Source organism: Spinacia oleracea, chromosome 3 (genome assembly GCF_020520425.1).
Source record: "Spinacia oleracea cultivar Varoflay chromosome 3, BTI_SOV_V1, whole genome shotgun sequence".
NCBI classification, from domain to species: Eukaryota; Viridiplantae; Streptophyta; class Magnoliopsida; order Caryophyllales; family Amaranthaceae; genus Spinacia; species Spinacia oleracea.
Window position 1 is genome coordinate 82,829,532 of NC_079489.1, and position 72,089 is coordinate 82,901,620.

General features: G+C 39.3%; 1 long non-coding RNA gene across 1 annotated transcript; it reads right to left on the reverse strand.

Annotated features, from left to right (window-relative positions):
• Window positions 1-35,623: 35,623 nt before the first annotated feature.
• On the reverse strand, window positions 35,624-42,307 carry LOC110795300 (uncharacterized). Its single transcript, XR_002535215.2, has 4 exons — window positions 42,028-42,307; window positions 40,184-40,285; window positions 38,875-38,924; window positions 35,624-35,920 (listed from the first exon to the last, which is right to left on the reverse strand). It is a non-coding gene; the product is annotated as an uncharacterized lncRNA (long non-coding RNA).
• Window positions 42,308-72,089: the final 29,782 nt, after the last annotated feature.

The window sequence follows — 72,089 nt, forward strand, 5'->3', positions numbered from 1 at the left end:
TGTTAGTTTTGGTGAAACTCAACGATATAAGTAAGGAGTCCTTTTATGTCGTGGCAAATGAGATAGGTTTACCTACACTACTACAGAAATATCATTTAATAGCGTTTATTTAATAGCGCTTTTCCCCCTTCCGCTGTCAAAAATGTCAAATATAGCATATTATAGCGCTTATAAAAAACACGCTGTCATAAATACACATATTATAGCGCTTGTCCGATATACCCTGTCATTTTTCATATATATGATAACGCTCCTTAAAAAAACGCTTTCAAATGTTATAGGAAAAAACTTAAAAAAAAATATACACTTTCAAAATTGACTGAACGCGGCTTGTGAGTGCCTACCTTCTCTCCTTCTCACACCTTCCTCGTTATTTTTCTCTCTCTCTTCTCACCTACCTTCTATGCTTCTACTCTCACCAACTCCTCTCACCGGCCGTCGAAAACCAATGATCCGACATGGAAGGAAATCATAGGAAGCACAACTACGCTGTTTTGTTCATTCTTGTCGGCATTTTTGGAATTGAGTTTAGGAAATTAGGGTTTGTGAATTAGGATTTGGGGATTTGGGACTACGCGAGCATGGCGCACCAGTGCTCCACCACGGAACCACTCCATCTGGTCTAGCGACGTGAGTGACTTCCGGTAGCCGGCATCGGTGATCGACGACGGAGCCAGATTTGTTTTTTATTTTAGTAAATTTTCAATTAAAATTCTAATTAAATTGTATTCAAATATTTTTGTAATTACGTATTATAATTTGTTAGCAGATTCGCATTGTCAATCGATCACAATCGGATCATAGAAACCCACGGTAGCAATTTCCTTCATGTGGCGGGGCTTTCCTTCTCACAGCAAGAGTGGAAAATCGAATTTCAAGGTATACTCCATAAAATTTAAGGAGTTTTGCTGATTTATGTTTGGGTTGTTATTAATTTTATGTTTTGAAATGTAGGGTTATAGTTAATTAATTTTCTTGAATTGGTTGTGTGGGGAATTGAAGGGGGGTTGAATTCAATTACAATTAATTAAATTATGGGTTTTGGTCATCTGAATTTGTATATGTAGGTTGTGAGTATTATGTGATTTCATTATTGTGTTCCGATTTTTAATTTGATGGGTTGTTGAATTGCCAAGGGTGGAAACAATGTCACTGCCATTTCAGGATGGAGGAGTACTGAGTTACTTTTTTTCAACTGGTTTTTATTAATCAAAATTTATATTTGCCTGAGATTTTTGATTTTTTTGTGGAACAAAATTTGTTCTTCTTGAACTGCTCTTGGCTGAAGTGAATTTTTTTTATCATAGCTTATCTTTGTTACTGATCTGCAACTTGCTCACTTGTACTTCGTATAAGCATACAACCTTTAAGAAGATGCATGAGCCCCATGAGAATTTAAACATTCAGTTTGTTGTTCCTCTACAGCTCTATACTTGTTGTTAGCTTTACATGACAAGTAAATATGGTAAATGATAAACTTTCAATGCTCCAACACAATTTATTTTTGAACAATAGAAGTTAGTACTTTTCTCAATAGTTGAAGCACCTCTAAGAGCTTCCTACAAAATTTAGAAAATTAAAGTTAGAATCATTCTAAAAACAATAACCGAAAGCTTTTTCTGACATCTGGAGGAGTTACAACAACAGGTAGCTCTAAACTATAATTACTCCTTGTGCTTATTCTTAATCTGTTAGTCAATTCAGTTCGATTGTTTGGCAGTGAACTGAAATTAGAGAATTGCAACACCAACCAGCATTCTAAAAGTCTATAGTTTGTATTTTCAGTTTTGTAATGAGCACTTGTAATTTGGACTTGCATATGCGGGTTTCATCTAAGATGGGTAACTTGCAGATTTCCCTTTACTGGCTTTATTTTAATGATTTACATTTGCAAATTTACATTTTAGATAGATTAAATTCTGTTCTGAGGTAATTAAATTGCTTGAGATTGTCCATTACTGGCTTTATTTTAATGATCAAAAGCTGCTTGTTTAATCAACTTATTTTCTTTTGTTATGCCTATAAAGAAATCAAATATGATCTGGGTTTTAAGGCCCTGTAGTCATAATGGAAGACTTATGGCCCGTCAATAGGCGAAGAGTGTGTTTTTCTGATGTTGCTGTGTTGATATATGATTCTGTACTGTTTGTTTTTTGTTTCAGAATGAATATTAAATTGGAAGGATGTATTTCGAAAATTTGGGGCAGTTTACTTCAGAACAATTTTTTATGCAAGAGCCTTAGAATGACAAGTAGAGAACACATACTGATGTTCAGTAGCACATATATCTTCAGGTCTTTGTTGATAAGATTACGATGAGTAAGCAGTTAAGTTTTGTTACAGCTGATTACCAGAATGAAGCTGAGGTTAGGGAGGCACTTGCTGATGCATTTCAAACTGGGCTTGTTAAGAGGGAGGATCTTTTCATAACCACTAAGGTCAGTCTGTTTTCAAATGGATAAAAGGGGACAGTGTTTCTAATTTTGGGAGATATCTGGCTCACTAGCTGACTACTGCACTCATGTATCATATCTGATCCCAATTGCAGCTGTGGAACTCTGACCATGGACATGTACTTGAAGCCTGTAAAGACAGTTTAAAGAAACATCGCCTTGATTATTTGGATCTGTACTTGGTTCAATTTCCTGTAGCCACAAAGAATACTGGTAAAATTAAAAATCTCGACTGTTGAATCATAAATTGCAAATATAGTTATGCTAGGAACAACATCTGACTGATATAAAGATGTTGGGTTTTTCTGATAATGCTACCGAATTGGTTTATAAATTGCACCAGTCTTATTGTGCCATGTTTGTGACGAAGCTTGCTCGTGCTCGTGTAAGTATTATTTATTGGTTGGATATCTACGACCTCATTGTTACAGGAGTAAAGAGTTTAAGATAGGATACCCTGATAACTTTGCATATTCCTTGGTTTCAGTTGGTTTTTTTTATCTTAATGATTCAGTCATTCAGACAAGGCTTTACTTCAAAGATATGGGTAAGCAGCTTAATTGGCCTGGTTAATAGACGAAGCAATCTCAACTTAATAGGCAGCTTAATTGGCCTGTTATCGTATAATATTGGTTCAGGCAAGGCTTTGCCTGAGTAAGAATCATTGTTTTTATGTCACAATGTTACTGGTCTTAGGGGTTGATTTATGCTTAGGATCTTATTCACTGTCTGTGGAATCACGTTTTCTATAAAATGTTTTTGTTAATTGTTTTCTTTAAAAGAACTTGCAATCCTCTAGTGCTGATCTAAGTCAAAGATGAAGCTTTGCAGAATTGGAGATTCCATTAGTTATAGAAGTTGTTTACTTGTTGCTGCATTGAGCAATCATAATAATCAGCCTGTGGTTTATTTACGAGTCATTTGAATTCTCATTATAATAATTAGTCCCTACAGATTCTGTGTAGTTTAGTTTTAATGGGTTCTGAATGTTAATGTTATTGTTTTTTATTGCCGTTGTACTTGAGTTTTTGAGTAAATCAGATCACTAGATTCCTTGCTTGGATTACTACTGTCTTGTGTAACCGGTTACTTTGTCCCAGATTTGACATCCCAGATGCTTGTGAGAGACTTAATCCCCTCAGTGCCTTCTTTAGATTCACCTGGTCAAGTACAATTTATGATAGGAGATTGTGAAGCTGCAGGTAATGCCTTTCTCTTTAGTTAGATATTGCAGTACCTGCACAGCTTCAATTTATCAGCAAGGCATATTATTTTCTAGCTTCAATTTATCAGCAAGGCAATTTTTGCAATTCTTTTCCAATAGCATCATAATCTATTCCTATAATGTGAAGTTCATATTTTTTTCCCTTCATGTATGGCACTTATTGTTTATGGTAATATTAGTTCATTCGTTTTTTTCCCTTCTATATATATATATATGAATCCTTATGCCCCCATTGATTCGCAGTACTTTTCAGATTGACAGTTTTCAAGTTAGGACAAAGAGCGGATTGACGAAGCAAGAACCGAACGGGTGCGCCATGTTGTTCAACAATTGTGTAATCGCTAGGTTATGTTGAAGGAACCAAAAAACATACGATTCTATTAATTATTAATTAATGTATTTTGCATAGTTTAATGTTTAGAATTTTTATTTTAGATCTATGCAATCGGTTTTGTAAGGGTGATAATTGTAAAAATTCTTTTAATAGAGGTTTGGAAATTAATTTCAACTATTTACTATTCTTCAATATATGGTGTTATTTTGTGGCAAAAATGAAATGTTTTTCTAGTATATTATAAATAATTAAAAATAATTTAAAAATAACTTTAATAGCGCTTCAGATACATCCACTATTAGAAAATAATTTAAAAGTTGGCGGTAAATCTTTGACAGCATTTCTTTAATAGCGCTTATAATGTGATATGAAAGAAACATTTGAATTATCCTGATATGACATATTACAACGCTTTTGAAAAGCGCTATTAAAGGTACCTTTTACTTTTAATAGCGGAGCCATCAACAGCGCTTCAAGAAGCGCTGTAAAAAGCATTATTAAGCGCTATAAAAAGCATTTTTTGTCGTAGTGCTAATAAGTTCTTAGACGTACCTATCAACCAAGAGTAGTTTCTAGACTATTAGCAAAGGATTTGCTTACCTAAAATACTTTAGAATTGAGTCTAAATACATAATGTGCTTAATTCTTCAATGATTTAAGGATCTAGGAATCATTTTATTCACACCTGCCGGAGCACATAACTTGAATAAAATGCTTAATAATGATAAATTATGCATGTTTGCTAGAATTTAAAGTTTATTAAGAGAAACTGTGAATGGTTATTTATTTGTTTATTCTTTTTCAATTGTAGTTTTAACTATGCTAAACAACAATTCATTCAACATCCGATCAATTCTCGAGAAGGAGAAGTTGAACGGGAAAAACTTCCTTGACTGGCAAAGGAACTTGCAAATAGTTCTTATGCAGGAAGAAAAGGAGTATGTCCTGGAAGAGGCGATGCCCGAAGCCGCCGGCGAAGGGGTCACTCAGGCAGCCCTCAATCGTTGGATTGATGCCAACAAGGATGTGAAATGTCTAATGCTAGCAACCATGAGTGCAGATCTACAGAAAACGTTCATCAACTCGGATGCTTTCACGATCATCAGTGAGTTAAAGAACATGTTCCATGATCTGGCTCGAGTCGAAAGATTCGAGAATCATAGGAAAATTCTTGAGACCAAGCTTCAGAAAGGCGAGCCCGTAAGTCCACATGTTCTCAAAATGATTGGACTCATTGAGAATATGAGTCGGCTGGATCAGCAATTCTCTCAGGAAATGGCTGTAGACACCATCCTCCATTCACTTCATAACAGGTATGATGAGTTTAAACTGAACTACAGTATGAATAGTCTGGACAAAACGCTCACTGAGCTTCACGGTATGCTGAAGACCGCTGAAAAGACGCTCAAAACTGATAAGCAAGATGTGCTTATGGTGCGTGGGGGCAAGTGTTAGGTTATGATACATATGACAATTCATAAATCATGCGGAAAAACCATAAACCCAAGAAAACATATTATTTACACATAATCATTTAGCATAGATTAGATGCATACTCTTTGTTGCGTGCCTTCCCTAGCTGCGCCCGAACCGAACAAGAACAAGTCTTTAGGACTCCAAGTGTCGTCCCTCCGTAGATAGTCCACAGCACGTCCGGATCCGCCTTAAGATTGACCAGCTAGAATCGCCCTTAAGGTACTATTATTTTCGGCACTTTATAGGCAAATGTGTGACTGAATTTTTCTCTCAAAAACTCACTTTGAATACTTTGAAACTTGTGTTATAAATTGTGAGCCCTAGCCTCATATTTATAGCGGTATGGAAAGGGAATCGAAATCCTATTCAGATACAAATTAATTAAACCTAGAATCCTACAAGAACTCTAATTTAATTAATTTATCAAATAGAATTAGGAATTTAATCATTAACCGAACTCTGCATGTTTTAGGAAACGTGCATGAACACAAACACTTGCACACACACGCACGGCAGCCACGATGGGCCCCATGCGTGCGCGCGAGCAGCAGCCCACTCAGCGCCCGCGCGCGCTGCGCGCTGCGCGTGCTGTGCGCGCTGTGCGCGCTGTGCGCTGCACGTGCTGTGCGCGCTGTGCGCTGCGCGCAGCCTGCTGGGCCTGGCCTTGCGCTGGGCCTGGCGTGGCTGTTTGTGCGGCGCGCTTGGCTTGCTGGGCGATGGCCTGGCTTCGTGCTGGGCCTCGTCCGGCAGGCCTCGTCCGATGCTTATTCGTACGATGCGCTTCCGATTAAATTTTCCGATTCCGGAATTCATTTCCGATACGAACAATATTTAATATTTCCGATTCCGGAATTAATTTCCGTTTCGAACAAATATTTAATATTTCCGTTTCCGAAATTATTTTCCGATTCCGGTAATATTTCCGATTCTGACAATATTTCCGTTTCCGGCAATATTTCCGATTCTGGCAATATTTCCATTTCCGATAATATTTTCCGACACGTACCATGTTTCCGTTTCCAGCAACATCTACGACTTGGATAATATTTATATTTCCGATACGATCCATATTTCCGTTTCCGGCAATATCATCGTTTCCGGAGTATTCATTCCTTGCCTGTGACGATCTTAGCTCCCACTGAAACCAAGATCCGTCGGTTCCGAATATTCATAGATGGAGTATTTAATGCTATTAAATACTTGATCCGTTTACGTACTATTTGTGTGACCCTACGGGTTCAGTCAAGAGTAAGCTGTGGATTAATATCATTAATTCCACTTGAACTAAAGCGGCCTCTAGCTAGGCATTCAGCTCACTTGATCTCACTGAATTATTAACTTGTTAATTAATACTGAACCGCATTTATTAGACTTAACATAGAATGCATACTTGGACCAAGGGCATTATTTCCTTCAGTCTCCCACTTGTCCTTAGGGACAAGTGTGCATTTCCTAATTCCTTTGTCGCTCGATGCTTGCTCTTGAACATAAGGTAAGAGTTGTCATCCTTATTATGTCCAGAGGTGTTCCTCGGTTTCAGAGTTCAACTGATCAAATAAACAGATAATCATAGCCTATGATTCATCCGAGCACGGCCATGCATTTCACAGTTTCTAGCTCTCCGAGTGGCCTTGTACAACTTTTAAGCATCTCATCCCGATTTATGGGAGGACAATCCCAATCTTGCGATCTTGAGATTAGACTTCGTTTGATAGGTGATTACCTGAGCGTTGCCTTTATAGCCTCCTTTTACGGTGCGACGGTTGGTCAACGTCAAAGCAACCAGTTCTCAAACAAGTAATCTTCAAATCACTCAGGTATTGAGGATTTAGTGTCTAATAATTTAATGAAATTTACTTATGACAGACTTTCATCTCTTACAGTAAAGTTTCATAGGTCTCGTCCGATACTAGTCTTCCCAAAGTAAGTATCTATGCAAATGATTATGACATTGCCATGTCCACATAGTTCAAGAAACAGAACTACTAGTCATCTTGCATTCTAATCGTCTAACGTTTTCTATGCGTCCAATTTTATAGAAAACTCCGATTAGGGACCATTTTCAACCTTTGACATTCAAGTTCACTTGATAGACATTTCTTAGTCACAGGACTGGTCCTGACAGTCTATCTTGAATATATCGTCAAATTGAAGGGACTCACCATTTAATAAACCACAAATTAAATGGAAAAATGAATTCTTTTCATTTATTGTGAATGATTAACCAATAATGTTTTACAAAGATTTAAACTCTAAAACTTTAAAACATTAAACAGAGACATCAAAGCCATTCTCCAATATGCTTGATTCCCATAGCTGCAGTGTGCGAGTTGTGCTTCGCCTGCGGCAGAGGTTTAGTTAATGGATCTGATATGTTGTCATCAGTTCCAATTTTGCTTATCTCGACTTCTTTTCTTTCAACGAACTCTCGTAGAAGGTGAAATCTACGAAGTACATGCTTGACTCTCTGGTGGTGTCTAGGCTCTTTTGCCTGTGCAATAGCTCCGTTATTATCACAATACAGGGCTATTGGTCCTTTAATGGAGGGGACTACACCAAGTTCTCCTATGAACTTCCTTAGCCATATAGCTTCCTTTGCTGCTTCATGTGCAGCAATGTACTCCGCTTCAGTTGTAGAATCCGCAATGGTGCTTTGCTTAGCACTTTTCCAGCTTACTTCTCCTCCGTTGAGGCAGAAGACAAACCCAGACTGTGATCTGAAATCATCTTTGTCGGTTTGGAAACTTGCGTCCGTATAGCCTTTAACAATTAATTCATCATCTCCACCATAGACCAGGAAGTCATCTTTGCGCCTTTTCAGGTACTTCAGAATATTCTTGGCAGCAGTCCAATGCGCCTCTCCTGGGTCTGACTGGTATCTGCTCGTAGCACTGAGTGCGTACGCAACATCCGGGCGTGTACATATCATAGCATACATTATTGAACCAATCAATGATGCATATGGAATCCCATTCATTCGTCTACGCTCATCAAGTGTTTTTGGGCACTGAGTCTTGCTTAGAGTCATTCCATGAGACATGGGTAGGTAGCCTCGCTTGGAGTCCGCCATCTTGAACCTATCAAGCACCTTATTGATATAAGTGCTTTGACTAAGTCCAATCATCCTTTTAGATCTATCTCTGTAAATCTTGATGCCCAATATGTACTGTGCTTCTCCTAGATCCTTCATCGAAAAACATTTCCCAAGCCAAATCTTGACAGAGTTCAACATAGGAATGTCATTTCCGATAAGCAATATGTCGTCGACATATAATACTAGGAAAGCAATTTTTGCTCCCACTGACCTTCTTGTATACACAAGATTCGTCCGCGTTCTTGATGAAACCAAAGTCACTGACTGCTTCATCAAAACGTATATTCCAGCTCCTGGATGCCTGCTTCAATCCGTAGATTGACTTCTTTAGCTTGCATACCTTTTTAGCATTCTTTGGATCCTCAAAACCTTCAGGCTGTGTCATAAACACAGTTTCTGTTAAAACGCCGTTTAAGAAAGCAGTTTTGACATCCATCTGCCATATTTCGTAATCGTAATATGCAGCGATTGCTAACATTATTCGAATAGACTTTAGCATTGCAACTGGTGAAAAGGTTTCATCGTAATCCACACCGTGGACTTGCCTGTAACCTTTTGCAACCAATCTAGCTTTGAAAACTTCAAGTTTCCCATCCTTGTCCTTTTTCAGTTTGAAAACCCATTTGCTTCCAATGGCTTGGTAGCCATCTGGCAAATCGACCAAATCCCATACTTGGTTTTCAGACATGGAGTCTAATTCAGATTGCATGGCTTCTTGCCATTGCTTGGAGCTAGGGCTCGTCATAGCTTGCTTGTAAGTCGCAGGTCCATCACTTTCAAGTAATAGAACGTCATAGCTCTCGTTCGTCAAAATACCTAAGTACCTTTCCGGTTGAGATCTATATCTTTGCGATCTACGCGGGGTAACATTTCTAGATTGACCATGAGTCTCACCAGATTCTTCTAAAGATCTCTGAGTTTCATCCTGAATGTCATCTTGAGCATTCTCTAGAGTTTGTTGTTCGACTCGAATTTCTTCGAGGTCTACTTTTCTCCCACTTGTCATTTTGGAAATGTGATCCTTCTCCAAAAAGACACCATCTCGAGCAACAAACACTTTGTTCTCAGATGTATTGTAGAAGTAATACCCCTTTGTTTCCTTTGGATAGCCCACAAGGATACATTTGTCAGATTTTGGATGAAGTTTGTCTGAAATTAATCGTTTGACGTATACTTCACATCCCCAAATCTTAAGAAAATACACATTTGGAGGCTTTCCAAACCATAATTCGTATGGAGTCTTTTCGACAGCTTTAGACGGAGCTCTATTTATAGTGAGTGCAGCTGTATTTAGTGCATGTCCCCAAAATTCTAATGGAAGTTCGGCCTGACCCATCATTGACCTGACCATGTCTAGCAAGGTTCTGTTCCTCCGTTCTGACACACCGTTCCATTGTGGTGTTCCAGGAGGAGTCAATTCTGATAGAATTCCATATTCTTTCAGATGGTCATCAAATTCATAGCTCAGATATTCACCGCCTCTATCAGACCGCAGTGCCTTAATCTTCTTGCCTAATTGATTCTCTACTTCACTCTGAAATTCCTTGAATTTGTCAAAGGATTCAGACTTATGCTTCATTAGGTAGACATAACCATACCTACTGAAGTCATCAGTGAAAGTGATAAAGTAGCTGAAACCACCTCTAGCATTTGTACTCATTGGTCCACATACATCTGTATGGATTAAACCCAATAGTTCATTTGCTCTTTCTCCAACTTTAGAGAAAGGTTGCTTTGTCATTTTGCCAAGTAAACATGATTCGCATTTACCATAATCCTCTAAGTCAAATGGTTCTAGAATTCCTTCTCTTTGAAGTCTTTCTAAGCGTTTCAAGTTTATATGGCCTAATCGACAATGCCACAGATAGGTGAGATCTGAATCATCCTTTTTGGCCTTTTTGGTATTTATGTTATATACTTGTTTGTCGTGATCTAATAAATAAAGTCCATTGACTAATCTAGCAGATCCATAAAACATCTCTTTAAAATAAAACGAACAACTATTGTCTTTTATTAAAAAGGAAAATCCCTTAGCATCTAAGCAAGAAACTGAAATGATGTTTTTAGTAAGACTTGGAACATGGAAACATTCTTCCAGTTCCAAAACTAGCCCGGAGGGCAACGACAAATAGTAAGTTCCTACGGCTAATGCAGCAATCCGTGCTCCATTTCCCACTCGTAGGTCGACTTCACCCTTGCTTAACTTTCTACTTCTTCTTAGTCCCTGTGGATTGGAACATAAGTGTGAGCCACAACCAGTATCTAATACCCAAGAAGTTGAATTAGCAAGTATACAGTCTATAACGAAAATACCTGAAGATGGAACGACTGTTCCGTTCTTCTGATCTTCCTTTAGCTTCAAGCAATCTCTCTTCCAATGCCCCTTCTTCTTGCAGTAGAAGCATTCGGATTCAGAAGTGGGTTGACTGACCTTCCTCTTTGCAGATTTGGCGCCAGTTTGCTTAGTTGGGCTGGCCTTGTTGCCACCTTTCTTAGCATTCCTCTTCTTTCCAGATTTCTTGAACTTGCCCCCACGCACCATAAGCACATCCTGCTTATCACTTTTGAGCGTCTTTTCAGCGGTCTTCAGCATACCGTGAAGCTCAGTGAGCGTTTTGTCCAGACTATTCATACTGTAGTTCAGTTTGAACTGATCATACCCGCTATGAAGAGAATGGAGGATGGTGTCTATAGCCATTTCCTGAGAAAATTGCTGATCCAGCCGACTCATATTCTCAATGAGTCCAATCATTTTTAGAACATGTGGACTTACGGGCTCGCCTTTCTTAAGCTTGGTCTCAAGAATTTGCCTATGAGTCTCGAATCTTTCGACTCGAGCCAGATCTTGGAACATGTTCTTCAACTCACTGATGATTGTGAAAGCATCTGAGTTGATGAACGTTTTCTGCAGATCCGCACTCATGGTGGCGAGCATTAGACATTTCACATCCTTGTTGGCATCAATCCAACGATTGAGGGCTGCCTGAGTGACCCCGTCGCCTGCAGCTTCGGGCATCGCCTCATCTAGGACATACTCCTTTTCTTCCTGCATAAGAACTATTTGCATGTTCCTTTGCCAGTCAAGGAAGTTTTTCCCGTTCAACTTCTCCTTTTCGAGAATTGATCGAATGTTGAATGAATTGTTGTTTGCCATATTAAAAACTACAATTGAAAAGAATAAACAAATAAATAACCATTCACAGTTTCTCTTAATAAACTTAAATTCTAGCATACATGCATAATTCAATGTTTATTAAGCATTTTATTCAAATTATGTGTTCCGGCAGGTGTGAATAAAATGATTCCAAGATCCTAAAATCATTGAAGAACTAAGCACAGTTTGTCGACTTAATCCTAGAACATCTTAGGTAAGCAAAAGCCTTTTGCTAATAGTCTAGAAACTATTCTTGGTTGATAGGTACGTCTAAGAACTTATTAGGTAAACCTATCGAATTTGCCACGACATAAAAGGACTCCTTACTTATATCGTTGAGTTTCACCAAAACTAACATGTACTCACAATTATTTGTGTACCTTGCCCCTTTAGGACCAATAAGTAACACCTCGCTGAGCGAAAACTATTACTAGATTGATGTAAAGGATATCCAAGCAAGTGTATATTTTGGCATGGCACCTTTTAACTCAATTTTTAAGTTTGGAACTTAAGGCTCTTACTATGTTGGTTAGATTTTAAGTGAACTAAAATCCTTAATCATGCAACATAATCAAGCTTTTGATCTCATGCATTTTAAGACATATTTAAAACAATAAATAACTTAAAACATGCATAAGATATTTGTGATCTAGTATGGCCCGACTTCATCTTGAAGCTTTGACTTCAAAGTCCGTCTTGAAAATCTCCGTGGGAGGCACCATTTTCTTCAAATAGGATAAGCTATAACTAATTACAACTATTTGATGGTTCGCAGACCATATTTGAATTGAAAAATAACTTTGGTACTTTAGACCAATTACATTCAAATTAATGGTACGCAGACCATATTTTCTATCCTATTTGGGCCATACTAGTCACTTCATAACCTGCAAAACAGTACATATACAATATATACCATTCACCCATTCATTATTATGAATGGCCCACATAGCTGGTTAGTAAAACACATTATGCATCACGTAAACATTTGCAGCAATTAATCAAGGGCACCAATAATCTACCAATTATTCAGTCCTTATTAATTCTAATCAAGTTGTTTTAACCTTAAGGATTTGTAGACCTAATCAAGAGTTTATGACTAAAAAGCGCTCCCACTTAAACCAATAAATTCATATGCTTTACCAATTTTAAACATAAAAATGTATTTCTAGTCTAACCGGAAACATACAAATTTAATTAAAATTTAAAGCTAATATAAATTTATAATTGAATCCAAAAAGTTTAATTTAATTTCAGTCGCATTTAAATTAATTCATGATTTTAATTTTAGTAAAATAATTAGAATAAATAACATTTATTATAATTATAATATTCAAAATTAAAATCCAAGAAAATAATTTAAATTATTAATTTTAAAATTAATTAAAATTACGTGAACTGAAATTTTCAAATTAAACATTCAAAACGATCTAATCGTAACGCAAACACCCTACGCGTAGCACGCCCATGGGCCGCACGCACACAGCCATCGCGGGCCATGCGCGCGCAGCCCATGCGCTCGTCGCATAGCTGCTGCATCCCTATCGCAAGCCTCCGCACGCATTGGTGCTCGCTGCGCGCGCCAGCGCTCATCGCACGCGGGCTATCGCTCGCAGTGCGCGCGCGACATCGCTCGCTGGGCGCGCGACATCGCTCGCTGGGCGCGCGAGCCATCGCTCGCTGGGCGCGCGACATCGCTCGCTGGGCGGGCGACATCGCTCGCTGTGCACGCGAGCAATGCTAGGCGCAGCGCTCGTGGCACGCGAGCTTGCGCTCGCTGCGCGCGAGGCTGCGCGCTCTTGTGCGAGGCAGCGCGCGTTGTGGCGCAGCTCGCTTGCTGCCCACACGCGACTGCCTTGGCTCGCCCTACGCCCATGCCCATTCGTCCATTGGTCGTGGCACACGACACAAGGCAGGGCTGCTGCCTTGTGCTCGTGCACTACGCCCTTGCTCATTGCATTCGTGCCGCACGGGCGACGAGCTCCCTTGCTCGTCGTCGCATGCCCGCATTATACAACACCCCTTAAGGGTAACACGAAGCGTCCATTGCTTCGTGCGTGCAAGTTATATGAACGAATCGCATAAAAATTTAAAATTTATATTTAAAATTAATGACAAATTAATAAATAATATTAATTTCATAATTTTAGGGCGAAAAAATCGAAAATTTATTATCCAATTGATTTCCGATTGTTATGGATTCAAGTCTAGGTCATAAAAATTTAAAATTTATCGTAAATTTACAATTTTTATGGTGGTTTTTAATCATAGGTTTCTAATTAAATTACAATTAATTATGAAAATCAAATTAATTCTAAATTATTCTAATTTTCAACAAATTAATCATAATTACAAATTAGATTGCATAATTAACAAGACTAGGCATTCAAACTTGTTAAACATATGCAGTAGGTCAATCAAAAATTCAAGATTTATCAACAAGAATCGCAAATATTTAATTTAACATCTTAAATTTACGAAATTTTGCATTGGAAAAACTAAAACCTTCGAAAAGTCATAGTTAGGCTTCGAATTTGAGAATTCTGGGTTCGGCAGAAAAATACTATTTTTGTCAAAATTTTAGAATGCCTTTTATATGCGGAATTGACACAAAAATCACTCAATTCGGATGAGTAACGAAGAAACTGCCGAAAAACTGCGTACGTATAATTAAATAAACGCAATTTGCAATTAATTAACAATTACGAAAATTAATCACCCCTTTTAATTCTTGCAAATTTGTAATATTTAACCATGTTCATGCAATTTAGATTATGAAAATAATAAGGGGCTCGTGATACCACTGTTAGGTTATGATACATATGACAATTCATAAATCATGCGGAAAAACCATAAACCCAAGAAAACATATTATTTACACATAATCATTTAGCATAGATTAGATGCATACTCTTTGTTGCGTGCCTTCCCTAGCTGCGCCCGAACCGAACAAGAACAAGTCTTTAGGACTCCAAGTGTCGTCCCTCCGTAGATAGTCCACAGCACGTCCGGATCCGCCTTAAGATTGACCAGCTAGAATCGCCCTTAAGGTACTATTATTTTCGGCACTTTATAGGCAAATGTGTGACTGAATTTTTCTCTCAAAAACTCACTTTGAATACTTTGAAACTTGTGTTATAAATTGTGAGCCCTAGCCTCATATTTATAGCGGTATGGAAAGGGAATCGAAATCCTATTCAGATACAAATTAATTAAACCTAGAATCCTACAAGAACTCTAATTTAATTAATTTATCAAATAGAATTAGGAATTTAATCATTAACCGAACTCTGCATGTTTTAGGAAACGTGCATGAACACAAACACTTGCACACACACGCACGGCAGCCACGATGGGCCCCATGCGTGCGCGCGAGCAGCAGCCCACTCAGCGCCCGCGCGCGCTGCGCGCTGCGCGTGCTGTGCGCGCTGTGCGCGCTGTGCGCTGCACGTGCTGTGCGCGCTGTGCGCTGCGCGCAGCCTGCTGGGCCTGGCCTTGCGCTGGGCCTGGCGTGGCTGTTTGTGCGGCGCGCTTGGCTTGCTGGGCGATGGCCTGGCTTCGTGCTGGGCCTCGTCCGGCAGGCCTCGTCCGATGCTTATTCGTACGATGCGCTTCCGATTAAATTTTCCGATTCCGGAATTCATTTCCGATACGAACAATATTTAATATTTCCGATTCCGGAATTAATTTCCGTTTCGAACAAATATTTAATATTTCCGTTTCCGAAATTATTTTCCGATTCCGGTAATATTTCCGATTCTGACAATATTTCCGTTTCCGGCAATATTTCCGATTCTGGCAATATTTCCATTTCCGATAATATTTTCCGACACGTACCATGTTTCCGTTTCCAGCAACATCTACGACTTGGATAATATTTATATTTCCGATACGATCCATATTTCCGTTTCCGGCAATATCATCGTTTCCGGAGTATTCATTCCTTGCCTGTGACGATCTTAGCTCCCACTGAAACCAAGATCCGTCGGTTCCGAATATTCATAGATGGAGTATTTAATGCTATTAAATACTTGATCCGTTTACGTACTATTTGTGTGACCCTACGGGTTCAGTCAAGAGTAAGCTGTGGATTAATATCATTAATTCCACTTGAACTAAAGCGGCCTCTAGCTAGGCATTCAGCTCACTTGATCTCACTGAATTATTAACTTGTTAATTAATACTGAACCGCATTTATTAGACTTAACATAGAATGCATACTTGGACCAAGGGCATTATTTCCTTCAGCAAGTTCAAGAAATATGGCAAGAAGAGGAATGCTAAGAAAGCTGGCAACAAGGCAAGCCAAACAAAGCAACCTGGCGGCACCAAATCTGAAAAGAAGAAGGTGAGCCAACCCACTTCTGAATCTGAATGCTTCTACTGCAAGAAGAAGGGGCATTGGAAAAGAGATTTCTTGAAGCTTAAGGAAGATCAGAAGAACGGAACAGTCGTTCCATCTTCAGGTATTTTCGGTATAGATTGTGTGAGGAGGTCGAAAAAGCGCGAGGCTAATGCGTTACCTGTCCCTCGTGGGTGTGACGATTCTTTTTATTCAATCAAGTGTAATTGGATTTCCTGTGAGTATACACCCAATCGACTAGTAATATAGGAGTCGCCATTCAGTTTTTAACGACAATGAGAAAAACTGACAAAACCCGGTTATCGTGACATAAAGGGAGTGCAATTATGTTTGACCACGACGGCCGTAGGTTCCCTTGTGATCCCTGGTGTGGGGATCTCTCAATATACACCCGCAAGGTAGAGATTGAGGGTTCGGGGGACTGTAACTACCGAGAGGAGTAATTCGCTCGTCGATAACTCCAGAGGCAGGATATCCTTACTAGCTCAGCATAAATAATTGAAGGGACATGCGTTAACTATTAAACTAATCTGAATTGATTTTAGCAATATGCAGCATATAATACTAATTCGATCGTGATTATCTGATTTAAATATCATTAAGGGACCTAACATGATAATCCGATTTCCCAAAAATATTATATTTATTAGGCGTGATAGAACAATCATATTAGGTTAGTTTAACAGTTCATAAAAATGGCAAGGAAAGCGGTTAAATCATCGAAAAGGGACACATTACGACGCACCCTTGAGAGGTGCGTCAGGGTTCTCAGAAAACTAACCACTTTGACTTTGCTATTTCTCCTTTTTATTTAACGAATCTCGATTATGGGACAGGATACGTTCTGTTCGATTTATGGATCGATTGCGACAGAACGCGTGGACAGTTTCGCAGCGAGAGGCTTGGGCTCAGGGGTTTTGAGTCAATACTCAGAATATATTATGTGTTGTTGTGTCTTGTTTCACGTCGAAACTAGGGGTCTATTTATAGGGAAGAGTTCGTGGAAAGATAGAATTGCAGAGTTCTAATCCACAAATATTTAGGAAAAGAAACGTACCCAGGTATTTTCAGCGCCCAGGCCTGGGCGCCGAAGATTTCGGCGCCCAGAGCCAGGCCTTGAAAATAGGGTCTGGGCAGTTTTTGTTTAGTCAGATTCGGATTCTAAAATCCGTAGAGTTTGAGATTAATTTGAGTCTTTTAGAGCGTATCAATTTGTGACGGAATGCGTCTGGGCCCGTTACGAACTCTAGGCTCGTTAGGATTTTAATTAATACGTAACCCTTATTTCCGAATCCTATTAGGAATAGGATTCTCGCGGTTTTCTATCTCATTTAGGATTTATGTTGGAATGCAACACCTAATTCTGTCAGGTTTCTATCTTTTATGATTTGCCACTTTTAGAAGCTACCTTTTACGGCAGTTACTATTTTTAGCAGGTTTCCATAAATAGCAGGTTTCGGGTAAAATGAAATGGGGAATTGAGATTCGTTTATTTTATAGGAGATGCGTTGTCAAGTGGAGTTTTTATGCTTTCATCATCGAACCTTTCCCTTGCGGGAATGGGGACAAAAGTAGGTGTTTACAGTTAGCCCCCACTTTGACTAAGTCTTGGAGTAAGACGATGGTCAAAGTATTAGACGGAGTGCGTCGCACAAGCCATGGTGTATGTGACCTGTTTTGCGAGGGTCTCACGAGCCCCCGAGTGATAACATTTGACTTAAGGGTCATCACTTGAAGTGTCGACATATCCCTCACGTGTCATTGGGATTTGTCAACTGATAGTATAGAAACTTCCTCACTTTGTCATTGGAAGGATCTAAAGATGCGTAGAAACTCCCTCACTTTGTCATTGGGAGTAACTACAGATGTTTTCGAAATTAATGCTGTAAAGTGTAATTGGGCCTGGCCAAGCCCAATCACGAGGTAAAACGTTTTTAAAGATTCTCATTTTCAGGGCTGGCTAAACGAGAAAACCCCCTTGTTTTTATAGGAAGTAAAACGAAGGAAAATCCAGTACCCTTGTTTTTATAGGAAGTAAAACGAAGGAAAATCTAGTACCCTTGTTTTTATAGGAAGTAAAACGAAGGAAAATCCAGTAAAAGTTATCGCTGCAGCGACTAAGGACCTGCGCTGTTAGTGACGCAGACCCCGCCCGCTGAAGGTGGGCGAGCCTGTCCTCTGAGGGGGACCCCCCGTCCGATAGAAGTGGACGAATCTGTTTGATGTTTTTGAAAATAAGGACCTACGCGGTTTGTGACGTAGACCCCGCCCACTGAAGGTGGCGAACCTTGTCCGCTGAGGGTGAACACCCCGTCCGCTGAAGTGGACGAATCTGTTTAAATTTTTTTTGAAAATAAGGACCTACGCGGTTTGTGACGTAGACCCCGCCCGCTGAAGGTGGCGAACCTTGTCCGCTGAGGGGGGACACCCCGTCCGCTGAAGTGGACGAATCTGTTTTGAAATTTTATTTTGTTTTGTTTTTTGAAAATAAGGACCTACGTGGTTTGCGCCGTAGACCCCGCCCACTGAAGGTGGCAAGCCTATTTTAAATTTGAAGTTTTTATTTCTTTCGAAAACTGAGGACCTGCGCGGCTAGTGACGCAGACCCCGCCCGCTGAGGGTGGGCGAGCCCATTTTGATTTTCTTATTTTGCCTATGTAGAAGGGCTTTTGTGATTACAACCTGTTGGTGGGTCGTAATTTTTCCTGATTAGATGTGTCCTATAAGTGGGTCCACATTGTGTATATTTTTGTTTAACAATATCTTTTGAGATATCCAAACATGTTATGGTGCGTGGCGCAGTCTGGGAATGTGATTTTGATTGCACGTTTTTTGTTGGAGTCCACTTTTCGTGAGCCCCCAAGTGTTGGGGCTCGTTGGTCGTTTTTCGCGTCTTGTAATCATGTTTGGGGTCACGCTCGTATGTGCGAGCGATCTCCTATAGTAGTGTGCTATTTTAGTGAAGCCGTGGAGTGCGACTTTAGCTTTCAGGCGACATCCGGTTTCGGCTTGGCCCGGATTATCCCTTTGACAGACAGACATTTTCTATTTGGAAAACCAATGACTTGACGACACATATTTTTGGTGTTTCGAAGAATGACCATGATATTTAACTTGCTTTTTTTTTTTTTTTTTGAAAAGTGTACATGAGCTTTTTCTGAGATGAGTCTAAGTTTCGACCAAGTTTCAAGGTTATTATTATTTTTTGCTTATTTGGGAGCTAAAGGTGCTTTGGGCTTGATCTTACTTGTAATAGGGCCTCGTGTTTTAGCAACACGGTCTTAAGTCCTTTCCTATTCCGTGTTTTTGTGAAATCTGGGCCTTGGGCTGTATTTTCAGCGCCCAAGCTCAGGCGTTAAAAATTTCGGCGCCCAGAGGTGGGCGCTGAAAGTTCTTTCCTGGTAATATTTGATTTTCGGATTTCTAAACACGTTTCCGAATGGGATCAGGATGTTTATTGGGTGCGTTCAGCTATATATAGGGGCTAAGTACGTCCTTATTTTCCACCACTCTCAAATTCTTTCTCTCTTTTTTTGCCGTGCTCTAATTTATTTACTGCTTTTGCCATGTCGACCCCTACTTTCTCACTCCAACGGACTGTTAGGCGTTGGCTACGAGCCCTTACTCCCACAGAAAAAGCTTTGTTAAAAGAATACCACTTAGAGGCACTTTTAGGCTTACAACAAATTAATATTGATTATAATTTTCTGCATGCTGCCCTAAACTTTTGGGACTCCGATCATCATGTTTTTTCCTTTCGGGGCAATGAAATATGTCCTTTGCCTGATGAATTTGCTGCGATCCTTGGTTATCCTACTAATGTTACTCCTGTTACCCCTGGCACTATTGAAGAGGGTAAAACAACCATAAGGGCTTTCCTAGGGCTAGATGATAACATGTTTGCTGAACTTGTTGTAGACGATAAGGTTAACTTGGCAAAACTCGTAAAACATCATTTTAGGCCTAGTAAGAATATGACCGAACAAAAATTGAACATTCGAGCCCTTGTATTTTGCTTGTTGAATCATTATTTGCGGTCGAATAATAACGGTGAGTTCGGTGACATAAGGCTGATCCCCTTGATTAGCCAGATGGAAAGTTGCTATTCTATTATGCCGTTGGTTGTTGCTGAGACTTTGCTGAGTGCGGATGAGCTGAAGAAGGATGCCAAATCCGAAATTTTTAAGGGAAGCCCCCTATTACTGCAGGTAATCTACTTTTTTCTTTGCGCATATATACGCCACTTTTCTTTTTTGCCTGGGGCTGAGTTTCAGCGCCCAGGGCTGGGCGCTGGAATATTAGGCGCCTGGTCCTGGGCGTTGAAACTGCGCCCCAGGAACCTTTTTTCTTTCTTTTCATTCTTTTGATTCGATCATACCTGTTTTTGCAGATTTGGCTTGCGGAACGGCTTAGACTTTTGGAAGCTCCTGCCGATCCTAAACATTATCGCCCTATAGCTTTGGGTAACCGAAAATACTTGCACCAAGGCTAGGACGAGGCCGAATGGACCTCCTTTTTTACTTACAGCATTTGTTCTATTAAGTGGGTAGTACCATGGCGGGGTTTGACTACTATGACAGGGGGGGTCTGATGTATCGGTTTATATTTCTTTGTTGGGGCTATCTTGTCCCATTTATATTTTCCCTTACCGAGTCATGCGTCAATATGGTTTAAGGCAGACTATCCCCTTTTCTGATACGGTACCACCTAAGGTAGCGACCTTTGCACAAACGCGGGTCTTAGCGTGGGCTAGGTATTATGATGGTCTCCCGCGTTGGGCTGTAGCTACAAATGGGTTTGTGGGTCTTTCTGAAAATTATAAGTTGTGGATGAGTTCCGATGACAAGGATGTGAGGACCAAGGCCCGTAATGGAGAGCCGGCTGAGCTTTTGATACCTCGTATTCGTGTTAAGTATGAGGGTCCTGATTCTACCAGACCTTGTACTTATAGTTTTAAGACTGTGAAAGCTCGTCCTGATCGAAAGCGAAAGGAAGTTCTTCCCCGTTCCAGTGTCAGGCCTAAAAAGGTGCCTAACATGAAGGGGCCTGATGTTGTTAAAATAAATGCAAGCTCTCGCAGAGATCGTCGTCGGAACAATGTATGGGTTAGGAAGGCTCAGCCGCCTGTAGAAACAGTGGCTGGTCCAGTCGATGATAGTAATCCTTCTCCCACCACTGTTTGTGCCCTTGAGGCTGAGCAGGCTATAACTGAAAATGTTTCTAAAGCCTTGGCATCTTTGGAAGTTAGTGTCCAGGAGCCAGTTCTTATGGAGATTGATATTGGGGCAGCGCAGAAGACTATGGGGATGGATCCTGCGAACATTGCTCTCTTCAAGACTTTATTTGATGATTTGGAAGAACTAGAGTAGTGTAGTTCTTTGCTAGGGTGTAGGTGCCCTCTATTTATTTCAGTTGAGTTTTTTTTTTTATTCCTAGCACTTTGTTTTCCTTCTTATTATATTTTAATAAAGGCATATTTTTAGTTTCCATTCAATTTTGTTTATATGTCTAACACTTTTTACACAAAGAATATAATTTTGTTATTATTATTTGGACCGAATCCCTGGTAAGGATTGCCTACGTATCTTGTCAGAATCAGGTCGCGCGTAGTTCTTAACTTTAGAATAAGTTCTAGTATGCCGAATCTCGGTAGATATGTCCTAAAGTGGAAACATATTACTTAATCGGTCAAATGAGTGAAGTATTTGCCATTATTTTCATCTGCCGTTTTCCATAGGTTGCGTAAAATTCGACCAATTTGTTGGTAAACCTATTTGGATGAAATTCGACCAATTTGTTGGTAAACCTATTTGGATACGCACTGTACCCCCCAAGTGTTCGTTATTTTTCCGTTGCGTGCGGATAAAATGACGAGCACTTTTCGAAAAAAGGAAAACTTTGGCAGGCAGAGAGTTTCAACGCCCAGGCTGGGGCGTCAGAAATTTCGGCGCCCAGCCATGGGCGCTGAAAATAACTTGGGCGGTCAATTTTGACGTTTTTCTTCACATGTTCTTGCGTTTATTTCTATTTCGTTTTTTTTGCCTTGATATTTTGCTTCATAGTTAAAGTTAATTTTGAGGCTGTTTTGGAGGTTTTTTGGCTGTTAGCGTGAAACACATTTTTGTCCAGATTAATTTTTTCTATTGGTGACTCAAAACAGTTTTGAAAATGGAGTTAGGGTGCGGAACTTATGAAGATCTTTGTGGAGGGTATGATGGAATCTTATGTGAAAGCTGTCGGTGGGTTCTACGTTTTATGAATTTATTTTTTGGTAACATTTGCATTTGTTTTAAATTTTTGATTTCTTTTTGATTTTTGGTTGCATGGGTTGGCTCTCATGATGACATTGGTTGGCTTTTTAGGTTTTGAGGATGGGATAGTGTGGTTTATTTTGTGGGTTTCGGGAACTGGTTCACATGGCATTATTTCAAAATCGAGTGGGCTTTGTTTGTTGGGCCTATAGTGGGCCGTTTCTTTATTTTTTTTATTTTGCAAGTACATTTGGTGTTTATTTAGTGTTAGAATAAAAATTTTAGGAAAAAATATTACGCCTTTATTGATTTGGGAAAGTAAGAAAAACACACTGAAATAAAACTGACCCATATTCTAAAGGGCCTTAGGACCATATAAAGTCTCTATTATTTTTTCTATCAATCTAAAGAACTACTAGGCGCTTTTTACTAATGGTGCCCTATGTGGCTCAAGCCTGGGGTTTAGTCTCATAAAACTTTGGTCCTTCACCGGTACTCATCTTGAATTCCATTCCTTTTGCGTGGACCCACTGATATATCTTCACCCATCCGTTCCCGACCTCTTCTAGTGTTGATGCAGGAGAGATTAACCAGGTTGGATCAAAACCTTCATCTTGTAAAGCTAGGGTAGTTATCACAGTCTCGTTCTCCATAGGCCTCGATTCGTTAAACAATGTCCATAGAGCCTGGTTGTCCAATATTTCAGCTGTTTTAGTCTTGGTGAGGTGGGGTGCCTCATCCAAGGTGTGGCAGTCATGGAAAATTTCAAATCCGGGTTTTAGCAAGCCATCCTGAACGAAGGGTTCAGGGAAATCACAGCATTTGTGTTCTTCTCCTTCCCGAACAAACATCCCGTTAAGGGTCCTTTGATATGGGGGAAGGAGGGTGGTTTGTTTGGCTTTGTTAAGGCGTAGCCTAGATAGGCAGTCAGCAATATCTTCCTCCGTTGGTTCATAACCTAAGCCAAAGGGAGTAGATTTGTCGGGAAAAGGATGGAATGTGCATTCCTTCTTCCTTATGCCCAATGGGGTTCCTGGGAAATAACCTTGAGCTAACAGCATTCTATGGATGACTCGGAATGCATGCGGGTCTAGGAATGCTGGATCATAATCTTCGATGAACTGGATTGCTTCTTCCATTTGAAACCCATAAAGGTCATCTGCAGTTTCGGCCGTTCCAACCATAGTACAACTGACGTCGAGAGGAGGGGCGCGGATTTCTAGTATTACCCCGTTATGGTTAAGTTTAACCATTTGGTGCAAGGTTGAAGCCACACCTCCTAAGTCGTGGAGCCAAGGTCGCCCCAAGAGGAGGTTGAAAGTGGGCTTGATGTCGATTATTTGAAACTCCGTGGTGCGTGCCACAGGCCCAGTTTGTATGGTAAGGTTGATTTTTCCCAACACAGGCCTTCGGGAGTTATCATAAGCTCGTACCCCTTGTGAGGAGGTTTGGAAGTCATCGCTTCCTAGCCCCAAGCAATGGGCGGTTCGCAATGGGCAGACATTAACCGCCGAACCATTATCTACGAGCGCTAGGGGGATGTTTTGTCCTTTGCATCCAACCACTAAGTAAAGGGCTTTATTGTGAGCACCCCCCTCTTTGGGTAAGTCTTTATCAGTGAAAACTATGGCCTTTTCTCCGGCATCTCTCGTGACATGGCTAACCAATGAGTCAGGTGTGATATCTGTGGGTACTGAGATGAGGTCGAGTGAGCGAATAAGCTTTTCGCGATGTTCCTTTGAAGTACACATAAGATTCCAGATGGTAATCTCAGCTTTGGTTCTTTTCAGTTGTTTCAAGAGAGGATTTTCAATGACTTCCGCGACGGTGGCGTGCCGCCCGTTCTCAGGAGTTTGCCTAACCGGGATGTCGCCCATAGGAGGTGGGTGAATATCCGGTTGGTATATCCTTCCGGATCGGGTGAGGTTGTCGACCTCGGGCTCCTGAGGGGTGGTGTCAATGAGAGCATACCCGGGCCAAGTTTCAGTGAAGAGGTCCTTGCCCGAGACTTGAGATAGGTAAATATCTTCAGCATCATCGTTCCACACACCGCACACTTCCCCCTCGATTCGATCCATAGGTACCACAGCGAGTGGTGCACCTTGAGGTTTAATATACACCGTGGGGTCGAAATTCTCTGGTTGGTCGAGAGAGATGTGACAAGAGCCGAGTGGGCTCTTGTTGTTGTTGGGCTTGCCAACGTTAGGGAGAGGTATTACTTCATCCTCTATCATGTCCTGGATCGTATGTTTTAGATACCAGCAGTTTTCAGTGTCATGCCCATTTCCTTGATGGAATTTGCAGTAAGTACCTTCGACCCAATATTTGTTTTTGACAGGAGGGTCGCGGGTGGGGCCTATAGGTCTCAACTTTCCTTGATTGGTTAGTCTTTCAAAGGCTTGTACCAAAGTTGACCCGAGTGGGGCAAACTTTCGGTCTCGAACCCATCTTACAGGGTATCTTCGGGCGGGAGCCTCTTCTACAGCATGGACTTCTTGGGCTTGGGGTGTGTTACCCCGATTATAGGTGTTGGTCTTATATGCAGGTTTGCTCTGTATGGTTTTGGCGAGGTCGTCCTCGATTTTTATTCCCACATCATAAACTCTTTTGAAAGTGTCAAGTCCCAGGTACCTAAGGTGTTGTCTGTAAGCCGGGTCTAAGTTATCAATGAATTTTTGGACCAATTCTGTTTCGGGAGGCCTATTGATTAGCTGGGCCGCCTGGTCCCTCCATCTAGCAAAGTAGGTTGTGAAACCCTCATTTTTCTTTTGGAAGAGAACTTCTAGCTCGCGCATGGTGACTTGGAAATCCATGTTCGACGAGTATTGCTTGATGAAGACATTGACAAAGTCTTCCCAAGTGGGGAAGAGCTTAGGGTCCTGGTGATAGTACCATTTGAGCGGCACAGGTTCCAAGGACAAAGGAAAGGCAGGTAGATACATGGACTTGTCCACGCCTTTCAAGTTCATGGTATTCACAAAGCTCAGTAAATGATCACGGGGGTTATCCGTGGCCTTGAACTTTGGTAAGTCAGTTGAACTGAACTTTTCTGGTAATTTGCCAAAAAAGGGTTCGGGCTCGAGGGAGAAGTATTTGCTCCCCATGGTTTGCTGTAGGACCATTTTTTCGATCCTCTTCTCGTTTTCGAGGTCATTTTTGGCTTGCGCAGCCGCTGAGGCTTCATTTTCCATTTTCAGTTGGCCCATGAGTTGGGTCATTTGGACCATCTGGTCTCGCAAATCTTCGATGGACATGTTTGGAGGTGCGAATCGAGGTTCGGGAAGCGGAGATCCTTGAAATGAGGGACGACGGACGGAGCTTGGAGTTGCTAGACTTGGTGATGTATCTTCGAGACGCACTAGCCGTTGATTCCCTGATCGGCACCAAGTGGCAGGACCGGTCCTAGGCATAAGATAAGCTAAAGTTTAGGTTCCCAAAGTTTCAAGCATTACTTAGTCTAGACTTCGACTCTCTAAATTGGTTTTTCACTTTTTCGCTCTTTCTTCTGTCGGTACACTTTTTGGGGGTTTTTTTTTATTTTGGTCATTCTTTGGATTTTCGAAACACTTGCCTGTGTGACATTCATAGTTGTTAGCATGTTCGGTTTTGGTGCCGAGCATTGCCGTCGTAGGAGGCCTAACGACGACACAAAGAGTTATTAATTTTTCGCGAGTCGCCTTTTGAAATCGAGTGCTTTTCTTACGCCCTCGTAGCAATTCTTTTGATGAACATTTTTTGTGCTACGTACTTTCTTTTTGCTTGGGCACCGAGGCTGCTGCGCCTGACCAGAAAGTCAAGCAGCAACTTCAGCGCCCAGCAGTGGGTGTGAGAAATTTTGGCGCCTAGCCAGGGGCGTTGAAAATGCGTCCCTGGCTGGTTCTCGTTTTCTGTTTTCTGTTTATGCGACTTCGATTTGCGTGCTTGCCTAATAACGTCCTTTACGCGTGACAGCGTTTGTGGGATTCGTTACAGGCCATCCCGAGCGTCGCTTGTTTTGTGGCGATCATTCGGGTTTGCGGAACACGTGCTTCGGTATAACTCTTTGGCAAATTAGTCTATGAGTGTTTGGGCAATTTTTAAGGTCATTGGTTTTCTAGGATAGTTTGTCACACAATCACATATTTCTCTACACATAACTACATTACAAACATGGATTTGAAAATTAAATATGCCACGTAGTTTATGATAGGCTTCTATGGGTAGTTTATTTGCGCCTGGCTTGGTACCGCTTCTATTGTAGATCCAACACATGCCCCGGTCGAGGTAGTGTCTTCAACAGACGAATTTCGCTCAAGAGGCCAACCCGCAAGTGCAAGCCAAGGGGGCATGCAGGCGAGAGGGACCTAATGGGCGAGCGATTGGGTTCGGGATAGGTGTACTACCTGCACAAGTACCGAGTGGGAAACATGCGCGGCGTATGCACCCCCCTATTGGCGAAAAAAGGTATCCTTAGTCCCAACTCCCGAGAGAGCCGAGATTCGTTATGCGGTTCTGCCCGTTCACATTAATATGCTGATTTTCAGGTCGTCCCAACTTGATGGGGAAATAAACGCGGGGTAGGATCGTTTCACCCTTCGGCTATTTTGATTACCTACAAGCACGAGTATTTCCTTCACTATCCCCAGCAGAGTCGCCACTGTGAGGGGGTCGAAAAAGCGCGAGGCTAATGCGTGACCTGTCCCTCGTGGGTGTGACGATTCTTTTTATTCAATCAAGTGTAATTGGATTTCCTGTGAGTATACACCCAATCGACTAGTAATATAGGAGTCGCCATTCAGTTTTTAACGACAATGAGAAAATCTGACAAAACCCGGTTATCGTGACATAAAGGGAGTGCAATTATGTTTGACCACGACGGCCGTAGGTTCCCTTGTGATCCATAGTGTGGGGATCTCTCAATATACACCCGCAAGGTAGAGATTGAGGGTTCGGGGGACTGTAACTACCGAGAGGAGTAATTCGCTCGTCGATAACTCCAGAGGCAGGATATCCTTACTAGCTCAGCATAAATAATTGAAGGGACATGCGTTAACTATTAAACTAATCTGAATTGATTTTAGCAATATGCAGCATATAATACTAATTCGATCGTGATTATCTGATTTAAATATTATTAAGGGACCTAACATGATAATCCGATTTCCCAAAAATGTTATATTTATTAGGCGTGATAGAACAATCATATTAGATTAGTTTAACAGTTCATAAAAAGGGCGAGGAAAGCGGTTAAATCATCGAAAAGGGACACATTACGACGCACCCTTGAGAGGTGCGTCAGGGTTCTCAGAAAACTAACCACTTTGACTTTGCTATTTTTCCTTTTTATTTAACGAATCTCGATTATGGGACAGGATACGTTCTGTTCGATTTATGGATCGATTGCGACAGAACGCGTGGACAGTTTCGCAGCGAGAGGCTTGGGCTCAGGGGTTTTGAGTCAATACTCAGAATATATTATGTGTTGTTGTGTCTTGTTTCACGTCGAAACTAGGGGTCTATTTATAGGGAAGAGTTCGTGGAAAGATAGAATTGTAGAGTTCTAATCCACAAAGAATTAGGAAAAGAAACGTACCCAGGTATTTTCAGCGCCCAGGCCTGGGCGCCGAAGATTTCGGCGCCCAGAGCCAGGCGTTGAAAATAGGGTTTGGGCAGTTTTTGTTTAGTCAGATTCCGATTCTAAAATCCGTAGAGTTTGAGATTAATTTGAGTCTTTTAGCGCGTATCAATTTGTGACGGAATGCGTCTGGGCCCGTTACGAACTCTAGGCTCGTTAGGATTTTAATTAATACGTACTCTTATTTCCGAATCCTATTAGGAATAGGATTCTCGCGGTTTTCTATCTCATTTAGGATTTATGTTGGAATGCAACACCTAATTCTGACAGGTTTCTATCTTTTATGATTTGCCACTTTTAGAATCTACCTTTTACGGCAGTTACTATTTTTAGCAGGTTTCCATAAATAGCAGGTTTCGGGTAAAATGAAATGGGGAATCGAGATTCGTTTATTTTATAGGAGATGCGTTGTCGAGTGGAGTTTTTATGCTTTCATCATCGAACCTTTCCCTTGCGGGAATGGGGACAAAAGTAGGTGTCTACAGATTGTATACTTGCTAATTCAACTTCTTGGGTATTAGATACAGGTTGTGGCTCACACTTATGTTCCAATTCGCAGGGACTAAGAAGAAGTAGAAGGTTAAGCAAGGGTGAATTCGACCTACGAGTTGGAAATGGAGCACGGATTGCTGCATTAGCTGTAGGAACTTATTATTTGTCGTTGCCCTCTGGGCTAGTTTTGGAACTGGAAGATTGTTTCCATGTTCCAAGTCTTACTAAAAACATCATTTCTGTTTCTTGCTTAGATGCTAAGGGATTTTCATTTTTAATAAAAGACAATAGTTGTTCGTTTTATTTTAAAGAGATGTTTTATGGATCTGCTAGATTAGTCAATGGACTTTATTTATTAGATCACGACAAACAAGTTTAAAACATAAATACCAAAAAGGCCAAAAAGAATGATTCAGATCTCACCTATCTGTGCATTGTCGATTAGGAAATATTAACTTGAAACGCTTAGAAAGACTTCAAAAAGAAGGAATTCTAGAACCATTTGACTTAGAGGATTATGGTAAGTGCGAATAATGTTTACTTGGCAAAATGACAAAGCAACCTTTCTCTAAAGTTGGAGAAAGAGAAAATGAACTATTGGGTTTAATCCATACAGATGTATGTGGACCAATGAGTACAAATGCTAGAGGTGGTTTCAGCTACTTTATCACTTTCACTGATGACTTCAGTAGATATGGTTATGTCTACCTAATGAAGCATAAGTCTGAATCCTTTAAAAAATTCAAGGAATTTCAGAGTGAAGTAGAGAATCAATTAGGCAAGAAGATTAAGGCACTGCGGTCTGATAGAGGCGGTGAATATCTGAGCTATGAATTTGATGACCATCTGAAAGAATGTGGAATTCTATCAGAATTGACTACTCCTTGAACACCTCAATGGAACGGTGTGTCAGAACGGAGGAATAGAACCTTGCTAGACATGGTTAGATCAATGATGGGTCAGGCCGAACTTCCAATAGAATTTTGGGGACATGCACTAAATACAGCTGCACTCACTATAAATAGAGCTCCGTCTAAAGCTGTTGAAAAGACTCCATATGAGTTATGGTTTGGAAAGCATCCAAAAGTGTCTTTTCTTAAGATTTGGGGATGTGGAGTATACGTCAAACGATTAATTTCAGACAAACTTCATCCGAAATCTGACAAATGTATCCTTGTGGGCTATCCAAAGGAAACAAAGGGGTATTACTTCTACAATACATCTGAGAACAAGGTGTTTGTTGCTCGAGATGGTATCTTTTTGGAAAGAGATCACATTTCCAAAATGACAACTGGGAGAAAAGTAGACCTCGAAGAAATTCGAGTCGAACAACAAACTCTAGAGAATGCTCAAGATGACATTCAGGATGAAACTCAGAGATCTTTAGAAGTATCTGGTGAGAATCAAGGACCATCTAGAAATGTAACCCCGCGTAGATTGCAGAGATATAGATCTTAACCGGAAAGGTACTTAGATATTTTGACGAACGAGAGATATGAAGTTCTATTACTTGAAAGTGATGAACCTGCGACTTACAAACAAGCTATGACGAGCCCTAGCTCCAAGCAATGGCAAGAAGCCATGCAATCTGAATTAGACTCCGTGTCTGAAAACCAAGTTTGGGATTTGGTGGATTTGCCAGATGGCTACAAGCCATAGGAAGCAAATGGGTTTTCAAACTGAAAAAGGACAAGGATGGGAAACTGGAAGTTTTCAAAGCTAGATTGGTTGCAAAAGGTTACAGGCAAGTCAACGTTGTGGATTACGATGAAACCTTTTTACCAGTTGCAATGCTAAAGTCTATTGAGTAATGTTAGCCATCGATGCATATTACGATTACGAAATATGGCAGATGTATATCAAAACCGCTTTCTTAAACGGCGTTTTAACAGAAACTATGTTTATGACACAACCTGAGGGTTTTGAGGATCCAAAGAATGCTAAAAAGGTATCCAAGCTTAAGAAATCAATCTACGGATTGAAGAAAGCATCAAGGAGCTGGAATATACGTTTTGATGAAGCAGTCAGCGACTTTGGTTTCATCAAGAACGCAGACGAATCTTGTGTATACAAGAAGGTCAGTGGGAGAAAAATTTCTTTTCTAGTATTATATGTCGACGACATATTACTTATCGGAAATGACATACCTATGTTGAACTCTGTCAAGATTTGGCTTGGGAAATGTTTTTCGGTGAAGGATCTAGGAGAAGCACAGTACATACTGGGCATCAAGATTTACAGAGATAGATATAAAAGGATGATTGGACTCAGTCAAAGCACTTATATCAATAAGATGCTTGAAAGGTTCAATATGGCAGACTCCAAGCGAGGCTACCTACCCATGTCTCATGGAATGACTCTAAGCAAGAGTCAGTGCCCAAAAACACTAGATGAGCGTAGACGAATGAATGGGATTCCATATGCATCATTGATTGGTTCAATAATGTATGCTATGATATGTACACGCCCGGATGTTGCGTATGCACTCAGTGCGACGAGCAGATACCAATCAGACCTAGGAGAGGCACATTGGACTGCTGCCAAGAATATTCTGAAGTACCTGAAAAGGCACAAAGATGATTTCCTGGTCTATGGTGGAGATGATAAATTAACTGTTAAAGGCTATACGGACGCAAGTTTCCAAACCGACAAGGATGATTTCAGATCACAGTTTGGGTTTGTCTTCTGCCTCAACGGAGGTGCAGTAAGCTGGAAAGGTGCTAAGCAAAGCACCATTGCGGATTCTACAACTGAAGCGGAGTACATTGCTGCACATGAAGCAGCAAAGGAAGCTATATGTCTAAGGAAGTTCATAGGTGAACTTGGTGTAGTCCCCTCCATTAAAGGACCAATAGCTCTATATTGTGATAATAACGGAGATATTGCATAGGCAAAGGAGCCTAGACACCACCAGAGAGTCAAGCATGTACTTCGTAGATTTCACCTTCTACGAGAGTTAGTTGAAAGAAAAGAAGTCGAGATAAGCAAGATTGGAACTGATGACAACATCTCAGATCCATTAACTAAACCTCTGCCGCAGGCGAAGCACAACTCGCACACTGCAGCTATGGGAATCAAGCATGTTGGAGAATGGCTTTGATGTCCTTATTTAATGTTTTAAAGTTTTATTGTTTAATACTTTGTAAAACGTTATTGGTTAACCATTCACATTAATGAATAGAATTCATTTTTCCATTTAATTTGTGGTTTATTAAATGATGAGTCCCTTCAATTTGACGATATATTCAAGATAGACTGTCAGGACCAGTCCTGTGACTAAGAAATGGCTATCAAGTGAACTTGAATGTCAAAAGTTGGAAAAGGTCCCTGGTCGGAGTTTTCTATAAAGATGGACGCATAAAACGCTAGACGACTAGAATGCAAGATGACTAGTAGTTCTGTTTCTTGAACTATGTGGACATGGCAATGTCGTAATCATTTGCATAGATACTTACTTTGAGAAGACTAGTATCGGACAGACATATGAAACTTTACTGTAAGAGATGAAAATATGTCATAAGTAAATTTCATTACCTTATTAGACAATAATCCTCAATACTTGAGTGATTCGAGATTACTTGTTTGAGAACTGGTTGCTTTGACGTTGTCAACCGTCGCACCGTAAAAGGAGGCTATAACGGCAACGTTGGGGTAATCACCTATCAAACGAAGTCTAACCTCAAGATCACAAGATGGGGACTGTCCTCTCATAAATCGGGATGAGATGCTGAAAGTTGTACAAGGCCACTCGGAGAGCTAGAAACTGTAAAATGCATGGCCGTGCTCAGATGAATCATAGGCTATGATTATCTATTTATTTGATCAGTTGAACTCTGAAACCGAGAAATACCTCAGGACATTATAAGGATGACAACTCTTACCTTATGTTCATGAGCAAGCATCAAGCGACAAAGGAATTAGGAAATGCACACTTGTCCCTAAGGATAAGTGGGAGACTAAAGGAAATAATGCCCTTGGTCCAACTATGCATTCCATGCTAAGTCTAATAAATGCGGTTCAGTATTAATTAATTATACAAGTTAATAATTCAGTGAGATCAAGTGAACTGTATGCCTAGCTAGAGGCCGCTTCAGTTCAAGTGGAATTAATAATATTAATCCTCAACTTAGTGTTGACTGAACGCGTAGGGTCACACAAATAGTACATGAACGGATCAAGTATTTAAGTGAATTAAATACTCCATTTATGGATATTCGGAATCGACGGATCTCGATTCCAGTGGGAGATGAAATCATCAAAAGGCAAAATTATGAATACTCCGGAAACGATGATATTGCCGGAAACGGAAATATGGATCGTATCGGAAATATAAATATTATCCAAGTTGTAGATGTTGCCGGAAACGGAAACATGGTACGTATCGGAAAATATTATCGGAAATGGAAATGTTGCCGGAATCGGAAATATTTCCGGAAACGGAAATATTGCCGGAATCGGAAATATTATTGGAATCACAAAATAATTCCGAAATCGGAAATATTAAATATTTGTTCGAAACGGAAATTAATTCCGGAATCGAAAATATTAAATATCGTTCGAATCGGAAATGAATTCCGGAGTCGGAAAATTAATCGGAAGCGCGTCGTACGAAACAAACATCATACGAGCTTGCTAGACGCAAGGCCCAGCACGAAGCTAGGCCCGCGTCTAGCAAAGCCCACGCGCAGCAAGGCAGCCCGCAAGCATCGCAAGGCCCAGCCAAGCAAAGCGCAAGGCCAGGCCCAGCGAGGCCAGCAGGCTGGCACGCCCACTCGTGGGCCGAGCACTTGGTGGGATGTGCGTGTGTGCGTTGAGTTCGTGCATGCATCGAATCCTTAAGCGATTAGGATTAGATTAAAGATTAATTTCCTAAAACTACTAGAGTTAGTTGTTAAATTAAACATTAACTTAATAGTTTTAATTAAGATTAGATTAATTGAATCCTAGTAGGTTTCTAGTTCCGATAATCCTACCCTATAAGTAGGTGATGGCATTCACAATTTATAATCAATCAATTCAAGTATTCATATAGTTTTAAGGTTAAAACTAAAGTTGATAATTTGCCACAAATTATATTCGAATAACTTAAAACCTTAGGTTGAATTCTAGTTAATTAATTCTAAGGCGGATCCGAACGTGATGTGGACTATCTACAGAGGGACTACACTTGTAGTCCTAAACTTGTTCTTGTTCGGTTCGGGAGCAGCTAGGGAGGGCACGCTACATAACTATGTATCCTAAATTATGCTAATTGTTATGTGGCAATTAATTTCGATTCCTGGCTTTATGGTTTTTCCGCATGAAATATAAATGCTTTATATTTGTCATAACCTAACAGGATAATATTTATATTTCCGTTACGATCCATTTCCGTTTCCGGAAATATCATCGTTTCCGGAGTATTTAAAATTTGCCTTTTGACGATTTCAGCTCCCATTGGAACCGAGATCTGTCGATTCCGAATATTCATAAATGGAGTATTTAATTCACTTAAATACTTGATCCGTTCACGTACTATTTGTGTGACCCTACGGGTTCAGTCAAGAGTAAGTTGTGGATTAATATTATTAATTCCACTCGAACTGAAGCGGCCTCTAGCTAGGCATTCAGCTCACTTAATCTCACTGAATTATTAACTTGCATAATTAATTAATACTAACCCGCATTTATTAGACTTAGCATTGAATGCATACTTGGACCAAGGGCATTATTTCCTTCAGTCGCCCACTTGGCCTTTGGGACAAGTGTGCATTTCCTAATTCCTTTGTCGCTTGATGCTTGCTCATGAACCTAAGGTAAGAGTAGTCATCCTTATTATGTCCAACTGATCAACTGATCAAATAAACAGATAATCATAGGCTATGATTCATCTGAGCACGGCCATGCATTTTATAGTTTCTAGCTCTCCTAGTGGCCTTGTACAACTTTCAGCATCTCATCCCGATTTATGGGAGGACAATCCTAATCTTGTGATCTTGAGGTTAGACTTCGTTTGATAGGTGATTACCCCAACGTTGCCGTTATAGCCTCCTTTTACGGTGCGACGGTTGACAACGTCAAAGCAACCAGTTCTCAAACAAGTAATCTCGAATCACTCAAGTATTGAGGATTATTGTCTAATAAGGTAATGAAATTTACTTATGATATATTTTCATCTCTTACAGTAAAGTTTCATAGGTCTTTCCAATACTAGTCTTCTCAAAGTAAGTATCTATGCAAATGATTACGACATTGCCATGTCCACATAGTTCAAGAAACAGAACTACTAGTCATCTTGCATTCTAGTCGTCTAGCGTTTTATGCGTCCATCTTTGTAGAAAACTCCGACCAGGGACCTTTTCCAACTTTTGACATTCAAGTTCACTTGATAGACATTTCTTAGTCACATGACTGGTCCTGATAGTCTATCTTGAATATATCGTCAAATTGAAGGGCTCATCATTTAATAAACCACAAATTAAATGGAAAATGAATTCTATTCATATATATGAATGGTTAACCAATAACATTTTACAAAGTATTAAACTCTAAAACTTAAAAACATTAATTAAGGGCATCAAAGCCATTCTCCATCATGCTTGATTCCCATAGCTGCAGCGCGCGAGTTGTGCTTCGCTTACGGCAGAGGTTTAGTAATTAATGGATCTGAGATGTTGTCGTCAGTTCCAATCTTTCTTATCTCGACTTCTTTTCTTTCAACGAAATCTCGTAGAAGGTGAAATCTACGAAGTACATGCTTGACTCTCTGGTGGTGTCTAGGCTCCTTTTCCTGTGCAATAGCTCCGTTATTGTCACAATATAGAGCTATTGGTCCTTTAATCACTAGAGGAAAAAACATCATACGTTGCCCTTAAAATAGGCTTATAAGTTGCCAATTATAAGGGCAACATATGGGGGGTCACTTTTGTGAAATTATCAAAGGTTGCCCTTAACAAGGGCAACTTATAATCTTATAAGTTGCCCTTGTTTGCAACAAGGGCAACTTATGTGAAACTTATAAGTTGCCCTTGTTGCATACAAGGGCAACTTATAAGCTTCACATAAGTTGCTCTTGTTTGAAACAAGGGCAACTTATAAGCTTCACATAAGTTGCTCTTGTTGCAAAAAAGGGCAACTTTTTAGTTTTTTTTTTAAAAAAAAAAAAAATCTGCAATATAATTCCTGATATTTTGCAATATAAAATTCTGCATTATAATTTATAGAATACTGTTTCACCAAACATCATCTTGACATTCCTCAAAATGATATAAATTTCAAATTTCCAATAATAATACCGAATTAATTCAAATGTAATTAATTAAATCGATAAATAACAAAATAATGTAAGAATCACGGATAACTACAAGCCTGCTCTATTTATTACACTGAGGGAAATTCACAATCGTTGAAGTAAGTAGCGCACTTGTCTCGAACTTCATCCAACTCCTCTTTGGTAAACGGCCCCTCCCTTGGAGTTGTGAAAACCTTTAAAAGAACAACGTACATGCAATCTAATAAATTAAATTAAGTTTCATATGCGAAAACAGAAATTATATTGGTCGCGAAAACAACTTTCTGAGTGTACTAAGATTCATTTCAAGTTCTTTATGCACATTTAAGGCTCACTTAGCTCGATATAGATCATATTTGGCCAAAAATGGAATTTTCGATCCCAAATATCAACAAATGAAACTAAGTACATTTTCTAAATCTTTTTCATGATCTATATGATTAGTTATATGTTTATAAGACTCATTTCAAGTTCGTTATGCACGCTTATGGGTCATTTGGGTTGATATAGGTCATTTATGGCCAAAAATGGCATTTTCGATCCCAACTACCAACAAACAAACCTATTTCCACATTCTAACCCTTTTTCATGATTCATATGATTATTTATATGTTTATGAAACTTATTTCAAGTTCGTTATGCAAGCCCAAAGGTCATTTGGGTCGATATAGGCCATTTATGGCCAAAAATGTCATTTTTGATACCAACTACCAACAAACAAACCTATTTCCACATTCTAACCCTTTTTCATGATTCATATGATTAGTTATGTGTTTATCAAACTCATTTCAAGTTCGTTATGCAAGCCTAAGGGTCATTTTGGTCGATATAGGTCATATATGGCCAAAAATGTCATTTTCGATCCCAACTACTAACAAACGAACCTATATCCACATTCTAAACGTTTTTCATGATTCATATGATTAGTTATATGTTTATAAGACTCATTTTAAGTTCATTATGCACGCCTATGGGTCTTTTGGGTCGTTATAGGTCATTTATGGCCAAAAATGAAATTTTCGATCCCAACTACCAACAAACGAACCTCTTTCCACATTCTAACCATTTTTAGTGATTCATATGATTAGTTATATGTTTATAAGACTCATTTCAAGTTCGTTATGCACGCCTAAGCGTCATTTGGGTCGATATAGGTCATTTATGGCCAAAAATGGCATTTTCAATCTCAACTACCAACAAACGAACCTATTGCCATATTCTAAACGTTTTTCATGATTCATATGATTAGTTATATGTTTATAAGACTCATTTTAAATTCGTTATGCACGCCTATGGGTCATTTGGGTCGATATAGTTCATTTACGGTAAAAAATGGCATTTTCGAACCCAACTACCAACAAACGAACCTATTTCCATATTCTAAACGTTTTTCATGATTTATATGATTAGTCATATGATTATAAGACTCATTTCAAGTTCGTTATGCACGCCTAAGGGTCATTTGGGTCGATATAGGTCATTTATGGCCAAAAATGGCATTTTCGATCCCAACTACCAACAAACGAACTTATATCCACATTCTAAACCTTTTTCATGATTTATATTATTAGTTATATGATTATAAGACTCATTTCAAGTTCGTTATGCACGCCTAAGGGTCATTTGGGTCGATATAGGTCATTTATGGCCAAAAATGGCATTTCCAATCCCAATTACCAACAAACGAACCTATTTCCATATTCTAAACGTTTTCATGATTCATATGATTAGTTATATGATTATAAGACTCATTTCTTGTTCGTTATCCATGCCTATGGGTCATTTGGGTCGATATAGGTCATTTATGGCCAAAAATGGCATTTTCGATCCCAACTACCAACAAACAAACCTAAGTCCAAATTCTAAACGTTTTTCATGATTTTTATGATTAGTTATATGATTATAAGACTCATTTCAAGTTCATTACGCACGTCCAAGGGTCATTTGGGTCGATATAGGTCATTTATGGCCAAAAATGGCATTTTCGATCCCAAATCTAAACAAATGAACCTAAGTCCAAATTCTAAACCTTTTTTATGCGTCATATGCTTAGTTAGATGTTTCTAAGATTCATTTCAAGTTATCTATGCACAGCTAAGGCTCATTTGGCTCGATATAGGTCATATATGGCCCAAAATGACATATATAGTCCAAATTCTAAACATTTCAACCATAAGCACACAGAGAAAATAGTCAAACTTATATTAAAAGAAATGAACTTAAAAACAAAGCAAGACTACGAGGCCGAAGCCCAAATAGTCAGGCTCAAAATATGTCTGTTATTTACTTCCATTGTTCATGCTCAGATTTATGTGCTGAATATTTTTAGTAGGACTTTTATGCACTTAAATTATCATTCCAGATATATTTAGGTGATATTCTATTTGAAGGGAGTACATGTCCCATATATGGCTTTACTGCGAATTACAAGTTTTTGTTCTTCAAATTGTCGAACATATGCTTAATCTTTTTGCATGTTTACTGTCATATCATTCTCTTTAGTTACTACCTTTTTTGTCAAGTTTTGCATTGCTATTTGTTTAACTGGCTCCTTCTTTTCTTTAATTTTCAAGTTCCACTTATGTACTAGGGAGGAGTTTCATAAAGTTTTGAACTTGGCCTGCATTTATAGCTTTCTGTTAAGCTTCGTCTTCAACTAAAGGTGCAAGGAACTGTAATTCTACTGTGTTTGAGGAGCCTACAATATAAAATTACTTCACAGAGACTGAACTTTTCTGAAATTCTATCAGATTAACATCCCGAACGCATGCAACGCTTGTTCGAGATTTTCTAGAGTGTGTAGTATGTATAGGTCATTAATTAGTGTGTTGCGTAGTTGTTGCTTGTATGTGTTTGGCGCATCAATTGCATGTAGTAGGAGGGATGGTCAATGTTGTGGGTTTTCTAGTTTCTGCTGCAAACTAGTTATTCTGCTGCCGGTTATAACTAATTTGTTTTTTGCTTGTCCTTCATAACCAAAATTATTTAATTTGTTTTCTAGAGTGTTTCTTGCTACTCTCAGTATCCGCAATATACGCCTCTTTCATATCTTAGATACATCATATAATAAGGTAGTGAGCCTCTAATATTTATTTTAAACAATGAAATACTTCAATCATAAGAATAGCAAGTACATTTAACACAGTACCTGGAGATAGAGAAATTCCAGAAGGCTGTGCAAATGATGTGGTCATCGCGCTACATGGAAAGAAAATATATAAGGAAAAGCTCTCAGAAGCATCATAACAGAACTAAGGTGAATGTCTAGATCTTAATAAAAAGGTGCACAAGAAAGAAAAATTCTACTTAAACAAAGGTGCACAAGCAGAATATTGATGTGAAAGAGGCACACAGCTTAGTTCTACTTAAACAACATGGAGACGTACTACAGAAAAAGAAAGCTTCATGACGAACCGGGGGGGACATGAAGAAGCAGCTCGCATAGTCTTATTCTCATGAGATTTATATGAGTATAGGAGAACTGGGGGTACAGAGAAATTACATTATCAAAAGACATATTCGGTGTTATCATCTCAACTACAACTAAACTAGGACAAGAGAGGTCTACACTATACTCATACCTTAAACCATTCAAGTTTCTTTCATAACCATCACCCCTAAAAATATGGATCCCACAATGGGCACATGTGTGGATGCTATATCAAATGGTTGAACTGAACCAAAGGCCATACAGTAACCATTTCATGCAGTGTATTTCTACAAACTAATTCATCATCTAGTTAAGATTTTAAAAATTAGCTTTTGTAGCTACCCGAGAAATATAAGGGAATCATGTGTAAAAAAGTGCACATGATTGCATACATCCCCACAGTTCCAGCTGTTATTGTGGTTCTCATACTAGAGAAAAGGAAATTATCATGGTTCTCATAGTAGAGAAAAGGAAATTATCATAATATTACTTCGTTATAGGGAAAACGAGTCAAATAGTCAGTAAATCACCTAATTGAAATGACTAAAACCGAAGCATATATGGGTCCTTAAATCTACAAAGTTCAAACATTCACATGGACATGATGCATATCATTTTTAAGCATTGACTGTGACATATTAGTCAATATAAGTCGTAGGACTAGTTTGACGAAAACCCTCATATCATTCAGATGGAGTTTCTCCCCTTTAAAAGGACCATATGGGTCAAAAAATAAGTGTATTGATAGAAGAACATGGAATTGCTAATCTTGATAAAAACAAAGCATGCGAAAGCCTTTACTAAGTAGGTCGGTCTTAAACTCTTGAATACTCACATTACCAACAACTCTTAATTACTATGAAAGCTTCCTAAACCTTTGTGGTTGAATCACACTTAAACCTTCATTCTTAGCTCGCAAACTAACAAACTAAGTAACTCATAAAAAAGGTAATTAAACAAATAAACTCTAAACAAACTATATGTCTAGAATGGGCATGGTAATTAAAAAAGAAATATTTAATCAAACCTTGGGTAATTCGGTATTTGATGAGCATAACCAGGAGCGCGTAGCGAGCTAAGAAGGATGGTGGGTGAGTAGAAGCAGAAGCTTGCAGGAAGGAGTAACAAGCTACATACAAATCAGGGTATTAGACATGATACAAATCTCATTCATCCAAACTGAAAAACTTAATTATTCTCAGGCTATCTGGTGGCTTGCAGGTCAAATGTTGGGACTACTGGGGACTTTAGAAGGCTTGAAGTTCTGTGTATATGCATCTGCTGATACAAACATGGCGTAAAGAGAAGACACGGTGGTGATAGAGGTGGCCACATATTGGGATATTTAAGCTCAGTTTACTTAGAGTAAGTCTGGTTCGTTCATAAGCAACACCAGTTTAGCTGGAGCTGATTCAATGCCATTATTGGACTGATTTGGGCCAGGTTCGTTACTTATTATACTACCCCCTATCTCAACTCTTACCACATTATGACAATAGACAATTAGGGTCAATTACATCCATATTTAATAGTAGTATAGTTCTATTGGTAAGTCATAAATTCGTGATAAAGTAGAAATCAGGCTGATATGAAGCAGTCCCCTGGAGCTTTTTTTTAAGCTTCATATGAGTTGGGCCATCTTTGTAAAGTTCAGAGCTCGACCGGAAAAGTTAAAGCAATCCCATTCAAAACCCGTACTGGGTGTTAACAGCCCAATGAGTCAGCAATCTGTACTCATAGTTCATTGAATTGAGTCAAGCTGTGTTCATACTCCACACTGAAGAATATACTTACTATGGACATTCTTTTTCTGCAATCTGTTTTTTGGGACTGTTTAAACTAATCAACTACATGCTAGACAGTAGACATTAGTCTCTAATCAAGGGCTCAACGTTCTCAAATGTGTTGTGTATATTGATGATCAAGTATTCTCTGTTGGGTTTTCTAGCGACTTACATATATGCCGCCTTAGCTAAAATAAATGCCGCTAGAGGCTATTTTTGTTGTAGTGTAAGAACATAAATCCCCTTTGATTGTTCCTGTAATATTAGCATTTTCTTCATCTAACATAAAGCTACATGACCTAATTTTCTTCCAAATCAACTTAAACAAGTAAAATACAACAGCAACAACATCAAAAAAATACAGCAGCAAGTCAGCAACAACAGATTACCTGACAATATGCCTGCCATTCTTTGAGGATTATGGAGCTTAACATTCATGTTTAAATTTTTTTTATCAACTGTAAATACCACAGATAGAGAATAGAATCCACTTGACCAGTGTAAACAAGTAGAAATTAGTAAGAAATTACCATCAAACTGACAGACGTTCATTCAGCAATTACAGTGTATAGTTTTATACTCAACTGGAATCTATGTCATGAATACTAATTCAAAAAATGAAGTACTCAGTTCCAACAACATCCATCAGATATTAAAAATTAAAAAGAATACCAGTTGAAGCTAATTACACAAGGCATATCAAGTATCAACTGAACAACCCATTTCAAAACGATGAACCCGATTAAAACCAATTAAACCATAAAAAAACAGCAATCACAACAACCAAAATCCTCAAAAAAACCCAATTAAACCCTCTTTAAACCCTAGAAATTCCTATTCAAATTCAGAAACATTTGCAACAAAATCGCAAAACTCTATTCGTACAATTTCACAAAAAAATTCGAGGAATAACTCAGCACATTCGCACAATAATTATCATCTTAAATTGCATAATAAATTGAAGTAATTCGCAGCAATTTGCACAAAAAAATCGCAGAAAACAGAAAAAAATATCAAACAAAAATCACAAATTTCGAAGAAACCAAAAATTCGGAACTTGAGGAGAGAAATTTGAATAAGCTCATACCAATTAAAACCCCAAATCGAAATCAATTGAAGTCATTGCCGGTCGAGTGGAGACAATTGCGCAATGGTGGTTCTTCTTGTCGAGGTCGTCGCCGGTGGAGTGGAGATAATTGCGAGATTGGTGCGAGTGTTTAACTGTGAAATGAAGAGAAAGTGGAGTGGGCAGAGAAGAGAAGATGGAGAAGAGAGTAGCGCGCGGGAGCAGCAAGAACAAAGGTGAGCACCAGCAACAAAGGGGGAAGCAGCGAAAAAACTCAAAAGATGCGCTTCCTAGGAATTAGAAAGGAAAAAATTTTCTAATTTATTTTTGTTTTAATTTTTGTTAGCCAAAGGATGCCCTTGTTAAATAAGGGTCACCTTTAACTAGCCACCTTTGACGGTTTAATGGAGGGGACTACACCAAGTTCACCTATGAACTTCCTTAGCCAAATAGCTTCCTTTGTTACTTCATGTGCAACAATGTACTCCGCTTCAGTTGTAGAATTCGCAATGGTGCTCTGTTTAGCACTTTTCCAGCTTATTGCACCTCCGTTGAGGCAAAAGACAAACCCAGATTGTGATCTGAAATCATCCTTGTCAGTTTGGAAACTTGCGTCCGTATAACCTTTAACAATTAATTCATCATCTCCACCATATACCAGGAAATCATCTTTCTGCCTTTTCAAGTACTTCAGAATATTCTTAGCAGCAGTCCAATGTGCCTTTCCTGGGTCTGACTGGTATCTGCTCGTAGCACTGAGTGCGTACGCAACATCTGGGCGTGTACATATCATAGCATACATTATTGAACCAATCAATGATGCATATGGAATCCCACTCATTCGTCTATTCTCATCCAGTGTTTTTGGGCACTGAGTCTTGCTTAGAGTCATTCCATAAGATATGGGTAGGTAGCCTCGCTTGGAGTCTGCCATATTGAACCTTTCAAGCACCTTATTGATATAAGTGCTTTGACTAAGTCCAATCATCCTTTTAGATCTATCTCTGTAAATCTTGATGCCCAGTATGTACTGTGCTTCTCCTAGATCCTTCGTTGAAAAACATTTCCCAAACCAAATCTTGACAGAGTTCAACATAGGAATGTCATTTCCGATAAGTAGTATGTCCTCGACATATAATACTAGCAAAGCAGTTTTGCTCCCACTGACCTTCTTATATACACAAGATTCGTCTGCGTTCTTGACGAAGCCAAAGTCATTGACTGCTTCATCAAAACGTATATTCCAGCTCCTTGATGCTTGCTTCAATCCATAAATGGATTTCTTAAGCTTGCATACCTTTTTAGCATTCTTTGGATCCTCAAAAACCTCAGGTTGTGTCATAAACACAGTTTCTGTTAAAACGCCGTTTAAGAAAGCGGTTTTGACATCCATCTGCCATATTTCGTAATCGTAATATGCAGCGATTGCTAACATTTTCCGAATAAACTTTAGCATTGCAACTGGTGAAAAGGTTTCATCGTAATCCACACCGTGGACTTGCCTGTAACCTTTTGCAACCAATCTAGCTTTGAAAACTTCTAGTTTCCCATCTTTGTCCTTTTTCAGTTTGAAAACCCATTTGCTTCCTATGGCTTGGTAGCCATCTGGCAAATCGACCAAATCCCAAACTTGGTTTTTAGACATGGAGTCTAATTCAGATTGCATGGCTTCTTGCCATTGCTTGGAGCTATGGCTCGTCATAGCTTGTTTGTAAGTCGCAGGTTCATCGCTTTCAAGCAATAGAACTTCATGGCTCTCGTTCGTCAAATTACCTAAGTACCTTTCCGGTTGAGACCTATATCTCTGCGATTTACGTGGGGTTACATTTCTAGATGGTTCTTGATTCTCACCAAATACTTCTAAAGATCTCTGAGTTTCAACCTGAATGTCATCTTGAGCATTCTCTAGAATTTGTTGTTCGACTCGAATTTCTTCGAGGTATACTTTTCTCCCACTTGTCATTTTGGAAATGTGATCTCTTTCCAAAAAGATACCATCTCGAGCAACAAACACATTGTTCTCAGATGTATTGTAGAAGTAATTGAAGGAAATAATGCCCTTGGTCCAAGTATGCATTCAATGATAAGTCTAATATATGCGGTTCAGTATTAATTAACAAGTTAATAATTCAGTGAGATCAAGTGAGCTGAATGCCTAGCTAGAGGCCGCTTCAGTTCAAGTGGAATTAATGATATTAATCCACAGCTTACTCTTGACTGAACCCGTAGGGTCACACAAATAGTACGTAAACGGATCAAGTATTTAATGGCATTAAATACTCCATCTATGGATATTCGGAATCGACGGATCTTGGTTTCAGTGGGAGCTGAGATCGTCACAGGCAAGAAATGAATACTCCGGAAACGATGATATTGCCGGAAACGGAAATATGGATCGTATCGGAAATATAAATATTATCCAAGTCGTAGATGTTGCCGGAAACGGAAACATGGTACGTATCGGGATATATTATCGGAAATAGAAATATTGCCGGAATCGGAAATATTGCCGGAAACGGAAATATTGTCTGAATCGGAAATATTATCGGAATCGGAAAATAATTCCGGAAACGGAAATATTAAATATTTGTTCGAAACGGAAATTAATTCCGGAATCGGAAATGTTAAATATTGTTCGTATCGGAAATGAATTCCGGAATCGGAAAATTAATCGGAAGCGCGTCGTACGAATTAGCATCGGACGAGCTTGCTAGACGAAGGCCCAGCACGAAGCCAGGCCCACGTCCAGCAAGGGAAACGCGCGCCACAACACTCCAGCCCAAGGCTGCGCCAGGCCCACCGCAAGGCAGGCCCAGCGCGCGCCCAAGGCTGCGGCAGTCGTGGGCTGCGATGCTCGGGCTGTGCGCGCGCGCGCATGGCGCCCCTCGTGGGCTGCTGTGCGTGCGTGGGTGTTTGTGTTCACATACGAAACCTAAAACGTACAGGATTCGTTTAATGATTAAATTCCTAATTCTATTTGATAAATTAATTAAATAAGAGTTTCATTAGGATTCTAATTTAATTAATTCGTATCCTAATAGGATTCCAATTCTATTTCCATACCCCTATATATATGTGGCCTGGGTTCACAATTTATAACGAGTTTTCAAGTATTCAAAGTGAGTTTTTGAGAGAAAAATTCAGACACATTCCTTGCTCAAAAGTGCCGAAATTTTTAGTACCTTAAGGGCGATTCTAGTTGGTAAATCTTAAGGCGGATCTGGACGTGCTGTGGACTATCTACGGAGGGACGACACTTGGAGTCCTAAAGACTTGTTCTTGTTCGGTTCGGGCGCAACTAGGGAGGGCACGCAACAAAGAGTATGCATCTAAACTATGCTATATGATTATGTGTAAATAATATGTATTCCTGGCTAAATGGTTTTTCCGCATGATTTATGAATTGTCATATGTATCATAACCTAACAGTGGTATCACGAGCCTCTTATTATTTTCATAATCTAAATTGCATGAACATGGTTAAATATTACAAATTTGCAAGAATTAAAAGGGGTGATTAATTTTCGTAATTGTTAATTAATTGCAAATTGCGTTTATTTAATTATACGTACGCAGTTTTTCGGCAGTTTCTTCGTTACTCATCCAAATCGAGTGATTTTTGTGTCAATTCCGCATGTAAAAGGCATTCTAAAATTTTGACAAAAATAGTAATTTTCTGCCGAACCCAGATTTCTCAAATTCGAAGCCTAACTATTACTTTTCGAAGGTTTTGGTTTTTCGAATGCAAAATTTCGTAAATTTAAGATGTTAAATTAAATATTTGCGATTCTTGTTGATAAATCTTGAATTTTTGATTGACCTACTGTATATGTTTAACAAGTTTGAATGCCTAGCCTTGTTAATTATGCAATCTAATTTGTAATTATGATTAATTTGTTGAAAATTAGAATAATTTAGAATTAATTTGATTTTCATAATTAATTATAATTTAATTAGATACCTATGATTAAAAACCACCATAAAAATTGTAAATTTATGATAAATTTTAAATTTTTATGACCTAGACTTGAATCCATGTTAATCGGAAATCAATTGAATAATAAATTTTCGATTTTTCGCCCTAAAATTATGAAATTAATATTAATTTATTAATTTGTCATTAATTTTAAATATAAATTTTTTAAATTTTATGCGATTCGTTCATATAACTTGCACGCACAAAGCAATGGACGCTACGTGTTACCCTTAAGGGGTGTTGTATAGTGCGGGCATGCGACGACGAGCAAGGGAGCTCGTCGCCCATGCGGCACGAATGCAATGAGCAAGGGCATGGTGCACGAGCACAAGGCAGCAGCCCTGCTTTGTGTCGTGGGCTACGAGCAATGGACGAATGGGCATGGGCGAAGGCAAGGCACGACAGTCGCGTGTGGGCAGCAAGCGAGCTGCGCCACAACGCGCACTGCCTCGCGCAAGCGCGCGTAGCCTCGCGCGCAGCGAGCGCAAGCTCGCGTGCCACGAATGCTGCGCCCAGCGTCGATGCCTCGCGCAGCGAGCACTGGCTCGCACAAGCGAGCGCTGGCTCGCACAAGCGAGCGCTGGCTCGCATCAAGCGAGCGCTGGCGAGCTCGCACAAGCGAGCGCTGGCGAGCGCGCACAGCGAGCGCTGGCGAGAGCGCACATCGAGCGCTGGCGAGCGCGCACAGCGAGCGATGGCTCGCGCACTGGCGCGCGCGCAGCGAGCACCAACTCGTGCGATGGCTTGCGAAGGGTAGAAGCAGCAGCTATACGACGCAGCGCATGGGCTGCGCGCACATGGGCAGCGATGGCTGTGTGCGTGTGGCCCATGGGCGTGCGATGCGTAGATTGTTTGCGTTGCGATTAGATCGTTTTGAAATTTTAATTTGAAATTTTCAGTTTACGTAATTTTAATTAATTTTAAAATTAATAATTTAAATTATTTTCTTGGATTTTAATTTTGAATATTGTAATTATAATAAATTTTATTTATTCTAATTATTTTACTAAAATTAAAATCATGAATTAATTTAAATACGACTGAAATTAAATTAAACTTTTTGGATTCAATTATAAATTTATATGAGCTTTAAATTTTAATTAAATTTGTATGTTTCCGGTTAGACTAGAAATACATTTTTATGTTTAAAATTAGTAAAGCATATGAATTTATTGGTTTGAGTGGGAGCCCTTTTTAGTCATAAACTCTTGATTAGGTCTACAAATCCTTAAGGTTAAAACAACTTGATTAGAATTAATAAGGACTGAATAATTGGTAGATTATTGGTGCCCTTGATTAATTGCTGCAAATGTTTACGTGATGCATAATGTGTTTTACTAACCAGCTATGTGGGCCATTCATGATAATGAATGGGTGAATGGTATATATTGTATATGTAGTGTTTTGCAGGTTATGAAGTGACTAGTATGGCCCAAATAGGATAGAAAATATGGTCTGCGTACCATTAATTTGAATGTAATTGGTCTAAAGTACCAAAGTTGTTTTTCAATTCAAATATGGTATGCGTACCATCAAATAGTTGTAATTAGTTTTAATTATAGCTTATCCTATTTGAAGAAAATGGTGCCTCCCACGGAAATTTTCAAGACGGACTTTGAAGTTAAAGCTTCAAGATGAAGTCGGGCCATACTAGATCACATTTATCTTATGCATGTTTTAAGTTATTTATTGCTTTTAAATATGTCTTAAAATGCATGAGATCATAAGCTTGATTATGTTGCATGATTAAGGATTTTAGTTCACTTAAAATCTAACCAACATAGTAAGAGCCTTAAGTTCCAAACTTAAAAATTGAGTTAAAAGGTGCCATGCCAAAATATACACTTGCTTGGATATCCTTTACATCAATCTAGTAATAGTTTTCGCTCAGCGAGGTGTTACTTATTGGTCCTAAAGGGGCAAGGTGAAGGAAATAATGCCCTTGGTCCAAGTATGAATTTGAAGGAAATAATGCCCTTGGTCCAAGTATGCATTCTATGTTAAGTCTAATAAATGCGGTTCAGTATTAATTAACAAGTTAATAATTCAGTGAGATCAAGTGAGCTGAATGCCTAGCTAGAGGCCGCTTCAGTTCAAGTGGAATTAATGATATTAATCCACAGCTTACTCTTGACTGAACCGTAGGGTCACACAAATAGTACGTAAACGGATCAAGTATTTAATGGCATTAAATACTCCATCTATGGATATTCGGAATCGACGGATCTTGGTTTCAGTGGGAGCTGAGATCGTCACAGGCAAGAAATGAATACTCCGGAAACGATGATATTGCCGGAAACGGAAATATGGATCGTATCGGAAATATAAATATTATCCAAGTCGTAGATGTTGCCGGAAACGGAAACATGGTACGTATCGGAAAATATTATCGGAAATGGAAATATTGCCAGAATCGGAAATATTGCCGGAAACGGAAATATTGTTAGAATCGGAAATATTATCGGAATCGGAAAATAATTCCGGAAACGGAAATATTAAATATTTGTTCGAAACGGAAATTGATTCCGGAATCGGAAATATTAAATATTGTTCGTATCGGAAATGAATTCCGGAATCGGGAATTTAATCGGAAGCGTATCGTACGAATTAGCATCGGACGAGGCCCGCTAGACGAAGGCCCAGCACGAAGCCAGGCCGTCGCCCAGCGAGCCAACGCACACCAGCGCACGCCAAGCCTCGACCAGGCCCAGGCCCAGCCAAGGCCTTGGGCGCGCGCGCGGAGCACAGCAATGGGCCGAGCGCTGTGCGCCTAGCGTGGGCCGCAAGGCTTGCGCGGGTGTACGGTGCTCGTGCAATGCTTGTGCGGGAATCCTGAAGCAATCAGGATTCGAAGTGTGATTAAATCCTAAAACTATTAGATAATTATTATTTAATTAGAGTCCTAGTAGGGTTATAATTAAATAAATTAGTATCCTAATAGGATTCCAAAACCCTTTCCATAACTCTATAAATAAGTGCCTAGGGTCACATATTTTCATAGATTATTCAAGTATTCAAAGTGAGTTTTTGAGAGAAAATTCAGACACATTTCTTGACTATATGTGCCGAAAATCTTTAGTACCTTAAGGGCGATTCTAGTTGGTCAATCTTAAGCCGGATCCGGACGTGCTGTGGACTATCTACGGAGGGACGACACTTGGAGTCCTAAAGACTTGTTCTTGTTCGGTTCGGGCGCAGCTAGGGAAGGCACGCAACAAAGAGTATGCATCTAAACTATGCTATATGATTATGTGTAAATAATATGTATTCCTGGCTAAATGGTTTTTCCGCATGATTTATGAATTGTCATATGTATCATAACCCAACAACATTCTATGTTAAGTCTAATAAATGCGGGTCAGTATTAATTAACAAGTTAATAATTCAGTGAGATCAAGTGAGCTGAATGCCTAGCTAGAGGCCGCTTCAGTTCAAGTGGAATTAATGATATTAATCCACAACTTACTCTTGACTGAACCCGTAGGGTCACACAAATAGTACGTAAACGGATCAAGTATTTAATGGCATTAAATACTCCATCTATGGATATTCGGAATCGACGGATCTTGGTTTCAGTGGGAGCTGAGATCGTCACAGGCAAGAAATGAATACTCCAGAAACGATGATATTGCCGGAAACGGAAATATGGATCGTATCGGAAATATAAATATTATCCAAGTCGTAGATGTTGCCGGAAACGGAAACATGGTACGTATCGGAAAATATTATCGGAAATGGAAATATTGCCAGAATCGGAAATATTGCCGGAAACGGAAATATTGTCACAATCGGAAATATTATCGGAATCGGAAAATAATTCCGGAAACGGAAATATTAAATATTTTTTCGAAACAGAAATTGATTCCGGAATCGGAAATATTAAATATTGTTCGTATCGGAAATGAATTCCGGAATCGGGAATTTAATCGGAAGCGTATCGTACGAATTAGCATCGGACGAGGCCCGCTAGACGAAGGCCCAGCACGAAGCCAGGCCGTCACCCAGCGAGCCAACGCACACCGGCGCACCCCAAGCCTCGACCAGGCCCAGCGCAAGGCCAGGCCCAGCCAAGGCCTTGGGCGCGCGCGCGGAGCACAGCAGTGGGCCGAGCGCTGTGCGCCTAGCGTGGGCCGCAAGGCTTGCGCGGGTGTACGGTGCTCGTGCAATGCTTGTGCGGGAATCCTGAAGCAATCAGGATTCGATGTGTGATTAAATCCTAAAACTATTAGATAATGATTATTTAATTAGAGTCCTAGTAGGGTTATAATTGAATAAATTAGTATCCTAATAGGATTCCAAAACCCTTTCCATAACTCTATAAATAAGTTCCTAGGGTCACATATTTTTATAGATTATTCAAGTATTCAAATTGTGTTTTTGAGAGAAAATTCAGACACATTTCTTGACTATAAGTGCCGAAAATCTTTAGTACCTTAAGGGCGATTCTAGTTGGTCAATCTTAAGGCGGATCCGGACGTGCTGTGGACTATCTACGGAGGGACGACACTTGGAGTCCTAAAGACTTGTTCTTGTTCGGTTCGGGCGCAGCTACGGAAGGCACGCAACAAAGAGTATGCATCTAAACTATGCTATATGATTATGTGTAAATAATATGTATTCCTGGCTAAATGGTTTTCCGCATGATTTATGAATTGTCATATGTATCATAACCCAACAGTGGTATCACGAGCCTCTTATTATTTTCATAATCTAAATTGCATGAATATGGTTAAATATTACAAATTTGCAAAAATTAAAAGGGGTGATTAATTTTCGTAATTGTTAATTAATTGCAAATTGCGTTTATTTAATTATACGTACGCAGTTTTTCGGCAGTTTCTTCGTTACTCATCCAAATCGAGTGATTTTCTGCCGAACCTAGAATTCTCAAATTCGAAGCCTAACTATGACTTTTCGAAGGTTTTAGTTTTTCGAATGCAAAATTTCGTAAATTTAAGATGTTAAATTAAATATTTGCGATTCTTGTTGATAAATCTTGAATTTTTGATTGACCTACTGTATATGTTTAACAAGTTTGAATGCCTAGCCTTGTTAATTATGCAATCTAATTTGTAATTATGATTAATTTGTTGAAAATTAGAATAATTTAGAATTAATTTGATTTTCATAATTAATTATAATTTAATTAGAAACCTATGATTAAAAACCACCATAAAAATTATAAATTTATGTTAAATTTTAAATTTTTATGACCTAGGCTTGAATCCATAATAATCGGAAATCAATTGAATAATAAATTTTCGATTTTTCGCCCTAAAATTATGAAATTAATATAATTTATTAATTTGTCATTAATTTTAAATATAAATTTTAAATTTTTATGCGATTCGTTTATATAACTTGCACGCACAAAGCAATGGACGCTTCGTGTTACCCTTAAGGGGTGTTGTATAGTGCGGGCATGCGACGACGAGCAAGGGAGCTCGTCGCCCGTGCGGCACGAATGCAATGAGCAGGGGCATGGTGCACGGGCACAAGGCAGCAGCCCTGCCTTGTGTCGTGGGCCACGAGCTATGGATGAATGGGCATGGGCGAAGGCAAGGTATGGCAGTCGCGTGTGGGCAGCAAGCGAGCTGCGCCACAACGCGCACTGCCTCGCGCAAGCGCGCGCAGCGAGCGCAAGCTCGCGTGCCACGAGCGCTGCGCCCAGCGTTGATCGCGCGCAATTGCTCGCGCACAGCGAGCGATAGCTCGCGTGCATCAAGCGCTGGAGCGCGCGCAGCAAGCGCTGGCGAGCGCGCACAGCGAGCGATGGCTCGCGTGCGTCGAGCGCTGGCGCGCGCGCAGCGAGCACCACTTGTGCGATGGCTTGCGATAGGAAGATGCAGCAGCTATGCGACGAGCACATGGGCTGCGCGCACATGGCCAGCGATGGCTGTGTGCGTGTGGCCCATGGGCGTGCGATGCGTAGGATGTTTGCGTTGCGATTAGATCGTTTTGAATGTTTAATTTGAAATTTTCAGTTTACGTAATTTTAATTAATTTTAAAAATTAATAATTTAAATTATTTTCTTGGATTTTAATTTTGAATATTGTAATTATAATAAATTTTATTTATTCTAATTATTTTACTAAAATTAAAATCATGAATTAATTTAAATACGACTGAAATTAAATTAAACTTTTTGGATTCAATTATAAATTCATATGAGCTTTAAATTTTAATTAAATTTGTATGTTTCCGGTTAGACTAGAAATACATTTTTATGTTTAAAATTAGTAAAGCATACGAATTTATTGGTTTAAGTGGGAGCCCTTTTAGTCATAAAACTCTTGATTAGGTCTACAAATCCTTAAGGTTAAAACAACTTGATTAGAATTAATAAGGACTGAATAATTGGTAGATTATTGGTGCCCTTGATTAATTGCTGCAAATGTTTACGTGATGCATAATGTGTTTTACTAACCAGCTATATGGGCCATTCATGATAATGAATGGGTGAATGGTATATATTGTATATGTACTGTTTTGCAGGTTATGAAGTGACTAGTATGGCCCAAATAGGATAGAAAATATGGTCTGCGCACCATTAATTTGAATGTAATTGGTCTAAAGTACCAAAGTTATTTTTCAATTCAAATATGGTCTGCGTACCATCAAATAGTTGTAATTAGTTTTAATTATAGCTTATCCTATTTGAAGAAAATGGTGCCTCCCACGGAGATTTTCAAGACGGACTTTGAAGTCAAAGCTTCAAGATGAAGTCGGGCCATACTAGATCACATTTATCTTATGCATGCTTTAAGTTATTTATTGCTTTAAATATGTCTTAATTATGCATGAGATTGTGGCTTGATTATGTTGCATGATTAAGGATTTTAGTTCACTTAAAATCTAACCAACATAGTAAGAGCCTTAAGTTCCAAACTTAAAAAATTGAGTTAAAAGGTGCCATGCCAAAATATACACTTGCTTGGATATCCTTTACATTAATCTAGTAATAGTTTTCGCTCAGCGAGGTGTTACTTATTGGTCCTAAAGGGGCAAGGTACACAAATAATTGTGAGTACATGTTAGTTTTGGTGAAACTCAACGATATAAGTAAGGAGTCCTTTTATGTCGTGGCAAAATCGATAGGTTTACCTAATAAGTTCTTAGACGTACCTATCAACCAAGAATAGTTTCTAGACTATTAGCAAAAGGCTTTTTCTTACCTAAGATGTTTTAGGATTAAGTCGACAAATTGTGCTTAGTTCTTCAATGATTTTAGGATCTTGGAATCATTTTATTCACACCTGCCGGAACACATAACTTGAATAAAATGCTTAATAAACATTGAATTATGCATGTATGCTAGAATTTAAGTTTATTAAGAGAAATTGTGAATGGTTATTTATTTGTTTATTCTTTTCAATTGTAGTTTTAAATATGGCAAACAACAATCAAAACATCATCGAAGGTTCTGAGCTTATGGTCAAGCTGAACCTGGCAAATTTTCTTGAATGGGAAGCTAAGCTAGTTGAAATAGTCAAACTCAATGGACTTGAGTATGTACTGTCACATCCCATGCCAAGCTACTATGCCAGAGACATGACCCCTGAGAGATTTTACGCCTGGGATGCGGATCTCAAAAAGGTTATGAGTCTCATGCTGAACAATATCCCTGATGATTGGGCTAGAAGGTTTGTAGCCTATGAACCTTTTACGCTCATCAAGAATCTGAGGGATATCTGTCGTGGAAGCACGGAGGACAGGGACCTGAACGTCCATGAGTTGATTGAATCAATGGCTGGTCTAAAGGTTAGTTCTCCCAACAGGTGTTATAGGATGGAGGTCCAAGAAACACATGTTCAGCTCCTTCGCACTAAACAGAGGGTAGGCGTCCCACTGAGGTTCCATGTGGATCTTATGCGTTCATACTTTGATCGCCTAAGTCTACTAGGAACACCAATAAGCGAAAGGATGGCAGTCTCTATCTTGCTCAATTCACTAAACAGTGGGTTTGGTCGCTTCAAGCAACTATACCTAAGTGAACCAAGAGAAGAAACAGTTGCAGAATTTGTTCACCTTGTCAGAAAGGCTGAAATAATACTGGACTGTGAAGCCAAAGATTTACTCAAGGCTAGAAGGAGACCGTTCAAGAAACGTGGAAAGTCCAAGGGCAATGCTAAATCAAAGCAGGACAAGTCCACATCAAGCTGTCTTTATTGTGATGGAATAGGCCATTACAAAAGAGAATGTCCAAAGCTAAAGGAAGATCAGAAGAACGGAACAGTCGTTCCATCTTCAGGTATTTTCGTTATAGACTGTATACTTGCTAATTCAACTTCTTGGGTATTAGATACAGGTTGTGGCTCACACTTATGTTCCAATCCACAGGGACTAAGAAGAAGTAGAAAGTTAAGCAAGGGTGAAGTCGACCTACGAGTGGGAAATGGAGCACGGATTGCTGCATTAGCTGTAGGAACTTACTATTTGTCGTTGCCCTCCGGGCTAGTTTTGGAACTGGAAGATTGTTTCCATGTTCCAAGTCTTACTAAAAACATCATTTAAGTTTCTTGCTTAGATGCTAAGGGATTTTCCTTTTTAATAAAAGACAATAGTTGTTCGTTTTATTTTAAAGAGATGTTTTATGGATCTGCTAGATTAGTCAATGGACTTTATTTATTAGATCACGACAAACAAGTATATAACATAAATACCAAAAAGGCCAAAAAGAATGATTCAGATCTCACCTATCTGTGGCATTGTCGATTAGGCCATATAAACTTGAAACGCTTAGAAAGACTTCAAAAGGAAAGAATTCTAGAACCATTTAACTTAGAGGATTATGGTAAATGCGAATCATGTTTACTTGGCAAAATGACAAAGCAACCTTTCTCTAAAGTTGGAGAAAGAGCAAATGAATTATTGGGTTTAATCCATACAGATGTATGTGGACCAATGAGTACAAATGCTAGAGGTGGTTTCAGCTACTTTATCACTTTCACTGATGACTTCAGTAGGTATGGTTATGTCTACCTAATGAAGCATAAGTCTGAATCCTTTGACAAATTCAAGGAATTTCAGAGTGAAGTAGAGAATCAATTAGGCAAGAAGATTAAGGCACTGCGGTCTGATAGAGGCGGTGAATATCTGAGCTATGAATTTGATGACCATCTGAAAGAATGTGGAATTCTATCAGAATTGACTCCTCCAGGAACACCACAATGGAACGGTGTGTCGGACGGAGGAACAGAACCTTGCTAGACATGGTCAGGTCAATGATGGGTCAAGCCGAACTTCCATTAGAATTTTGGGGACATGCACTAAATACAGCTGCACTCACTATAAATAGAGCTCCGTCTAAAGCTGTCGAAAAGACTCCATACGAATTATGGTTTGGAAAGCCTCCAAATGTGTCTTTTCTTAAGATTTGGGGATGTGAAGTATACGTCAAACGATTAATTTCAGACAAACTTCATCCAAAATCTGACAAATGTATCCTTGTGGGCTATCCAAAGGAAACAAAGGGGTATTACTTCTACAATACATCTGAGAACAAGGTGTTTGTTGCTCGAGATGGTGTCTTTTTGGAGAAAGATCACATTTCCAAAATGACAAGTGGGAGAAAAGTAGACCTCGAAGAAATTCGAGTCGAACAACAAACTCTAGAGAATGCTCAAAATGACATTCAAGATGAAACTCAGAGATCTTTAGAAGAATCTGGTGAGAATCATGGTCAATCTAGAAATGTTACCCCGCGTAGATCGCAAAGATATAGATCTCAACCGGAAAGGTACTTAGGTATTTTGACGAACGAGAGGTATGACGTTCTATTACTTGAAAGTGATGAACCTGCGACTTACAAACAAGCTATGACGAGCCCTAGCTCCAAGCAATGGCATGAAGCCATGCAATCTGAATTAGACTCCATGTCTGAAAACCAAGTATGGGATTTGGTCGATTTGCCATATGGCTACCAAGCCATTGGATGCAAATGGGTTTTCAAACTGAAAAAGGACAAGGATGGGAAACTTGAAGTTTTCAAAGCTAGATTGGTTGCAAAAGGTTACAGGCAAGTCCACGGTGTGGATTACGATGAAACCTTTTCACCAGTTGCAATGCTAAAGTCTATTCGGATAATGTTAGCAATCGCAGCATATTACGATTACGAAATATGGAAGATGGATGTCAAAACTGCTTTCTTAAACGGCGTTTTAACAGAAACTGTGTTTATGACACAGCCTGAAGGTTTTGAGGATCCAAAGAATGCTAAAAAGGTATGCAAGCTAAAGAAGTCAATCTACGGATTGAAGCAGGCATCCAGGAGCTGGAATATACGTTTTGATGAAGCAGTCAGTGACTTTGGTTTCATCAAGAACGCAGACGAATCTTGTGTATACAAGAAAGTCAGTGGGAGCAAAATTGCTTTCCTAGTATTATATGTCGACGACATATTACTTATCGGAAATGACATTCCTATGTTGAACTCTGTCAAGATTTGGCTTGGGAAATGTTTTTCGATGAAAGATCTAGGAGAAGCACAGTACATATTGGGCATCAAGATTTACAGAGATAGATCTAAAAAGATGATTGGACTTAGTCAAAGCACTTATATCAATAAGGTGCTTGATAGGTTCAAGATGGCGGACTCCAAACGAGGCTACCTACCCATGTCTCATGGAATGACTCTAAGCAAGACTCAGTGCCCAAAAACACTTGATGAGCGTAGACGAATGAATGGGATTCCATATGCATCATTGATTGGTTCAATAATGTATGCTATGATATGTACACGCCCGGATGTTGCGTACGCACTCAGTGCTACGAGCAGATACCAGTCAGACCCAGGAGAGGCGCATTGGACTGCTGCCAAGAATATTCTGAAGTACCTGAAAAGGCACAAAGATGACTTCCTCGTCTATGGTGAAGATGATGAATTAATTGTTAAACGCTATACGGACGCAAGTTTCCAAACCGACAAGGATGATTTCAGATCACAGTCTGGGTTTGTCTTCTGCCTCAACGGAGGAGCAGTAAGCTGGAAAAGTGCTAAACAAAGCACCATTGCGGATTCTACAACTGAAGCGGAGTACATTGTTGCACATGAAGCAGCAAAGGAAGCTATATGGCTAAGGAAGTTCATAGGTGAACTTGGTGTAGTCCCCTCCATTAAAGGACCAATAGCCCTGTATTGTGACAATAACGGAGCTATTGCACAGGCAAAGGAGCCTAGACACCACTGGAGAGTCAAGCATGTACTTCGTAGATTTCACCTTCTACGAGAGTTCGTTGAAAGAAAAGAAGTCGAGATAAGCAAAATTGGAACTGATGACAACATATCAGATCCATTGACTAAACCTCTACCGCAAGCGAAGCACAACTCGCACACTGCAGCTATGGGAATCAAGCATATTGGAGAATGGCTTTGATGTCTCTGTTTAATGTTTTAAAGTTTTAGAGTTTAAATCTTTGTAAAACATTATTGGTTAATCATTCACAATAAATGAAAAGAATTCATTTTTCCATTTAATTTGTGGTTTATTAAATGATGAGTCCCTTCAATTTGACGATATATTCAAGATAGACTGTCAGGACCAGTCCTGTGACTAAGAAATGTCTATCAAGTGAACTTGAATGTCAAAGGTTGAAAAAGGTCCCTGGTCGGAGTTTTCTATAAAATTGGAAGCATAGAAAACGTTAGACGATTAGAATGCAAGATGACTAGTAGTTCTGTTTCTTGAACTATGTGGACATGGCAATGTCATAATCATTTGCATAGATACTTACTTTGGGAAGACTAGTATCGGACAAGACCTATGAAACTTTACTGTAAGAGATGAAAATCTGTCATAAGTAAATTTCATTAAAATTATTAGACACTAAATCCTCAATACCTGAGTGATTTGAGATTACTTGTTTGAGAACTGGTTGCTTTGACGTTGACCAACCGTTGCACCGTAAAAGGAGGCTATAAAGGCAACGCTCAGGCAATCACCTATCAAACGAAGTCTAATCTCAAGATCACAAGATTGGGATTGTCCTCCCATAAATCGGGATGAGATGCTTAAAAGTTGTACAAGGCCACTCGGAGAGCTAGAAACTGTGAAATGCATGGCCATGCTCGGATGAATCATAGGCTATGATTATCTGTTTATTTGATCAGTTGAACTCTGAAACCGAGAAACACCTCTGGACATAATAAGGATGACAACTCTTACCTTATGTTCAAGAGCAAGCATCGAGCGACAAAGGAATTAGGAAATGCACACTTGTCCCTAAGGACAAGTGGGAGACTGAAGGAAATAATGCCCTTGGTCCAAGTATGCATTCTATGTTAAGTCTAATAAATGCGGTTCAGTATTAATTAACAAGTTAATAATTCAGTGAGATCAAGTGAGCTGAATGCCTAGCTAGAGGCCGCTTCAGTTCACGTGGAATTAATGATATTATTCCACAGCTTACTCTTGACTGAACCCGTAGGGTCACACAAATAGTACGTAAACGGATCAAGTATTTAATGGCATTAAATACTCCATCTATGCATATTCGGAATCGACGGATCTTGGTTTCAGTGGGAGCTGAGATCGTCACAGGCAAGAAATGAATACTCCGGAAACGATGATATTGCCGGAAACGGAAATATGGATCGTATCGGAAATATAAATATTATCCAAGTCGTAGATGTTGCCGGAAACGGAAACATGGTACGTATCGGAAAATATTATCGGAAATGGAAATATTGCCAGAATCAGAAATATTGCCGGAAACGGAAATATTGTCAGAATCGGAAATATTATCGGAATCGGAAAATAATTCCGGAAACGGAAATATTAAATATTTGTTCGAAACGGAAATTGATTCCGGAATCGGAAATATTAAATATTGTTCGTATCGGAAATGAATTCCGGAATCGGGAATTTAATCGGAAGCGTATCGTACGAATTAGCATCGGACGAGGCCCGCTAGACGAAGGCCCAACACGAAGCCAGGCCGTCGCCCAGCGAGCCAACGCACACCAGCGCACGCCAAGCCTCGACCAGGCCCAGCGCAAGGCCAGGCCCAGCCAAGGCCTTGGGCGCGCGCGCGGAGCACAACAGTGGGCCGAGCGCTGTGCGCCTAGCGTGGGCCGCAAGGCTTGCGCGGGTGTACGGTGCTCGTGCAATGCTTGTGCGGGAATCCTGAAGCAATCAGGATTCGAAGTGTGATTAAATCCTAAAACTATTAGATAATGATTATTTAATTAGAGTCCTAGTAGGGTTATAATTGAATAAATTAGTATCCTAATAGGATTGCAAAACCCTTTCCATAACTCTATAAATAAGTGCCTAGGGTCACATATTTTTATAGATTATTCAAGTATTCAAAGTGAGTTTTTGAGAGAAAATTCAGACACATTTCTTGACTATAAGTGCCGAAAATCTTTAGTACCTTAAGGGCGATTCTAGTTGGTCAATCTTAAGGCGGATCCGGACGTGCTGTGGACTATCTACGGAGGGACGACACTTGGAGTCCTAAAGACTTGTTCTTGTTCGGTTCGGGCGCAGCTAGGGAAGGCACGCAACAAAGAGTATGCATCTAAACTATGCTATATGATTATGTGTAAATAATATGTATTCCTGGCTAAATGGTTTTTCCGCATGATTTATGAATTGTCATATGTATCATAACCCAACACAAGGTACACAAATAATTGTGAGTACATGTTAGTTTTGGTGAAACTCAACGATATAAGTAAGGAGTCCTTTTATGTCGTGGCAAAATCGATAGGTTTACCTAATAAGTTCTTAGACGTACCTATCAACCAAGAATAGTTTCTAGACTATTAGCAAAAGGCTTTTGCTTACCTAAGATGTTTTAGGATTAAGTCGACAAACTGTGCTTAGTTCTTCAATGATTTTAGGATCTTGGAATCATTTTATTCACACCTGCCGGAACACATAACTTGAATAAAATGCTTAATAAACATTGAATTATGCATGTATGCTAGAATTTAAGTTTATTAAGAGAAACTGTGAATGGATATTTATTTGTTTATTCTTTTCAATTGTAGTTTTAAATATGGCAAACAACAATCAAAACATCATCATAGGTTCTGAGCTTATGGTCAAGCTGAACCTGGCAAATTTTCTTGAATGGGAAGCTAAGCTAGTTGAAATAGTCAAACTCAATGGACTTGAGTATGTACTATCACATCCCATGCCAAGCTACTATGCCAGAGACATGACCCCTGAGAGATTTTACGCCTGGGATGCGGATCTCAAAAAGGTTATGAGTCTCATGCTGAACAATGTCCCTGATGATTGGGCTAGAAGGTTTGTAGCCTATGAACCTTTTACGCTCATCAAGAATCTGAGGGATATCTGTCGTGGAAGCACGGAGGACAGGGACCTGAACGTCCATGAGTTGATTGAATCAATGTCTGGTCTAAAGGTTAGTTCTCCCAACAGGTGTTAAAGGATGGAGGTCCAAGAAACACATGTTCAGCTCCTTCGCACTAAACAGAGGATAGGCGTCCCACTGAGGTTCCATGTGGATCTTATGCGTTCATACTTTGATCGCCTAAGTCTACTAGGAACACCAATAAGCGAAAGGATGGCAGTCTCTATCTTGCTCAATTCACTACACAGTGGGTTTGGTCGCTTCAAGCAACTATACCTAAGTGAACCAAGAGAAGAAACAGTTGCAGAATTTGTTCACCTTGTCAGAAAGGCTAAAATAATACTGGACTGTGAAGCCAAAGATTTACTCAAGGCTAGAAGGAGACCGTTCAAGAAAGGTGGAAAGTCCAAGGGCAATGCTAAATCAAAGCAGGACAAGTCCACATCAAGCTGTCTTTATTGTGATGGAGTAGGCCATTACAAAAGAGAATGTCCAAAACTAAAGGAAGATCAGAAGAACGGAACAGTCGTTCCATCTTCAGGTATTTTCGTTATAGACTGTATACTTGCTAATTCAACTTCTTGGGTATTAGATACAGGTTGTGGCTCACACTTATGTTCCAATCCACAGGGACTAAGAAGAAGTAGAAAGTTAAGCAAGGGTGAAGTCGACCTACGAGTGGGAAATGGAGCACGGATTGCTGCATTAGCTGTAGGAACTTACTATTTGTCGTTGCCCTCCGGGCTAGTTTTGGAACTGGAAGAATGTTTCCATGTTCCAAGTCTTACTAAAAACATCATTTCAGTTTCTTGCTTAGATGCTAAGGGATTTTCCTTTTTAATAAAAGACAATAGTTGTTCGTTTTATTTTAAAGAGATGTTTTATGGATCTGCTAGATTAGTCAATGGACTTTATTTATTAGATCACGACAAACAAGTATATAACATAAATACCAAAAAGGCCAAAAAGGATGATTCAGATCTCACCTATCTGTGGCATTGTTGATTAGGCCATATAAACTTGAAACGCTTAGAAAGACTTCAAAAGGAAGGAATTCTAGAACCATTTGACTTGGAGGATTATGGTAAATGCGAATCATGTTTACTTAGCAAAATGACAAAGCAACCTTTCTCTAAAGTTGGAGAAAGAGCAAATGAACTATTGGGTTTAATCCATACAGATGTATGTGGACCAATGAGTACTAATGCTAGAGGTGGTTTCAGCTACTTTATCACTTTCACTGATGACTTCAGTAGATATGGTTATGTCTACCTAATGAAGCATAAGTCTGAATCCTTTGACAAATTCAAGGAATTTCAGAGTGAAGTAGAGAATCAATTAGGCAAGAAGATTAAGGCACTGCGGTCTGATAGAGGTGGTGAATATCTGAGCTATGAATTTGATGACCATCTGAAAGAATGTGGAATTCTATCAGAATTGACTCCTCCTGGAACACCACAATGGAACGGTGTGTCAGAACGGAGGAACAGAACCTTGCTAGACATGGTCAGGTCAATGATGGGTCAGGCCAAACTTCCATTAGAATTTTGGGGACATGCACTAAATACAGCTGCACTCACTATAAATAGAGCTCCGTCTAAAGCTGTCGAAAAGACTCCATACGAATTATGGTTTGGAAAGCCTCCAAATGTGTCTTTTCTTAAGATTTGGGGATGTGAAGTATACGTCAAACGATTAATTTCAGACAAACTTCATCCAAAATCTGACAAATGTATCCTTGTGGGCTATCCAAAGGAAACAAAGGGGTATTACTTCTACAATACATCTGAGAACAAGGTGTTTGTTGCTCGAGATGGTGTCTTTTTGGAGAAAGATCACATTTCCAAAATGACAAGTGGGAGAAAAGTAGACCTCGAAGAAATTCGAGTCGAACAACAAACTCTAGAGAATGCTCAAGATGACATTCAGGATGAAACTCAGAGATCTTTAGAAGAATCTGGTGAGAATCATGGTCAATCTAGAAATGTTACCCCGCGTAGATCGCAAAGATATAGATCTCAACCGGAAAGGTACTTAGGTATTTTGACGAACGAGAGCTATGACGTTCTATTACTTGAAAGTGATGAACCTGCGACTTACAAACAAGCTATGACGAGCCCTAGCTCCAAGCAATGGCAAGAAGCCATGCAATCTGAATTAGACTCCATGTCTGAAAACCAAGTATGGGATTTGGTCGATTTGCCAGATGGCTACCAAGCCATTGGAAGCAAATGGGTTTTCAAACTGAAAAAGGACAAGGATGGGAAACTTGAAGTTTTCAAAGCTAGATTGGTTGCAAAAGGTTACAGGCAAGTCCACGGTGTGGATTACGATGAAACCTTTTCACCAGTTGCAATGCTAAAGTCTATTCGGATAATGTTAGCAATCGCTGCATATTACGACTACGAAATATGGCAGATGGATGTCAAAACTGCTTTCTTAAACGGCGTTTTAACAGAAACTGTGTTTATGACACAGCCTGAAGGTTTTGAGGATCCAAAGAATGCTAAAAAGGTATGCAAGCTAAAGAAGTCAATCTACGGATTGAAGCAGGCATCCAGGAGCTGGAATATACGTTTTGATGAAGCAGTCAGTGACTTTGGTTTCATCAAGAACGCAGACGAATCTTGTGTATACAAGAAAGTCAGTGGGAGCAAAATTGCTTTCCTAGTATTATATGTCGACGACATATTACTTATCGGAAATGACATTCCTATGTTGAACTCTGTCAAGATTTGGCTTGGGAAATGTTTTTCGATGAAAGATCTAGGAGAAGCACAGTACATATTGGGCATCAAGATTTACAGAGATAGATCTAAAAGGATGATTGGACTTAGTCAAAGCACTTATATCAATAAGGTGCTTGATAGGTTCAAGATGGCGGACTCCAAGCGAGGCTACCTACCCATGTCTCATGGAATGACTCTAAGCAAGACTCAGTGCCCAAAAACACTTGATGAGCGTAGACGAATGAATGGGATTCCATATGCATCATTGATTGGTTCAATAATGTATGCTATGATATGTACACGCCCGGATGTTGCGTATGCACTCAGTGCTACGAGCAGATACCAGTCAGACCCAGGGGAGGCACATTGGACTGCTGCCAAGAATATTCTGAAGTACCTGAAAAGGCACAAAGATGACTTCCTGGTCTATGGTGGAGATGATGAATTAATTGTTAAAGGCTATACGGACGCAAGTTTCCAAACCGACAAAGATGATTTCAGATCACAGTCTGGGTTTGTCTTCTGTCTCAACGGAGGAGCAGTAAGCTGGAAAAGTGCTAAGCAAAGCACCATTGCGGATTCTACAACTGAAGCGGAGTACATTGCTGCACATGAAGTAGCAAAGGAAGCTATATGGCTAAGGAAGTTCATAGGTGAACTTGGTGTAGTCCCCTCCATTAAAGGACCAATAGCCCTGTATTGTGATAATAACGGAGCTATTGCACAGGCAAAGGAGCCCAGACACCACCAGAGAGTCAAGCATGTACTTCGTAGATTTCACCTTCTACGAGAGTTCGTTGAAAGAAAAGAAGTCGAGATAAGCAAAATTGGAACTGATGACAACATATCAGATCCATTGACTAAACCTCTGCCGCAGGCGAAGCACAACTCGCACACTGCAGCTATGGGAATCAAGCATATTGGAGAATGGCTTTGATGTCTCTGTTTAATGTTTTAAAGTTTTAGAGTTTAAATCTTTGTAAAACATTATTGGTTAATCATTCACAATAAATGAAAAGAATTCATTTTTCCATTTAATTTGTGGTTTATTAAATGATGAGTCCCTTCAATTTGACGATATATTCAAGATAGACTGTCAGGACCAGTCCTGTGACTAAGAAATGTCTATCAAGTGAACTTGAATGTCAAAAGTTGAAAATGGTCCCTAGTCCGAGTTTTCTATAAAATTGGACGCATAGAAAACGTTAGACGATTAGAATGCAAGATGATTAGTAGTTCTGTTTCTTGAACTATGTGGACATGGCAATGTCATAATCATTTGCATAGATACTTACTTTGTGAAGACTAGTATCGGACAAGACCTATGAAACTTTACTGTAAGAGATGAAAATCTGTCATAAGTAAATTTCATTAAAATTATTAGACACTAAATCCTCAATACCTGAGTGATTTGAGATTACTTGTTTGAGAACTGGTTACTTTGACGTTGACCAACCGTCGCACCGTAAAAGGAGGCTATAAAGGCAACGCTCAGGTAATCACCTATCAAACGAAGTCTAATCTCAAGATCGCAAGATTGGGATTGTCCTCCCATAAATCGGGATGAGATGCTTAAAAGTTGTACAAGGCCACTCGGAGAGCTAGAAACTGTGAAATGCATGGTCGTGCTCGGATTAATCATAGGCTATGATTATCTGTTTATTTGATCAGTTGAACTCTGAAACCGAGGAACACTGCTGGACATAATAAGGATGACAACTCTTACCTTATGTTCAAGAGCAAGCATCGAGCGACAAAGGAATTAGGAAATGCACACTTGTCCCTAAGGACAAGTGGGAGACTGAAGGAAATAATGCCCTTGGTCCAAGTATGCATTCAATGATAAGTCTAATATATGCGGTTCAGTATTAATTAACAAGTTAATAATTCAGTGAGATCAAGTGAGCTGAATGCCTAGCTAGAGGCCGCTTCAGTTCAAGTGGAATTAATGATATTAATCCACAGCTTACTCTTGACTGAACCCGTAGGGTCACACAAATAGTACGTAAACGGATCAAGTATTTAATGGCATTAAATACTCCATCTATGGATATTCGGAATCGACGGATCTTGGTTTTAGTGGGAGCTGAGATCTTCATAGGCAAGAAATGAATACTCCGGAAACGATGATATTGCCGGAAACGGAAATATGGATCGTATCGGAAATATAAATATTATCCAAGTCGTAGATGTTGCCGGAAACGGAAACATGGTACGTATCGGGAAATATTATCGGAAATAGAAATATTGCCGGAATCGGAAATATTGCCGGAAACGGAAATATTGTCTGAATCGGAAATATTATCGGAATCGGAAAATAATTCCGGAAACGGAAATATTAAATATTTGTTCGAAACGGAAATTAATTCCGGAATCGGAAATGTTAAATATTGTTCGTATCGGAAATGAATTCCGGAATCGGAAAATTAATCGGAAGCGCGTCGTACGAATTAGCATCGGACGAGCTTGCTAGACGAAGGCCCAGCACGAAGCCAGGCCCACGTCCAGCAAGGGAAACGCGCGCCACAACACTCCAGCCCAAGGCTGCGCCAGGCCCACCGCAAGGCAGGCCCAGCGCGCGCCCAAGGCTGCGGCAGTCGTGGGCTGCGATGCTCGGGCTGTGCGCGCGCGCATGGCGCCCCTCGTGGGCTGCTGTGCGTGCGTGGGTGTTTGTGTTCACATACGAAACCTAAAACGTACAGGATTCGTTTAATGATTAAATTCCTAATTCTATTTGATAAATTAATTACATAAGAGTTTCATTAGGATTCTAATTTAATTAATTCGTATCCTAATAGGATTCCAATTCTCTTTCCATACCCCTATAAATATGTGGCCTGGGTTCACAATTTATAACGAGTTTTCAAGTATTCAAAGTGAGTTTTTGAGAGAAAAATTCAGACACATTCCTTGCTCAAAACTGCCGAAATTTTTAGTACCTTAAGGGCGATTCTAGTTGGTCAATCTTAAGGCGGATCCGGACGTGCTGTGGACTATCTACGGAGGGACGACACTTGGAGTCCTAAAGACTTGTTCTTGTTCGGTTCGGGCGCAGCTAGGGAGGGCACGCAACAAAGAGTATGCATCTAAACTATGCTATATGATTATGTGTAAATAATATGTATTCCTGGCTAAATGGTTTTTCCGCATTATTTATGAATTGTCATATGTATCATAACCTAACAGTAATACCCCTTTGTTTCCTTTGGATAGCCCACAAGGATACATTTGTCAGATTTTGGTTGAAGTTTGTCTAAAATTAATCGTTTGACATATACTTCACAACCGTAAATCTTAAAAAAAGACACATTCTATTGATTTCGACGGCTTTAGACGGAGCTCTATTTAGTGTGAGTGCAGCTGTGTTTAGTGCATGTCCCCAAAATTCTATTGGAAGTTCGGCCTGACCCATCATTGATCTAACCATGTCTAGCAAGGTTCTATTCCTCCGTTCTGACACATCGTTCCATTGAGGTGTTCCGGGAGGAGTCAATTCTGATAGAATTCCACATTCTTTCAGATGGTCATCAAATTCATAGCTCAGATATTCACCGCCTCTATCTGACCGCAGTGCCTTAATCTTCTTAGGTAACTAATTCTCTACTTCATTCTGAAATTCCTTGAATTTGTCAAAGGATTCAGACTTATGCTTCATTAGGTAGACATAACCGTATCTACTGAAGTCATTAGTGAAAGTGATAAAGTAGCTGAAACCACCTCTAGCATTTGTACTCATTGGTCCACATACATCTGTATGGATTAAACCCAATAGTTCAGTTGCTCTTTCTCCAAATTTAGAGAAAGTTGCTTTGTCATTTTGCAAGTAAACATGATTCGCACTTACCATAATCCTCTAAGTCAAATGGTTCTAGAATTCCTTCATTTTGAAGTCTTTCCATGCGCTTCATGTTAATATGACCTAATCGACAATGCCACAGATAAGTGAGATCTGAATCATTCTTTTTGGCCTTTTTGGTATTTATGTTATAAACTTGTTTGTCGTGATCTAGTAAATAAAGTCCATTGACTAATCTAGCAGATCCATAAAACATCTCTTTGAAAAAAACGAGCAACTATTGTCTTTTATTAAAAAGGAAAATCCCTTAGCATCTAAGCAAGAAACAGAAATGATGTTTTTAGTAAGACTTGGAACATGGAAACACTCTTCCAGTCCTAAAACTAGCCTTGAGGGCAACGACAAATAATAAGTTCCTACAGCTAATGCAGCAATCCGTGCTCCATTTCCCACTCGTAGGTCGACTTCACCCTTGCTTAATCTTCTACATCTTCTTAGTCCCTGTGAATTGGAATATAAGTGTGAGCCACAACCAGTATCTAATACCCAAAAAGTTGAATTTGCAAGTATACAGTCTATAACGAAAATACCTGAAGATGAAACAACCGTTCCGTTCTTCTGATCTTCCTTAAGCTTCAAGCAATCTCTCTTGCAATGCCCCTTATTCTTGCAGTAGAAGCATTCAGATTTAGAAGTGAGTTGGCTCACCTTCTTCTTTTCAGACTGGGTGCCGCCAGCTTGCTTAGTTGGGCTGGCCTTCTTGCCACCTTTCTTAGCATTCCTCTTATTACCAGATTTCTTGAACTTGCCCCCACGCACCATACGCACATCTTTCTTATCACTTTTGAGCGTCTTTTCAGCGGTCTTCAGCATACCGTGAAGCTCAGTGAGCGTTTTGTCCAAACTATTCATACTGTAGTTCAGCTTGAACTGATCATACCCGCTATGAAGAGAATGGAGGATGGTGTCTACAGCCATTTCCTGAGAGAATTGTTGATCCAGCCGACTCATATTCTCAATGAGTGCAATAATTTTGAGAACATGTGTACTTACGGGCTCGCCTTTCTTAAGCTTAGTCTCAAGAATTTGCTTATGAGTCTCGAATTTCGACTCGAGCCAGATCTTGGAACATGTTCTTTAACTCACTGATGATCGTGAAAGCATCTGAGTTGATGAATGTTTTCTGCAGATCTGCACTCATGGTTGCAAGCATTAGACATTTTACATCCTTGCTGGCATCAATCCAACGATTGAGGGCTGCCCGAGTGACCCCATCACCAGCGGCTTCGGGCATCGCCTGTTCCCTGGCATACTTCTTTTCTTCCTGCATAAGAACTATTTGCAAGTTCCTTTGCCAGTCAAGGAAGTTTTTCCCGTTCAACTTCTCCTTTTCGAGAATTGAGTGGATGTTGAATGAATTTGTACGTTGTTTGCCATAGTTAAAACTACAATTGAAAAGAATAAACAAATAAATAACCATTCACAGTTTCTCTTAATAAACTTAAATTCTAGCATTCATGCATAATTCAATATTTATTAAGCATTTTATTCAAGTTATGTGTTCCGACAGGTGTGAATAAAATGATTCCAAGACCCTTAAATCATTGAAGAATTAAGCACATTATGTATTTAGACTCAATTCTAAAATATTTTAGGTAAGCAAATCCTTTTCTAATAGTCTAGAAATTACTCTTGGTTGATAGGTACGTCTAAGAACTTATTAGGTAAACTTATCTCATTTGCCACGACATAAAAGGACTCCTTACTTATATAGTTGAGTTTCACCAAAACTAACATGTACTCACAATTATTTGTGTACCTTACCCCTTTAGGATCAATAAGTAACACCTCGCTATGGCGGAACACTATTACTAAGATTGATGTAAAGGTTATCCAAGTAAGTGTTATTTTGGCATGACACCTTTTAACTCAATTTTTAAAGTTTGGAACTTTAGGCTCTTACTATGTTGGTTAGATTTTAAGTGAACTAAAATCTTTAATCATGCAACATAATCAATTCACAATCTCATGCATAATTAAGACATATTTAAAGCAATAAATAACTTAAAGCATGCATTAGATATAAATGTGATCTAGTATGACCCGACTTCATCTTGAAGCTTCAACTTCAAACTCCGTCTTGAAAATGGATTGGAAACTCCGTCTTGAAAATGGATTGGAAACTCCGTCTTGAAATTCACCATGGGAGGCGCCATTTTCTTCAAATAGGACAAGCCATAATTGAAACTAATTACAACTATTTAATGGTACGCATACCATATTTAAAATTAAAAAATTTGGTGCATTAGACCAATTTTACATTCAAATTAATGGTACGCAAACCATATTTTCTATCCTATTTGAACCATACTAGTCACATCATAACCTGCAAAACAGTACATTTACAATATACCATTCACCCATTCATTTATCAATGAATGACCCACATAGCAAGTTAGTAGAACATATTATGCATCACATAAATATTTTCAGCAATTAATCAATGCTTCCAATAATCTACAAATTATTAAAATCTTATTAAATCTAATCGAGTTGTTTTAACCTTAAAGGAATATAGACCTAATCAAGAGTTTATGACTAAAATGCTCCCACTAAAACCAAGAAATTTACATGCTTTACGAATTTTAAACATAAAATTGTATTTCCTAGTCCAACCGGAAACTTACAAATTTAATTAAAATTTAAAGCTCATATAAAATATTATTTAAATTCTTTATTTTATTTTCAGTTGATTAAATTAATTAATTTAAATTTTATCAACGTTTTAATTTTAGTAAAATAATTAGTATAAATAAATTTACAATAATTAAATTATTCAAAATTAAATTTCGAGAAAAAATTAAATTACGAATTTAAATTTAATTAAAAACGTTTTCAACCGAAAAATTAAAACGAACCAATCGGGCCAAGACAAGGCCATAGGCTTGCGCCCATGCCTCGTCGAGGCCTTGTAGCAGTAGCGCCCATGGGCTGCCACTCGCATTGGTCGTAGCGCAAGCACGAGCAGCCACGTGTAGCACGCAGCAAGCCGAGCAAGCCAAGCCTACGCGCAGCAGCTCCCTCGCTGGGGCGGGGCAACGTTCGCTGGGCGAGCCAGCGCTCACTGCCCACGCTGCGCGGCCTCGGTGCATGCTTCCATGCTCTCGCCTCTCGCCCACGTGCACACAGCACACACCGCACAACAGGGCTGCCCCCGCGCGCGCGTGTGCCATGCCTTGCTCGCTGCATCGTACCGCATGAGCGACGAGCTCCCTTGCTCGTCGTCGCATGCCCGCACTATGCAACACCCCTTAAGGGTAACACTTAGCTTCTATTGCTTCGTGCGTGCAAGATTCGTGAACGAATTTCATTAAAATTAAAACTTTTATAATTTAAATTTATTGAAAAATTAATAACTCATATTAATTTTTCCCCTCAAAAAAAAAAAAAACTCATATTAATTTCATAAATTTAAGCGAAAAATCGAAAATTTATTATTCAAATTTATTTCTGTTTATATTTATTTTCATGGATTCAAATCCAGGTCATAAAATTTTAAAATTTTAAAATTTCAACAAATTTTATGGTGGTTTTTTATCATAGGATCCTAATTAAATTGCTAGTTAATTATGAAAATCAAATCAAATTCTAAGTTATTCGAATTTCAACAATTTAATTACAATTACAAATTAGGTTGTATAATTAACAAGATTAGGCTTTAAAATTGTTAAACATATACAGTAGGTCAATCATAAATTCAAGATTTACATACAAGATTCGCAAATATTTAATTTAACATAATAAAAATTATAAATTTTGCGTTCGAAAAACTAAAACCTCCGAAAAGTTATAGTTAGCTTCGAATTTGGGAATTCTAGGTTCGGCATCAAATCTTTAATTTTAGTCAAAATTTAAAACGTCGTTTACATGCGAAATTCACTATAAAATTATACGATTCCGACCATCATTGAATAAACTGCCGAAAATCCTGCGAGCATATAATTAAATAATCGCACGAACTTGCAATTAATTACATTCTACGAAATTAATCACCCTTTTAATTCATTGCAAATTTATAAAATTTAACCATGTTAACTATAATTGATTATGGAATTAATTAGAGGCTCGTGATACCACTGTTAGGTTATGACAAATATAAAACATATATTTCATGCGGAAAAACCATTAAGCCAGGAATCCAAAATAATTGTCACATAGTCAATTAGCATAATTTAGGATACATACATGTGACGCGTGCCATCCCTAGCTGCTCCCGAACCGAACAAGAACAAGTTTAGGACTCCAAGTGTCGTCCCTCCGTAGATAGTCCACAGCACGTTCGGATCCGCCTTAGATTCAATTAACTAGAATATTATCTAAGGTTTTATGTTATTCGAAAGCTAATTATTTGGCAAATTATTAAGTTAGTTTAAACTTAAACTATATGAATACTTGTGATTGTTATGTATAAATTGTGATTACGTATCACCTATTTATAGGGATGAAATATCGGACTTAGATTTTCACTAGGATTCAATTTACTAATTCGATTAGAATTCTAGTTAAAATTAATCCTTTTGGATTTAGTGTTTAATCAAACAACTAACTCTTGTGGATTTAGGAAAACAATTATTCGAACAATCCAAAGCGAAAGGATTCGTAGCATTGCACGAACACAAACACACACACACGCAGCCCACGAGGGGCGCGTTATGCGCGGCTTGGCACAGCAACGCTTGCAGCACGCGGCCCATCGCTGGGCGCTGCTGCCGGCCTGCCTTGCTTTGCTCGGCTGGGCCTGGCCTTGCTCCGTGCTTGGCTAGGCTCGCTGGCTCGCTGCCCTTGCTTGTTGTGCCTTGCGTCTAGCAAGCTCGTCCGATGATTATTTCGTACGTCGCGCTTCCGATTTGTTTTCATATTCCAGAATTCATTTCCGATTTGAACAATATTTAATATTTCCGATTCCGGAATTTATGTCCGTTTCGAAAAAATATTTAATATTTCTGATTCCGGAATTTATTTCCGATTTCGATAATATTTTCGATTCCGGCAATATTTCCGATTCCGGCAATTTTCCATTTCAAATAATATTTTCCGATACGTACCATGTTTCTGTGTCCGGCAACATCTACGACTTGGATAGTATTTATATTTCCGTTACGATCCATATTTCCGTTTCCGGCAATATCATCCTTTCCGGAGTATTCATATTTTGCCTTTTGACGATTTCAGCTCCCACTGGAACCGAGATCCGTC